The following is a 58188-nucleotide window of genomic DNA, read 5'->3' as shown; positions in this document are numbered from 1 at the left end:
AAAATCAATAAAATATATTTAAAAAAAAAAATTTAAAACAAAATGAAAACCATTCAGCCTGTAAATGGTGATGGGAAAATAATAATAAAGGGAAGAAGAAAACCATTCAGCCCACCTGGCGTGGCTCGGTTGAGCGTTGTCCTGTGCAGGGAAAGGTTGTCAGTTTGATTGCTGGTCAGGCACATACCTGGCTTGAGGGTTTGGTCCCTAGGGAATGTAGGGAGCGCAACCTATTGATGTTTCATACATCGATGTGTCCCCCCCCCCCCACCCTCTCTCTCTGCATGTCCTTGGGTGAGGATAAAAAAACTATTCCTTTTTTGCCAAGATGGGTTATCAAATGGCCATCAGTTATACTCGTCACTTGGGGGAACCCATACCAGAACTATTTATTCACCTTTATAGATGTCTAGGAATGTGTGTGGTTTACTAGCCCCAATGGATTGGGATGCATGTTTAGGTTTGAGAGCCATTGGGTAAAATAGTTCATAGTCCTTACAGCAGTGGTTCTAAGAGTGTGGTCCTCAGACCAGTATGGGCATCACCCTGATCATGTTACAGATGCAGACCTGCTGAATGAACACTGGGAGCAGGGCCCTGCAGTCTGTTCCAGGAGCCCTCCAAATGACTCTGATCACAATAAAACTTGAGAACCATTGGCTTAGAGGGCCTATGACCTAGTCTATGCTAGCTCATACGTTGTTTCCACTTTCTACCTTATACTTACCTCTTCAGAAACGTTTAATTTTTAAAGTCAGCTTAATCTCCGAGAAACCTTCCCCAACTTCTCCAAGCTGGGTTGGGGCTCCTGTAATTCCCTCCATACTTGATTAGTAGCATGTCACACTCGGTTGTCTGTGTCACTAACACTCCTGGAAGACGGGCCAACTTATTTGTCTTATAACCTATAAACACTATAATAGGCAAGAGTCGTAGCCCAGTATGTGTTAAATTAATTTCTCCCGTGTCCCTGTAGAAACCAGAACCAGAAAGAAGAACGGAGAAGAGGAAGTATTCCCACCTAAGGAGGCACCCCGGAAGGGGAAGAGAGGACGGAAGCCCAGCAAGCCCCGACTGATTCCCAGACAGACATCTGGGGGTCCCATCTGCCCTGACTGTGGTTGTACCTTCCCTGATCACCCGGCTCTCAAAAGCCACAAGTGTGCCCAGAATCTGAAGAAGCCTTACCCTTGCCCCGACTGTGGGCGCCGCTTTTCCTACCCTTCTCTGTTGGTCAGCCACCGGCGGGCGCACTCTGGTGAATGTCCCTATGTTTGTGACCAATGTGGCAAACGTTTCTCCCAGCGCAAGAACCTCTCCCAGCACCAGGTCATCCACACGGGCGAGAAGCCCTACCACTGCCCTGACTGCGGCCGCTGCTTCCGGAGGAGCCGGTCCCTGGCCAATCACCGGACCACACATACAGGGGAAAAACCCCACCAGTGCCCTAGCTGTGCGCGGCGCTTTGCCTACCCGTCCCTGCTCGCCATCCACCAGCGCACGCACACGGGAGAGAAGCCCTACACCTGCCTGGAATGCAACCGCCGCTTCCGCCAGCGCACCGCCCTGGTCATCCACCAGCGCATCCACACCGGCGAGAAGCCCTACCCGTGCCCAGACTGCGAGCGGCGCTTCTCCTCATCCTCCCGCCTGGTGAGCCACCGGCGGGTGCACTCCGGCGAGCGTCCCTATGCCTGTGAGCACTGCGAGGCCCGCTTCTCCCAGCGCAGTACGCTGCTCCAGCACCAGCTCCTGCACACGGGAGAGAAGCCCTACCCCTGCCCAGACTGCGGCCGCGCCTTCCGCCGGAGCGGCTCCCTCGCCATACATCGCAGCACGCACACCGAGGAGAAGCTGCACGCCTGTGATGACTGCGGCCGCCGCTTCGCCTACCCCTCCCTGCTGGCCAGTCACAGGCGCGTCCACTCAGGCGAGCGGCCCTATGCCTGCGACCTGTGCTCCAAGCGCTTTGCCCAGTGGAGCCACCTGGCGCAGCACCAGCTCCTGCACACCGGGGAGAAGCCTTTCCCCTGCCTTGAGTGTGGCCGCTGCTTTCGCCAGAGGTGGTCGCTGGCCGTGCACAAGTGCAGCCCCCGAGTCCAAAACTGCAGCCCTAGATCTGCTATAGAGGGAACCGGTCAAAAGGGCAGTACCCTTTAGAATGGGAAGGACTGTCTTAAGTTCATTTCATTTCATTGAGAGGCCAGAGAAGGGAAGGAGAAGCCCTAGGTCATACAGGCAGGTTCAGAAGGAAAACCCAGGTCTCCTGCCACAGACCTGAACTTGAGTACATTCTACCACCCTGGCTGCCTTACTCTGTCGAGAACAGATGGTCCCATTAGGAGAGGTCACATCATTTGGTTCAAGTTTAACAAGCTCTCCAATCCTAAAAGAAATTGTGTGTGTGACCATCAGGGTAAAATTCCTCCCCTTATACTTCAGGGGCTGGCTGCCTTTCTAATTTGCATATAGGGGTCTCCCCTTACATGCGGTCAGGAGGATCTTCCCCACCTCTGCCTCTTCCTCCTTACGTGTGGCCCCCTTTTTACAACACTCCTGCCAAGTGGTGTTCTACTCCTGCTTTAAACCTCCCTTGACAGGGAGGTCACTACCTCACAAGGCAGGTCATTTCTTTGTGGGATAGCTGTGATCTTTAGAGGGTGGTTAAGTGCCGGACTCTCCTTCCCTGTATGCCTTGCCCAGAACATGTTTAATATTTCCTCTACGTGGCAGCCGTTCAGGTTAACAGCATTTGGTCAATCATTCCTAAAAGATAGGGTTTCAGTTCCCACACATGGTCTGCAAACATGATCTTCAGTGTTCCTTTTAAAGGGTCATACAAAAATAAGCCAGCACCACAGTGTATACCTCCTTGGTCTGGACTTGTTTTAACTGCTCTAGATTGCATTGGATTTGGGAGGAGTGGCAGCCTGTACCTGGGGTTTACTGGGTTGGAGACACCCCAAAACCTAAGGTTCTTTTTTTAAACCACATGCTGTGAAGCTAAGTCTTCTGCACTCTGGACAGTTGGTTCAAGTTGGGTCTGGGACATAAGTTCAGCGAGCGGTGGGACAAGGTTGATCTTAAGGAAAAGCAGGGGGAGGCGTATGGGTTAGTAGCAAGAGGTGAAAGCCGGACCGGCTTGTACTTGATCTGGTGGGTTTGGATTGGTTCCATCAGCCAGTGGTTAGAAGAGCCTAGATTTCACTTCAACACAGAACCTTCCATGAGTCCTCAGTCAACATTTTTTTCATAAAACGAGGTGAGGCCATTCAAGGAGGGTAGAAAGTTAGGTGATTGCATACAAAACAGAAAGAGTATATAGTCATCAAGTTGTGTTCATGCCTGCCCCTCACTGAAGCTCCAGAGGTAGCAATGTGTCTCACTTAATCTTTGATAAGCCTCCAGGGCACCCACCCCGAGTAGGTAGGTGCTCAGTAAAGCTTTACTGAATTGAATGAACAGGCCTATCACTGCTTTGGGTGGCTGCACCAAATTGGAATTTCCAAACCTGACTCGTCTCAGTACCACAGCTAGAAGGGGGCATCCCCCACTTTAGTTCTGATCTCAGCCCTGGAGTCAGGAGCAACTGGGGAACACAGCTTTTGTAATGATCTCTGTTCTGGTGTTTAGCAAGTTTCATTATAACTGTTTCTCCTTGGATGATGAGCTACCCCAAGGTAGGGGTCAGACCAGATTGGGTCTCATTAAAATGTCTGTTGAATGGATTATGTCCCTTGTGGAATTACTGTTTATAAAATGTAAGTCTAGTTCCTTAACCAAGTAGAAATTTTTACAGTTCTGATGGAGACCTGCCCTACCCTGGCAAAGACCTATTAGATGACTGCCTAGCCCCCTGTTTTAGAACTGGCTCTTTTCCTTACTTTTATCACTAGGCCGGCCTAACTATTTCTTCACCTAGGAATTTATAATTTTCTTTGGACCTGACTGTAAGTCATTAATACTTGGGAGCCATTGGTGGCCAAGTTCCAGTATGTGGGCCAGAGGGCAGAGATGAGAGACAACTTCCTAGGTTTCCTAAAGTCCTTCAGTCCCAGGGCCCATTTGATGACCAGCTGTATCCTTCCAGTAATTTCTCCTTCTGCTTCAGGTAGTTTGAGTTTTTTTACTTGCAACCAAAAAAACTAATACACAGCCCCAATATGGGTTAATCTCCCATCTGCCTCTATGCCTATATATGAGCTATGAAGAAAAACTGGTCTCTTGTGATCTCCAACCTCAGTTAAGCCTTCAGTGTCACTTAAGTCTTCCATCTATCTTGAGCCAGTGAGTACCTTCTTCACGAAGAAAACAAGGTATTAAATAGAAACTCCTTCAACAGTCCACTCCCCACTCTGACTCCAAATTTACCAGTGAGACCACGCTTACTTGCTTCCATCCCACCTCAAGGAAGTCCCTCATGCCCTGGCCAGTGTGGCTCCGTTGAGTGTAGTCCTATGTACCAAGAGGTCACTGGTTTGATTCCCAGTCAGGGCACATGCCAGGGTTGTGGGCTCAATCCCCAGTAGGGGGCATGCAGGAGGCAGCCAACTGATTCTTTCAAATCGTTTCTCCCTCTACCTCTCCCTCTCTAAAATCAATAAAAACATTTTTTTTTAAAAGCCTCTCACATGCAATGCTCATCAATATAGCTGTGCCTGGATTTCATCAACTGCCCCCTCAGGGACTTTGCTCCATCTATTAATTCTCTCTCTCTTCTTAGTTTTATTGTTTTAGAGTCCCTCTCTTTTCTGGAACACACACACCCAAGCCTACAAACATGCTAAACTCTCTTTAAAAAACAATAAAGAACTTTCCCTCTGGCCTCTGTCCCCATCTATTTCCAGCTAAATTTTTTTAAAAAATATATGCTTATTAATTTCACAGAGGAAGAGAAAGGGAGAGATAGAAACATCAATGATGAGAGAATCATTGATTGGCTGCCTCCTGCATGCCCCCCACTGGGGTTCAAACCCGCAATCCGGGCATGTGTCCTTGAACGAAATCAAACCCGGGACCCTCCAGTCCACAGGCCAACACTCTGAGCCAAACCGGCTAGAGCTTCAGCTAAATTTCTTGACGCAGTAGTCTGCATCAACTGGATCCATTTTGCTTATTCTTTGCCTACTGCAATAGTATTACAGTCACTTTGTTGTACATTTATGATGTCCCATGTACTATGTTAGACACTTTATGTGCATCCCAATCTAATTTTGATAAGAACTGCATAAAGTAGGTGTTAGGAGATGCTCCTCCATGCTCCTCATGTTGCTACATATCTTGCCGAGTATGCCCAAAATGCAAGGTCCTGCCCTCAAATTCTCAGGCATTAGCCAATTCCAGACCTAAAGCCCCACTGAATGAGGGGAGGCTGGGTCCTATTGATGAAGGACCATGTTAACATTGGCAATAACATTCAGTAGGTCTTCCTAGCCTTTCCCAAATGTACCAGCAGTCATTCACCAGGGTGGCTGGGCACTGGAGAACTGGGCATTGGATCTAAATTGCTTCTAATTCTTAGAGATCAGGTGTGTGCAGAAAAGGGCTACTCAGCAGACTGAGATTGCTTAAACCCTGCACATTAAAAAAAAAAAAAAAAAAAAAGCTCATTTTTAGGACTGGCATTTGGCTAACTGTGGGAGATAAATTCTGAGCCCTCGGAATATTTTGTCTACTTAGAGTGTTTTTGAATGCTGGAGGCCTTGAGCCATGCTGTATTAGTCTGACCAGGTAAGTTTATCCTAACAATGTGATTAATGGCGAATGCCTGTTTTTGCTCGGGGAGACTGGAATGTAAGTAGCTGAGATCAGTGGTGTAGGCACTCCCTGTCTATGTGACCGACTCCCAATAAAAATCCTGGACAGCAAGGCTCAGGTGAGCTGCTCTGGTTGGCAGCAATTTGTATATATTATATTATCACAAATCATTACTGGGAGAATTAAATGCATTTCTGTTCAACGCCACTGGGCGAGAACACCTGGAAGTTTAGGCCTTCTTTCTCTGGACTCTGCCACAAGTGCCTTTTCCCTTTGCTGATCTTAATCTGTATCCTTTTGCTGCAATCAACCATAACCTTGAGTATAACAAAAACAAACAAACAAAAAGGCAAGGCTCTGGCCACTCTACCCAGGCCATTTCTCAGGATTGTGTTCCCAGCAAGAACCTTGAGGGAGAGGTGATGTGTCTATCTGGTCAAAGAGTAACTTACCACTTACTAACCAGCAGCAGATTCCCCAAGCTCATTGTTCCTCCCCTATAATGCAACTCACTGTGTACCTACCATCCATATGGGCCCCCCATGTTGCCTCTGTGGAACTTGGGAGGCAAAAAGAACGAATGCATACATGATGCTGAGGCTGCTTGTTGAGCCATGAATCAGATCTTTTGTCTCTCGCGTAGGAGGCTCTTGTCTTCTGCCAGCATCCATGAAACAGTTACAGACTAACTTGCTAACTTCTAAGTAGGGTAACCTCCAACTGCTCACCTGATGGTTGGTATTGGTTCCCTATAGTAGAGGAGGAGACTGGGGCTCAGTGACATAGTAATAAGTAATTTGCCCAGGATCACATATCTAGTAAATCTAAGGGCTAGGATCCAAGCCAGGTCTCACTCCAAAGCCAGCTGCTGTACAACTTACTGCTCCCCTAAACTGTCCCTTAAGATGACTGGTAAGTTAGTTAACAAATCAATAGTTTTTATCTTGATTACCTCAGTTTTCCTATTTAACCTCTCTTGTAACTTAGCTTTCATACCCTATGTTCTTCTCACCTTCCTGTGCCTCTGCGGCTTCCTCCTTGTGTGTACATGTGGGAATTCCTTTCCCAGCGTTTCTTGAGAAGTGTATGTTTTCCCAAATCCCAAGAATGATCAGTCAAGAAACTGGAAAATGTCACCAAACAATTAATGTGATACACTACATAAACCAAATGAAGGCTAAAAATCACATGATCATATAAATAGATGCAGAAAAACCCATTTACAAAATCCAGCACTCCTTTGGGATAACTCTCAGCAAAGTGGGAATAGAGGGAACATACATCAACATAATAAAGACTATATATGACGAACCCACAGCTAACATTATACTTAACTAAAATCATTTCCCCTTAGATCAGGAACAAGACAGGGATGTCCACTTCACCACTCCTATTCAACATAGTACTGGGAGTCCTAGCCACAGCGATCAGACAAGAAGAAGAAATAAAAGGTAATCAAATTGGAAAAAAAGAAGTAAAACATTATTTGCAGATGACATGATTCCACCCAAAAAAACTAGAACTGATAAATAAATTCAGTGAAGTATCAGGATACAAAATAAATATCCAGAAATTGGTTGCATTTTTTTAAATGTATTTCTTTTTAGAGAGAGAGGAAGAGGGATAGAGAGATAGAAGAAACATCAGTGATGGAGCCATGGAACCTCCATGTGGGGTTGAGGGGACAAGAAGAGATAAGCCAAAGAACTTACATACTTATAGGATCATGAAGACCTGGGAGCGGTATGAGCTGGGAGAAGGGAAGTAAAGGAGGGAGAAATGGGAGATATCTGTAATACTATCAATAATGAAAAATATATTTTTTAAAAAAGACACATCGATGAGAGAGACACAATTAGTAGGATTCATCCAGTGTAGGCCTGGCCTTCACCAGCAAGCATGTGAACTAGCTGATATAAGACAGAGAAACCAGGTTGATCAACTTGAATTACCACATTAAATTCTTCAGCAAATCTGGGATCCTCAGTTACTGTGGAAAAATCCCTGACTATGGCTCCCAATTCGGCGTTAGTTAGTCCAGGGAACATAAGAAATTAGAGGCTTCACGTTTGGACCCTCAGAGGGTCTGACTCTAACAGGTTCAGGGGAGGAAGGAGTGGGGAGAGGTTAGGAGGAAAAGGGAAGTCCAGGGAGAGGAGCAGAATGAAGAAGTGGCGGGCACAGAGCGGGTGGGGACTGTGCAGTAGGGAGAACCTGGGCACAAGACAGCTGCCACATGCCCAGAGACAAAGAGGGCAGGGGAAGGACACAGGATGGTTCAGAAAGGAAAGAGGAAGATGGTGTTGGAGACAGAGAGGATGGTGAATGGGAAAAAGAGGCCCCAGAAGCTTTTATTTTCTTTCAATTATTTGTTTAATCTATAAGTGATATTTTGTAAAGTGGCGACTTTAGAGCCTTTTTTAGTTTATTGGGGTGACATTGGTTAATAAAGTTAGATAGGTTTCAGGTATAGGATTCTACCATACATCATTTGTATGTTGTATTGTGTTTTTACTACCCCAGTGACTTCAGAGTCTTGAATAGGTTTGGAAGTCTTCAGGTGCCAATTAAAATAGGCATCCCATTCAGTCTGTTTACTTTTAGAGCCATGATCTTCTAATTTAGTTCTGAGAAACACAAGTTTGGGGAGGTCACAATTCCCTGTAATGGTCACTGGAGTTCTAAATTAATTTTGGTAGTCTATCCATTTAGTTAAAATTATGCATGAGGAGAGACCATAGTTCTTTTTTGTTTGTGTTTTTTTGTGGCAGCTTCTCATTGGCTGGGTTGTTGCTGGGTAAGGAGAAAACCTTTCTTCCTGCTGGTATATGTAAAGCAAGCAGGTCAAACTCAAAGGCTAATATGGGCCAAATAACCAGGGTTTAAGTTTATGTGGGCCACAAAAAACAAAAGCTTCAATTTTCATAGAAACGTAGGCTTATTTCAATAGCGACATGCTGAATACAAAGGGCTGAAATAAATAACTGTTAACATAAAATACCATAAAATGCCCTAACCGGTTTGGCTCAGTGAATAGAGCGTCAGCCTGAGGACTGAAGGGTCCCAGGTTCGATTCTGGTCAAGGGCTTGTACCTTGGTTGTGGGCACATCCCCAGTAGGGGGTGTGCAGAAGGCAGCTGATCGATGTTTCTTTCTCATCGATGTCTCTAACTCTCTATCCCTCTCCCTTCCTCTCTGTGAAAAAATCAATAAAATACATTTTTAAAAATACTGTAATAGAACATTTTAATAAAAATTAATATTTTTTCTTGAACATTAATTTACCAGACACTGAATAACTGCACAAATTAATAAGTGCCGCACAAATAAACCTATTTTTCTTGTTCTCTGAAAGCGAAATATTTCCTGTTGCGCACACCAAACAAGTCAGTCCAAGATGAATGATGTGGCCATCGGCTGCTAAAATATTTGCTGCTAGTATTAGTGGACAGAAATGGTGCGCATGTGTGTAAGGCGCATAAAGGAAATGAATGCAACACGGTTATAGGTCATTAGCGAACATTGTAGTTCATTATTAATAATTAGGTATAACAGGATATTGTGAAAATTAAGTCACAAAATTTTTATCAAAACGTTTCTGACATACTGTTATATTGGTTGGACTGCAAAAATATTCATTGTCGGCCGCAAGTTTGACGTGCTTGATGTAAAGTAAGTTGCAAAGTGATGCGACCCCTATCTTCACTGCTCCCCGGCTCCATTTTGAATCAGGTTTTCTTTATTATTTTCACAGACTAAATAAGTTGTTTCATCCACACAATGAAACACTATGCAGCCATTCAAAAAAGAAGCAGACTATATGTGCTGAATTTGCAAGATCTAAGTGAGAAAAAAATGCCAAGTGAACAGTATTTTTTTTTTTTTCCTGGCTGCTTGTCATTTATTTTCCATTTGGTACAAGGCACACGGTTATGGGGTGTCAGGAAGGCTTGAATGTGGCTTGGGTAGTAATGAGTGGGCCTCTCTCAACTTCCTTTTTGGTGTTTTGCTATTTTGACATAAAGGAGCCCAACTGGTTCTGCGTGCTGCAGCTTGCTAGCCTATGGGGTGTGTGAGGAGGGGGAAGGGGCTAGAGAAGGAGGGAGAGGGGCTCCAAAGAGCCTAGGGCCTCTGGAAGTCTGGTGTTGGGTGGTGGCCACTCAGGATGGGGCCCACTTTGGCTGCCAGGCTGCTGCTTCCTTGTGGCTTCCCGAGCCAGGTCACAGGTGATCATGCTGCTGGAGGCCTGGGGAGATTCCAAGTGCTCTGGGGACCCCAACACTGTGGCCATGAACACAAGCGTGGACTCCCCGAAAAAACAGCTCACCCACCCGTGACCTGGGCCGGCCTTGGGAAGACCACGGTGGCGGGGGGGGGGGGGGGGGCTTCCCCAGGGTACTTGGCACTTCCCCGGGGGCTGTTGCTGGAAGTGCAACCCAAGCAGTCGTGGTGGCCACGAGCCAGCCGCTGAGGGGGTGGCCATGCTCTTGCTTGGGTGCTGGTGGAAACCTCGGTGGCGACCCCTCCAAGGCCTCAGCTTGCGATCATGGGTGACGGGAATGGGGGCGCTAGGCCATGGAGCCCTTTTGCAGAGGAGACCATGGGAGGCCGCTGCATGACTAGGGTGGGGGAGTCGGGGTGGGGGTTGGAGCGGAGTGAACAGTGTTTAGTATACTACTTGTGAAAAGAAAAAACATAAGATATGCTTTTCTACACCTAAGCTATCTCAGGAAGGACATAGAAACTGGTAACCGAAGTTGCATCTAGGGAGGGGACGGGGACTAGAGGACGGAGACCTTTTCATTAACTGAAGAATACACATAGGGTATGTTCATATATCATAAGAGTAAAGCTAAATTTTCACAAAATTCAACACATCTGAGCAACCGGCACCTAAATCAAGAAACAGAATGTTATTAGCAAGCACCCTAGAAGCACCCCAGGGTAATGAATTATCCTGATTCTTTGTTGTGTTGTTGTGGTCAATCCTCACCTGAGGACATTTTCCCATTTATTTTTTTAGAGACAGTGGAAGTGGGGGAAAGGGGAGAGAGAAACATCTCACACTGATTGGTTGCCTCCCACACCCACCCCACTGAACCTGCAACGCAGGTACAGTGCCCTTGACCCAGAATCCAACCCGAGACCCTTTGGTGAGCTGGCCAGCGCTCTAAACATTGAGACAAACCGGCCAGGGCTATCCTGATTTTTAATAGCTTGAATTAGTTTTCTATTTTTATACTTTATGTGAATAGAATCGTATATAATATACTATTTTGGGTTGATTTCTTTTGCCAACTCATTTGCCTACAAGATTCATCCATATTATGCATGTGGTTGTAGACCAGTCTCATTTCTGAATCGTATTCCATTTAATAAATATCCCATAACTTATTCATTCTACTGTTGTGCATAGTTTGCGTGTTTAGCCCTTGCAGCTGGTGTTACTGTGAACATTTGAGCACATGTCTTACAGCAAACATATGTATGCATTTCTGCTGGGCATACACCTAGAAGTGGAATTGCGTATGCAAGTAGTAGATACCGCCAGTTTTCCTAAGTGGTGATACTAACTTACCCTCTCCAGTAGTGTAAGTATTCAACACTTGCCAGACTTACTTTCGATTGTATATTCTTTTTAATTTGGGTGTATTATGAAATAGGATGCAAACTTACATGCACTTTAAAGCCATACCATGCCTTCAAAGTGGTTTCGCTGCTGGGGTGGACAGCTTTTTGTTGCACCTCTAGAACTTGCCTTCTCTGCTCTTATGAATACTTGGTTGGAAATGCTTGAAAAACAGTTTAAGAGATGATTGGTTCATTTCCTGGTTTATTTCTCATCTATGAGCCATAATTTGAAGCCAAGTTTTCTGATCAAGACAGGATACAGATGGAAATATAATTACAATTACAACTATAAGCTCGTATTTATTAAGTACTTATTTGGGCAGGACTCTACACTAAGTGCTTAGCTAAACCTGGGAGCCAGAAGATGATTTTTGTTAAAGAAAAAACCCATAGGCCCCAAATGGGGCCTCGTGCTAAAAATCCGTGATACCAAACCTAGATTTAATACCCGTTCTAATTGCAGTTTCAACCTCTCCCAGAAACAATCTTGATCAACCAATGTGGTATTTTCTGGTCAATCACCAGTGAGGTAATTTGCCAAGTGGGCCCTTCTTCTTCTCTTCGACCCCGCCTCACCCTCAGCCACCCCCTTCCACCAAAAGAAGAAGCAACCTAAGAAATAAAAACCTTCCCCTTCTCTTCCCACAAGATGTCCTGGCCCCCAAATACTCATTTCTTTTCTTGTTATTAGCATCCCTGCCCCAATCTTCTTCCTATAAAATCTACATTTGGCCTGGCCAGTGTGACTCAGAGGTTGAGCATCGACCTATGAATCAGGAGGTCGCAGTTCGCTTTCCAGTCAGAGCACATGCCTGAGTTATGAGTGCCACCCCAGTGGAGAACGTGCAGGAGGCAGCCGATCAATGATTCGCTCTCATCATTGATGTTTCTATCGCTCTCTCCCTCCCCCTTCCTCTCTGAAATCAATAAAAAATATATTTTTTCTAAATCTACATTTGTACAACCCTTGGAGTGCCCTTCTAGTTACCAGATGGGGTGATGCCCCATCTATGAATCACTTAATAAAGCCAATCCGACTCTGGTGATCAGCCACCTGGCCTTTCTATCGCTCGGGGTCTGCGTCTGAAAAAGGGAAGACTTCTGTGACCGCTGGGCATGGGCCCAATCAAACACCCAACGGGCACCTGCTCCTGCAGCGCAGCTGGCTAGGCCTAGGCCTGCAGGAGCACCGGAGCCGTGCTGGGACCCGATCCCCAACCCACCTCCCACCCCTATTCGCCTCGGTTTTCTTTTGTCCTTCGGTTTTCTTTTGTTTTTTTAATAAGTAAATACCTTCTTTATATATATTTTTTAATTGATTTCAGAGAAATTATTTCAGGGAGGAAGAGAGAGGGAGAGATAGAAACATCAATGATGAGAGAGAATCATTGATTGGCTGCCTCCTGCACACCCCCCACTGGGGATCGAGCCCGCAACCCCGACATGTGCCCTTGACCAGGAATTGAACGAGACCTGGTTCACAGGCAGACGCTCAACCAGAGGCATGCGGGTTGGGCTCGTCCTTCGGCTTTTATTCACCTCCTGGTCCCGGACATCCAGACCTGCCCGTCAGAGGCTGCACCAAACCAGCAGAGGGGAGTGGCTTCAACCGGTCAAACCCGACCTCAGCCCCGGGGCCCTTCACCCTCAGCTTTCAGAGGCCGCCCGGGGGCCAGTCGTGGCCGAGCCGCGCGCACGTCTCCGGGTTTCTGCTGTGCGCTCCCAGCGCCCGCTGGCCCCGGGTGCGGAGAGGGAAGGATGCAGGACTGTGCGCTCCCAGCGCCCGCTGGCCCCGGGTGCGGAGAGGGAAGGATGCAGGACTGTGCGCTCCCAGCGCCCGCTGGCCCCGGGTGCGGAGAGGGAAGGATGCAGGACTGTAGCTCCCAGCGCCCGGCTGGCCCCGGGTGCGGAGAGGGAAGGATGCAGGACTGTAGCTCCCAGCGCCCGCTGGCCCCGGGTGCGGAGAGGGAAGGATGCAGGACTGTAGCTCCCAGCGCCCGGCTGGCCCCGGGTGCGGAGAGGGAAGGATGCAGGACTGTAGCTCCCAGCGCCCGCTGGCCCCGGGTGCGGAACGGGAAGGATGCAGGACTGTAGCTCCCAGCGCCCGGCTGGCCCCGGGTGCGGAGAGGGAAGGATGCAGGACTGTAGCTCCCAGCGCCCGCTGGCCCCGGGTGCGGAGAGGGAAGGATGCAGGACTGTAGCTCCCAGCGCCCGGCTGGCCCCGGGTGCGGAGAGGGAAGGATGCAGGACTGTAGCTCCCAGCGCCCGGCTGGCCCCGGGTGCGGAGAGGGAAGGATGCAGGACTGTAGCTCCCAGCGCCCGGCTGGCCCCGGGTGCGGAGAGGGAAGGATGCAGGACTGTAGCTCCCAGCGCCCGCTGGCCCCGGGTGCGGAGAGGGAAGGATGCAGGACAGTAGCTCCCAGCGCCCGCTGGCCCCCGGGTGCGGAGAGGGAAGGATGCAGGACTGTAGCTCCCAGCGCCCGCTGGCCCCGGGTGCGGAGAGGGAAGGATGCAGGACTGTAGCTCCCAGCGCCCGCTGGCCCCGGGTGCGGAGAGGGAAGGATGCAGGACTGTAGCTCCCAGCGCCCGCTGGCCCCGGGTGCGGAGAGGGAAGGATGCAGGACTGTAGCTCCCAGCGCCCGGCTGGCCCCGGGTGCGGAGAGGGAAGGATGCAGGACTGTAGCTCCCAGCGCCCGGCTGGCCCCGGGTGCGGAACGGGAAGGATGCAGGACTGTAGCTCCCAGCGCCCGCTGGCCCCGGGTGCGGAGAGGGAAGGATGCAGGACTGTAGCTCCCAGCGCCCGCTGGCCCCGGGTGCGGAGAGGGAAGGATGCAGGACTGTAGCTCCCAGCGCCCGCTGGCCCCGGGTGCGGAGAGGGAAGGATGCAGGACAGTAGCTCCATGCGCCTGTTGGCCCCCGGGTGCGGAGAGGGAAGGATGCAGGACTGTAGCTCCATGCGCCTGTTGGCCCCCGGGTGCGGGGGAGGGGGGGGGCGGGCGGACGGGGAGGATGCTGAGGCCCAGCGCAGTTGGGGGCAGGACTGTGCGCCCTGGAGCGCCTTCTCGGAGGAAGCCAGGGAAGCTCTAGGTTTCCGCAGGCCTGGAGCCTCTTGGCGGAGAATGAGGGCCTTTCCGTGGCGCCGCCGGAGGAGGGAGGGCGGCCGAGGGGCCGTGAGCTCCGCGGACGGGGCCGGGGACTTCTCCCCGAGGAGTGGGGTGTCTGCCCCCGCGCACGGGGCCGCCCCGGGACGTCATCTGTGGGGAGGGGGGTGGATGGCCTGCGAGTGTGGGGCGCTGAGGAAGCAGCCTCCCCCCTCGCCCCCGGGTCTCATCCGAGCCCGATGCTTCCCCCTCGCAGGATTTCAGGCCCCAAACCCGCTTCTACCTCTTGGGTAGAAAGAGAGGTGGAGGCGTGGAGGTCCAGGATCCAGGGGGTGAGAGTTTAGCAACTGTCCGCGGGGGCGAGGGGAAGGGAAAGGCCACAGGTGCTTCACTTCCAACCCCAGGATGTGGCCTTTGAGAACCCTCCTCCCCACTCAGCCTCAGCGCACTCTGCTCGCTCTAAAGCCCTTCGAGCCTCCCTGCACCCCATCTCCAGAAAGGTTCCGGTCTCCCTGCCAGGTGGGCCTCCAGTGCCTCTTAGTCATCCTGGACAACCCCCGTTTCATGCCGAATGGAGTTTGAGCTTCCAAGGAAGATAAGGGGAAACGCGTGTAATTTGATTTTTGTTGTGTGATATAATGAAGACAAATGTTCCTTTGGATATTAATTATGTGGATCACAGTGTAATGGATAATGCCATTCATCAGAGATTTAAAAAAGGAAAGCTGTTTTGCCTGCAGGCATAATCCTATATAATAAAAGGCTAATATGCAAATTGATGGAACAGCGGAAGGACCTGTCGCTATGATGCACACTGACCACCAGGTGGCAGACACTCAATGCAGAAGCTGCGCCCTGGTGGTCAGTGCTCTCCCACCGGGGGAGGGTCGCTCAGCCAGAAGCCGGGATCATGGCTGGTGAGCGCAGCCATCCACAGTGGTCCTTCCTCGGTGGCAAGTGTCAAGCCTGTTTCTCCCCAGTACAAGTGCCTGCTCTAGCATAACTCACCCACACAAGTGAAAGCCCTACTCCTGCCACTGCGGGTGCTGCTGCCGCCACAGGGCTTCCCTGGCCATCCACAGGCGGGCTCACACTGGGGAGAAGCCCTACCGATGCCCAGACTGCAAGAGTCACTTCACTGACCCCCAGCTGCTGGCCACCCACCAGCACCAGCACACAGGCGAGAAGCCCTCCAGCCGTCCTAAATGCAGCCTCCGTTTTGCCTACAGCAGTGGTTCTCAACCTTCTGGCCCTTTAAATACAGTTCCTCATGTTGTGACCCAACCATAAGATTATTTTCGTTGCTACTTCATAACTGTCATGTTGCTACTGTTATGAATCGTCATGCAAATATCTGATATGCAGGATGGTCTTAGGCGACCCCTGTGAAAGGGTCGTTCCACCGCCAAAGGGGTTGCGACCCACAGGTTGAGAACCGCTAGCCTACAGGCACTTCTCTGCTGGCTTCCCACAGGTGCACACACACAGGCGGGAAGCCCTACCCCTGCCCTGACTGGCCTCTGCTTTCCCTACGCTCCTCCATCAGCAGCACATCCGCTCTAACAGCCAGCCCTTCCTGGGCCCAGGGTGGGGAAGGCTTCGAGCGCAAGCAGGCCCCGGAAGACCACCGTGGGCCAATCCCTCTGACCAGAGCCCAAGTGGCAGCAGCCTGTAGCAGGGCTTTCAGGGCCAATCCTGTTTGGGAGGCCAGGATCCCCCCGTTAATTTCTGGTACTTTCCAGATCGACTTCAAGAGTGTTAGGCGATAGAGCTCCCATGAGATGCTTCGAGTTTTCTCTGGAAAGGAAGAGGCATGGGTTATGTGTTTGCGGGTAAGGAAAGGGCGCGGGTGTTCAGAGAAAACAAAGCTCTGTGTTGGGAAACGAGCAGAGGCAAGGGGCACAGAGAAGTCCTTTGGGAGGAGGAGGCTGCGATCCGAATGGCTGCCTGAGGACTAAGCCCGTGTTCTGAGGCTCCTGCTCCCACTTCCCGGTCCCAGTTGGGGTTACCTCACTGCAAACCATCCACCTGACTTTTCTTTCTGGATTGTTCTCTCCCTTAGAGCATCTGGTCTGTATCCCCCCCGTTCCTCAGAGATGGGGTCCTTTAGATGTGAAGACCTGTTAGAGGAGCGGGTACCCACTGTACAGAGGCCCTGGAGCAGAGGGCACACTTTGGGCCTGGCCCCTGGGGGAAGTCATCCAAGGACTCTGCCTGTCAGTCAGGGCCAGCGCATGTCTGGCAGGCAGACGTGCAGTGCAAGCATTGTGGGCTCTCTGGCCTTACAGATCTAGAGGTGGCCGCGGAGAAGCAAAGGCTTCGGGCGGGGAACTGTCCTGCCCCACGCTCACTCTGCACACACTGTGCAAAGTATTAAGCTTAATGAATATAAATGTCCCCGTTTATGGATTCGTGGTTGCAGTGTTTCTTCTTCTTCATGTATCTGCATGTTTCCTGGATTTTACATCTTCTCGATGTATTCTTGGGCCACAGCAGCTGGAAATATATAATGTTAGGGACTTTAAAAAAATAATTACTTGAGCCCTAGCTGGTTTAGCTCAATGGATAGAGCGTCATCCTGCGGACTGAAGGGTCCTGGGTTCGATTCTGGTCAAGGGCGCATGCCAGGATTGCAGACTCGATCCCCAGTAGGGGGCGTGCAGGAGGCAGCCTATCAATGATTCTCTCTCATCATTGATGTTTCTGTCTCTCTCTCCCTCTCTGAAATCAATAAAATATATTTAAAATAGCAATAATAATAATTACTTATAATTAAGAGTTGAAATCAAGGCATAGTATCTTCAGTCTAATTTTTTCTGTAACGTGTCAACAATTCAGATGTCTTTCTGACCCATTTGGATATGCTCGCTCTACTTCAGAACAAGACACTGTTGAAGGAATAAGCAAGGAGGTGGGTAAGAGTAAGCATGTCTGCATGCCAGGAGTGGCACTGGGTGACTCAAATACCTTTGAGCAAAAGACTGCTTCTCGGGACCCTTGGGTTCCAAAGATAATTATTAATGGGAATGGGGTGCTATTTTTACTTCACCACACAGCCTCTCCTTAATTAGTAGACCTGGATTCCAGGTTCAGCTCAGTCCCCACCAGCTGGGTGGCTTTAAGCATATTATTCAACATTTCTGCACCTTAGTTGTCTCACTTGTAAAATGGGGCTAATGTCACCTTCATAGGGTCATCAGAGACAAAATACGTGAAGGCACCTTACATGTCTTTATAGTTTGAAGAACAAATAGCAGAGCTGGTCCCCAACACTTTATTATAAAATTTGTCAAAGGTTCAAAAGAGTTGAAAGAGTTTTATGGTAAATACTCATGTCCATCACTTAGGTTCTGCAGTTAACCTAGATTCTGTAATGTTGCTGTACTTATTTTATCATGTGTCAGTCCATCTATCCCTCCATCCATTCATTTTTCCATCTTAATGTATTTCATAGTAAGTTGCAGAAATTACACTTCACCCCTAAATACTTCAAAGTAAGACAGCTTCATACGCAAGAAACTTGAGCTCTCCCTTTAAGTTCAGATGGACCCTGTTATTGACAAGTAAAATTTATGAACCATAATTATCTCCTGTCTATTTTATAACTTCTCATAATTATCTGACCAAGATTCTTAAACAAATATTTACAATTTGGTGGGCAATAAAACAATTTGAAAACAAGAGCGTCTTTGTGTTTTTCTGATTGGCAGGATAAAGAACAACCACATGACTTCAGCCACTTACGATGGGACAGTTTTAGTCCTGAAAGCTTGTGTCAATCTGACTAACGGTTTGTTGTTTAGCTCCATCTTATAAGTCTTTTCCGTCCCTGGTGCAAAGAGAATCAATTTACAACATAGTGCCCGAGTAAACACAAGTATTTTCTGGTCCAGGTGAAATGCTTTATACTATCTCTTTAGGTAAAGCTGACCCTCCTGTTTAAAAGTAGACTCTTTCCTGAGGACATACTTTCCCTTATTCCAGTTCCACACTATTCACCATAATGAGTGCAGTGAGGCACCTCTAGACCTCAAAGTTAAAGTTACAAAATAAGCATATGATTGTAGACGCTAAGTCAGCAGAAGTCACACTTTAGCCAGAAAGTATTCCTGGTAAAAAACAAACAAACAAACAAACAAACACAACAGCAAGGGTATGACCAGAAAATATAAAGACCAAATATAAAGACCTTTGCTTGATCAGCAAAGGACATCCCTGAACACAAAGGGGAGACTCAGCATGTGCTAGAGAGCCACGCAAGGACTGGTCCCCAAGACCAGACTGTGGGCTGCCGCCAACGGAGACCTCATAGGTCTTGTTATCTCCAGTGACCAGCCCCATGCTGAACAAATGCTGTCTGGCATCCTGCCTCATTACAGGAATATTCCACACATGGGGATGAAGACATCTAGTACTTACGGTCCAATGCCACAATCCATTAGGATGAACCATCTTAACTAAAATATAGGAAGATGTTGAGTGTAGGAAACAGAGGCCACACCCAGGAGAGCAGGATGGGAAGACGCTGCATGGCAGCTGAGGCTGACCCCACTTTGGAAAGAAAGGACTGAGGGCTCTAAGGAGAACGGTTCCCCAGGGGAAAATGGGGATTGAGATTTGCTGCTGTCCTGGGTAATTTGGAACAAGTTCAAGAAGCAGAAAAGGCAGATGTTATAAGGAGAAAAAAAAATTAGAAAATTCAAGGAAAGCAAAGTGATAATGACAATGATAATACAATATATACATATATCAAATCAACATGTACACTTTAAATTTACACAATGTTATATGCCAAATATATTTCAATTTTTAAAAACCACAACAGTTGACAAGAAAGGAAATATATTGATTATTGATTCAGTTTGTGAAGATGAAAAAGTTCTGGAGATGGATACTGGTGATGGTTGCACAACAATATGAACGTATTAATACCACTGAACTGTACACTTAAAAATTGTTAAAATAGTAATTTTTATGTTATGCATTACCACAATTTTTTAAAAAAAACTAATGAAGCCCTAGCTAGCTTGGCTCAGTGGATGAAGTGTCAGCCTGCGGACTGAAGGGTCCCAGGTTTGATTCTGATCAAGGGCACATGCCCGGGTTGCGGGCTCGATCCCCAGCAGGCGGCGTGCAGGAGGTAGACTATCAATGATTCTCTCTTATCATTTATGTTTCTATCTCTCTCTCCCTCTCCCTTCCTCTCTGAAATCAATGAAAATATATTTTAAAAAAATAAAAAAGGAATGAAGTGTTGATTCATGCCACAACATGGCTGAACCTTGAAAACACTATGTTAAGTGAAAGAAGCCAGACACAAAAGGACAAATATTGTGTGAGGTACCAGAACATGAAAATTCATAGTCAGAAAAATGAGAAATTACCAGGGGCTTAGTGACAGGGGAATGGAAAGTGACTGCTTAATGGGTTCTGGGTTTCCTTTTTTGGTGAAGAAAACATTTTGAAAATCGATAGTAGTGAAAGTTGCACAACATTGTGAATGCAATTAATGCCACTGAATTGTGGACATAGAAATGGTTCACTGGCCAGGTGACTCAGTTGGTTGGAATGCCCTCCCGTACACCAAAAAGTTTGCAGGGGCCCTAGCCAGTTTTGCTTAGTGGATAGAGCCACGGCCTGCAGGCTGAAGGGCCCCAGATTCGTTCCGGTCAAGGGCACATGCCTAGGTTGTGGGCTCCAGCCCCAGTGGGGGAGCATGCAGGAGGCAGCCAATCAATGATTCTCTCTCATCATGATATTTCTATCTCTCTCTCTCCCTTCCTCTCTGAAATCAATTAAAAAAATATATTTTTTAAAAGGTTGCAGGTTTAATCCCCTGTTGGGGCACCTATGGGACATACATGCATGTTCAACGCAGTACTAGATAAGAGTTGGAAACCCAAATGTCCACCTCCATCAACAGACGGGCAATATGATATATCTATACAATGGCATATTACTCAGCCACAAAAAGGAATGAAGTACCGGCACATGCTAAAGACAGAAGCCAGAAGGAAAGGCCACACGCAGTGCATGGCTCCATTTATGTGAAATATCCAGGAAAAGCAGATCGATAGGGACAGAAAGCAAATTAGTGACTGCCATGGGCTGCAGGAAGAGGAGAATGGGAGTGGCGGTTCAATGGGCAGGTAGGTGGTTTCCATTAGGGGTGATGAAAGTAATGACTGGTTTACACAATAAATGTACTAAATGCCACTGAATTGTACAGTTTTAAATGGCTGATGTGTAATGGTTTATGTGGCTTGTATTTTACCACAATAAAAAATTGGGAACAAGGAAACATTCAGGGGTCACATCAATGTCCTATATCTTGTTGGGGGTGACTGATGGTTAAATATGGTTGTATACATTTGTCAAAACTTGGCCAATTTTACACTGAAGATCTGTGCATTTTACTGTATGTACAATGAAATTAAAATTAATAAAAAGTTTAAAGTAGTTGCCTTCTGGAGAATAGGGGGAAAGGGTACAGGGAACTGATTTTTTCTTTTTAAAAAAAAATGTATTTTCTTGATTTTTTTACAGAGAGGAAGGGATAGGGATAGAGAGTTAGAAACATCGACCAGCTGCCTCCTGCACACCCCCCACTGGGGATGTGCCTGCAGCCAAGGTACATGCCCTTGACAGGAATCGAACCTGGGACCCTTCAGTCCCCAGGCTGACGCTCTATCCACTGAGCCAAACCGGCTATGGCTGATCTTCTCATTACAAAAACTTTTTAAACCCATATGCATTTATTAATTTGGGGAAAAAAGAAAATAAAACAATTTCCCCATTCCAATTCGAACCTCAGCAAACACATTCCTTCGCCCGCTGCTCCAGGCGGAGGCTGAGCGAGCCGAGCGGAGCGCGCAAGGAGGGGGTGGCCCCGCGGCCCCAGGCCCGCTGTGTCCCCGCGTCTGGCCCGGGTGTGAGCGGCTTCCCGCGGGGCTGGGGGCCGGGTCCCGACGCCGGGAGGGGCGGGGAGAAGACCGTCGGGTTCACCACCCGGGACTTCACAAACGCCCCGTCCCGGTCGGTTCCAGAGCCAGGCAACCGGACTCCAGGAGCGAGCACCTGCCCAACGGCCGCCAGCCCGGCCCGCGGCACCGCCTCCTGCACTCGAGCCAACCCGCGGCACCGCCTCCTGCGTTTGGGCCAATCAGCGGCGCCGCCTCCTGCACTCGGGCCAACCCGCGGCACCGCCTCCTGCGCTCGGGCCAATCCGCGGCGCTGCCTCCTGCGTTTGGGCCAATCAGCGGAGCCGACTCCTGCGCTCGGGCCAATCAGCGGCACCGCCTCCTGCGCTCGGGCCAATCAGCGGCCGCTGGGCCGCCGCAAAGGGAGGTGCTGCGCGCCTCGCCCGTCCATCTTTCTCGAAGGCAAGAAGGCTCCCTCACGCCTCCCCTCCGTTCCGTCTCCCCGCTAAAGGTGGCCATTTTAGTTGAGGGCAAGTGGGCGAGGAGAGAGAGAAGGCAGGCGGGCGCCATGTTTGATGTGATCAGGGGACGGCGCCCTCAAGAGCGGCCGCGACAGCTGAAGCCGGGATGTGGCCCTGTTTCCGAAGGCCCCTTCCGGGCCCCTCGGCCCGGGAGTCTATGGCCACGCTGCCCGGAAGTGAATAAACACCGAGGGGTTGGTGGGTCCCGGTCAGAACCCCCGAGTCCCCAGCGGCCCCAGCAGCCAGTCCCTGCGACTTCGCTTCCCTCGGCGGCGGCCGGACGCCCCGGCTGGAGAGGCCGCGGCCTGGGGAGCGGGCCTGCGGACGGCGAGGCGGAGCCGGGGGCGGGGAGGCGGGGGCCCGGCGGCCGCAGCTCGGGGCTGGCGGACCCCATGGCGCCGCCCCCAGTCCCGCTCCCGGCGCTGACGGCTCGGGGGACCCGGCCTGGTGGCAAGAAGCCGGGGTCCGTGAGCTTCGCGGACGTGGCCGTGTACTTCTCCCCGGAGGAGTGGGGCTGCCTGCGGCCCGCGCAGAGGGCCCTGTACCGGGACGTGATGCGGGAGACCTACGGCCACCTGGGCGCGCTCGGTGAGGCCCGGGTCGGCGCCCCCCTCCTTCACCTTCACTGGGGCTCACGGAGGAGATGCTAGAGGGGCTCGGAGGCGTGTGAGCCCTGACCGCGCACTGTCCCACCAACAGCACCAGCCACCCTGTCCCTGGGCCCGTGGGAGCGCTGCACCCGCGCCCGCCTCCTGCAGGCGGGGAGCATGGGGACTCCTCCACGTGGACCTTAGGTTCTGCGGACGCGCCCTCGCCCCGGGGGGGTGCCGGCTCCCAGGGCAGCCTCTCAGGCCGGCGCTGTGCTCCGTTCTCCCCCAGGATGCCCCGGCCCCAAACCAGACCTCATCTCTTGGATGGAGCAGGGGAGCGAGGCGTGGAGCCCGGCCGCCCAGGATCCTGAGCTGGGGGAACGCGTGGGAGGAGCCCTGCGAGGTGAGGGACCCCGGGCCTCCCCGCACCCGGCACCCGGGCTTCCTGTCCAGCGAGGTGGCTATTTTCAGATCCCCACTCCCCGCCTCCCGCCTCCCGAGAGGAAGGAAGGAGCCGCGGTGTTGGTAATGGAGGAAAGGAGGCGGACCTGGCACACAGCTTTCAGAACTTGAGCGTCATCATGTTGAGACCCGAGTAGGGAAATCAGGAGCCCAAGTCCAACACTCGGCTGGACTCCAGGTCCTTGTGGTAGAAAACACCACCCATTGTCCCTTTTTCGGGAACAACTAAAATCCCCTAAGAATGGACGTGACTTCAGACCCGCCTTTCACGTTCCTCAAGCAAAGCGAGGTGGTACAGGAGGCCATGCCCAGCAAGGCAGCCTGCCCCCCCTGGTACAGGAGGCCATGCCCAGCAAGGCAGCCTGCCCCCCCCCCCCCCCTGCAGTGACCGCCGGCAGACAGGTCCCCTCTGTGCAGCTCTCACCCACAGAAAGCGGAGGAAACGATAATAGCTACAGCGCCTTGAGCATTGGCCAAGTGCCTAACAGGCTCCCACTGGTTTCATGGGTCCAACAGCCTCGGAAAGGAGTCACCACGGTTCGCATCTGACACGCGAGGACCCGAGGCTGGAGAGACTGAACTGGTTCGCTGTCCTTCGAGGCCTGTGTGTCGGTCCCTGTGCAGTATTTCTCTGGCACGTCTTTCCGTAAAGGCACCCTGTGGCCTGAGACAGTCTAAGCAAATGTGCCTTAAAATGTGTCTTGATTCTTGTTTCGCAGGAGGTGCCCCAAACAAGAAGGAAGAGGAACCCAAAGCAGTGCCAGGAGCCAAGAGACCCAGAAAGACTCCCGGGAAGGATCGGCCCGGGGAGCTGGTTCAACACCACCCAGACTGGGCCCTCGGCAAGCCGCCCCCGCCCGCGCCCACGAAAGCCTGGGACCCGGGCGCCGGTGCGCCGCCGCCAGCCCCGGGGCCCAGCCGGGGCGCGCAGGCCCGCCAGCGGCGCCACGTGTGTGCAGACTGCGGTCGCCGCTTCACCTACCCGTCGCTGCTGGTCAGCCACCAGCGCATGCACTCGGACGAGCGGCCCTTCCCCTGCCCCGAGTGTGGCATGTGCTTCAAGAGGAAGTTCGCGGTCAGCGCGCACCAGTGGATCCACCGCTCCTGCTCCGGGGGCCGGCGAGGCCGGAGGCCTGGCATCCGCGCTGTGCCCCAGGCCCCGGTCCGGGATGACCGGGACCCGCCGGTGCTGTTCCGGCACTACCCGAACATCTTTCAGGAGTGCGGGTGAGTGGCTCCCGCGCGGGGCTGAGCCTGACCTCGGCGATGCGGACTGACCGGGCCCTGAGGGAGCTTCCTAAATCAGGGACTTGGGAACCCAGGTTCATCCCTTGGGCTTCCCTCCAGGATCCCTCAGGTTTTCAAACACGTAGAAAGGAAAGTGCCTGTAAAGAGTCACCTAGATTAAACTTGACGCCCCGCTCCCCAGTTTTTCTAAAAAATGAGTGAGACGCGGACTTTTCTCAGTGTTGTTTCAGTAGCAGGTGCAACCAAGATCTTTGCTGTCTCAAAAACCACCCCTTGCTGCTTATCTGCATGAGAGGTAAACGCTGAGGACTAGGGCCGGGGAGGGGCCGGGTGGAGGTGGTCAGCCTAGCCAGCTGACTCCAGCAGGGAGCCCGGCACAGAGCCCGTCTCTGCACAGCACGGCCGGCGAGTGGCCCTCCCCAGCCTCGCTCCCTCATCTGTGAAATGAGGGTTACTAATGTCTACCTCAAGGGAAAGGGTTACTGTGAAGACTGAAATTTAAACAATATGGTATGTATGACATAGTAAATGTGCAATAAATGTGTTGAAAGAGTGAATTCTCGACATTTTACACTTCAGAAAGGCGAAGGAGGCAGGGCATGGATATCAATAGCCATGTTTTGCAGATGAGTGGACTGAGGCTCAGAGATTAAGTGATTTTTCCCCCCAACATTCCACTGCTTTAAGACAGCGAAGCTGGAAACTGACCCAGAGCCCAGATATTTCTACCACTTTCTCTGAGCAGTCAGTAGAACACAGGTCCCGCCCAGGTGAGAGTGAGGTGAGAGCTGAGATCTGGGCAGGAAGCCAGTGGGACAGCAAACAACAGCAACTACAGGAAAGGTTTTTTGGTCGTGGCCAGCTAGCCCAGTTGGTTAGAGCATTGTCTGAATATGCCAAGGTTGTGGGTTCTGTCCCCGCCCAGGCCACATACCGGAATCAGCCAGTAATACATGGATAGGTGGAACAATGGGTTGCTGTTTCTCTCTATGTATCTTTCATCTCTCTATGTATCTTTCTCTCTCTCTCTCAATCAATAAATGAATTTTTTTAAAAAGGTATTTTGGTCCTTACTTCCCAGCCAGAGAGTGGCCTCCCCTTAGAGGGGTGGCTCCTCAGGATGCAGGGCCCAACCCTGCCTGTCTGGGAGAATCTCAGCAGGAAAATGGAAAGCCCTGCCAAAGCCAGTGACTTCACTCAGAAAGGTACAGCCCACATTCAGTGGCCTGCTGGAGAGACAGCGAGGTGATGAGGGAACCCCGGGCTGAGGAAGGCTGGCTCCATGCTGTCACTCACAAACAACACCTGAGGCCTCTGGGCTTTGTGCTGGGCTCCAGGGACAGGCTGACTCAGAAAAGAGTGACCTGATTGCGGCTGTGATGAAGGATGTGCCAGAGGCACCACCTAACCGTCCTGCTGGCGAGACACCAGGAACTGCATCTTGGAGGAGAGGGCTGTGCTTCCCACAGCATTAGGTGGTGATTGCTGTGTGGGGAGATTTTCAGGCAAAGGGAGCCTTGTTTCATGAAAAGGCTTAGAAGTGGACACAGTGTGGAATAAAGGGAAGAGCCTGGTCTCTGGAGCCGGACTGTCTGGGCTCAGATCCCCACGCACCTGCTTTTTAGCTGTGCAGCCTCAGGCAAGCCACCTCTTGCCCCAGGTCACCTCCTGTGCCTTAGTTTCTTCAGCTATAAAACCTGCCTCCTCTAATTGCTGTAGGATTAAGTAAGATAATGTAGATTACCTTGCATGTTAGTATTTAATAAGCACCAGTTTTTATTATTATTCTAATCAATACAAAATAGTTTGTGAAGAGCAAGAAGAGACCTGGGCAAGTCTTCTGAAACAAGGAAGGTTTCCTGGAGGAAGTGGTTTAAATCAGCCTTGAAGGATGAGAAAGGTTTCAGCCGGGATAGACATGTATAAGGAACAGTAGTGTGACTGAAACAAACAACTAGGAAATGGTTCTGGCTGGTGTGGCTCAGTTGGAGCATCGTGTCGTACTCATACACCAAAGGTGGAAGGTTTGATTCCCAGTCAGGGCACACACCCAGGTTGCAGGTTCCATCCCCAGTCAGGGTGAATCCAGGAGGCAACCAATAGATCTCTCTCTCCCCCTCTAAAATCTAATTTTATAAAATGTTCATCTGAGGATATTTTTTCCCCATTGATTTTTTTAGAGACAATGGAGGGGAGAGAGAGAGAGAGAGACACATCAATTGGCTGCTTCCTGTTCACACACTGATCGGGACCAGGGATCAAGCCTGTAACCAAGGTACGTGCCCTTGATTGGGAATTGAATCCAAGACCCTTGGGACTGTAGGCCAATGCTCTAACCACTGAGCAACCGACCAGGGCTCTAAAACCAATTAAAAAGAAAAGAACTAGATAATGAGTAACGGAAGATGCAGCAGTGAGGTGGATGCCAGGCTGGAAGAGCCAACAGATCCCAGCAGAGGAGCTTAAGGATTACCCTGAGCAGCCAGAGAAAGTTCTTAGAAGCAGGGTTGTTTGATAGGTACTCTCAGAAGATGCCTTTGGCCCTGTCGGGTGTGGCTCAGTTGGTTGGGCATCATCCCGTGCACCAAAGATGTTGCTGGTTCAATTCCTGGTCGGGGCACATGCCCATATTATGGGCTTGATCCCTGGTAGGGGGTGTGCAGCAGGCAGCTGATTGATGTTCTGCTTGCACATTGATGTTTCTCTTTCTCTCTCCCTCTCCCTCTCTAAAAATCAATTAAAAAAATTTTTTTACAGATGTCTTTGTAAATAGTGTAAAGTATGACCTGTAGGAGGAGACCGGTTACTAGAGACCGTTGGACACCTGCTCCCAGAGCTGATCAGGAGCTGGGACCAAGCTAAAGAGCGAGATGTTTTCTTGCTTCCTGACCTTGGAATTGGGAAGAAAGATACTCATGAGAGGTTTCTGCCATAGTAGCTGCATGGCTCAGTGACTGCCAATATGAGCTGTGAACAAGTAAGTCCCAGAGGTTTCAAGCACAGATAGCTGGAGCAAGGGAGCCTGACTGCTGGGCAAGGGGCAGTCAGGAGTGGGAGGGTGTGAAGGCCAGGGATGACCAGTACTGGGGAGGGGTGGGTCAAAGAGAAGGTGGAGCTGGAGAGGAGGTGCCACCAGGGAGGGGGGAGCAGAACCAGGCACAGTGTGTCAAGCACAACACTGCCACCAAGGTCAGCATGAAGCACAAGATGAGTGCTGTCTGCTCGTTCTCATTTATCTCTTTAACAGAAACTTAGTAAGCATTTACCATGTACTAGGAACTACTCTGTGTGTCAGGATATAGCAGGGAAAACTGAAACAGGAATCCTCTTAGAACTTACCTCTGAGTGGCGGAAGGGGGGAGAGTAGTGATAAGCCAGTATATAAATAAGACAAGGTACTGTATTGCAAATAATAAGCACTACAAAGGAACTAAAAAAAAAAAGATCTTTATTGGATTTTTGAGAGCGAGAGGGAGGGATAGAGAGAGAGAAACATCTGTGTGAGAGCGATCACATCAATTGTCCACCTCCTATACGGCCCCCATCTGTGATCAGGGAATTAAACAGCAACCCTTCAGTGCAAAGGATGACGCCCAACCAGCTGAGCCGCACCCGGAGAAGGGCACCGGTCACGGCTCTTGCTTGCCATCATGCAAAGTTTGGATTTAATTGTAAACATACTGGGAGGCCAGTGGGTTGTTTTTATTTGCAGTAAAATATGCACAACAGAATTTACCACTGAAAAAAATTTAAATATGTTTTTATTGATTTTAGAGAGAGGGGAAGAGAGAGAGAAACATCGATGTGAGAGAGACACATCAATTGGATGCCTTCCACAGTGTCCAATCAGGGCTGAGGAATCTGTCCTGCAACCTAGGTAAGTACCTTTGACCGGAAATAGAACCCAAACCCTTTGGTGCACAGGCCAATGCTCTAACTACTTAGCAACACTGGCCAGGGCCTGAATGACAAAAACATAAGCCTCATATTTACTTTTCAATACTAATGACATCATAGCCCATCATTTAAAATTTTTCTCTTTACATTTACACTGAATGGCCAGATTATAATGACCACCTGACGTTTATAGGCAAATTAGCTGTACACTGCATCGTATGGGATATGGAAGCCAAAGGCCTGTTCAAACACCTTTGCTGTCTGCAGTTACCAAGATAAAACTTCTCCAATTCGCACAGGAACACAAGGATTGGACAGTTGAGAATTGGAAAAAAGTCATGTGGTCCGATGAATCATGTTTCCAGTTGCATCATGCAGATGGCAGAGTGAGAATTTGGCGGAAACAGCATGAAAGCATGCACCCCACATGCATGAGTACAACCCTTCAAGCTGGTGGGGGCAGTGTTATGGTTTGGGGCATGTTTTCCTGGCATGATTTGGGCCCTTTAATTTGTGTGGAACAATGTCTGAATAGCACAACAAATCTAAGTATCATTGCTGATCAAGTTCATCCTATCGGAGAAACCAAGATGGCGGCGTAGGTAAACACCAGAAATTGCTGCCTCGCACAACCACTTCAAAAATACAACTAAAAGACAAAACGGACATCACCCAGAACCACAGGAAGGCTGGCTGAGTGAAAATTCTACAACTGGAAGGAAAGAGGAAAGCACACTGAGACTCAGAGGAGGTGCGGAAGTAAAGTGCAGAGGTACGGAGGCGCACGCGGAAAGGGCTGGCAGCTGAGGACACGGTTGTCTTTCAATCAGGAGGGAGTCTCAAGCTCCCGACTGCTCTGAACTCCAGGGCGAGTCTTTGGGGACCCAGACTCACACGGGGAGAAACTGGACTGTCTGGCATCGGTCGGAACTCGCGGGCGGCTTTCTCTCAGAGGTGCTTGCAGCGATTACTGTGGGACACTGAGACCCGAGGCCTCTTAGGGCAGGGCTGAGGATCAGCCATAGCTGCTCCACCCTGTTGATTCCCTGAGACCCCGCCCCACCCAAGCTGTGCGCAGAGGCTTTTGCATATGAAAGGCCTGGCCCTTTGCAATCTGAAAATTACCTAACAAACTGCAGCTGGGTCAGAGAGACCCAGAACTTCCAAAAGAAGGCCCAAGGCCCCACAGCAGCTTGCATTGCTTGCATTGCTTCACAGCTGGGCCTCATCTGGGCACCTCCAAACCCCAAACAAAGAAGAGGAATCTGCAGATCTCTCCATAGCTCCTGCTGGGTAGCCTCAGGCAGAGGCTAAATTAGCACCTCCTTAGATCCAAGAGCCAGTGTACCCAGTGGTCAGAGTGGGACCATCCAGATTACAACAGATTACACAGATCCATAAGGGACACATTCAGGGCTGGCAGACTCAGTGAACACGAAAGCCCCACTGAAGCAAGTCTTGCCCCTAAGGGTGTCTCCAGCACAGAAGTTCTCCCACTGTAGACACAGCTGATTCTCATAGCCAGTTGGCCTGGAGGTAAATTCCCTCAGTGATACCTACAACAATCAAGGCTTAACTACAACAAGACTGTGCACACAGCCCACAAGGGGTGCACCAAGAGTGTCCACCTCAGGTAATTGGGGAGGCTGAGCCACTGGGCCCTATAGGACACCTAGCACAAAAAGCTACTCTATCAACACAGGGAAGCATAAAAAATGCGGAGACAAAGAAACAGGTCACAAATGACAGAAATGGAGGAAAGCAAACTACTGGATATAGAATTCAAAACCACACTTCTAAGGTTTTTCAAGAATTTTCTAGAAACCACTAATAAATTTAGTGAGACCAACAAGAAATCTGGTGAGACCCTTGAGGTTATGAAAAAGGACCAACTAGAAATTAAGCATACACTGACTGAAATAAAGAATATTATACAGAGTTCCAACAGCAGACTAGAGGATCGCAAGAATCAAGTCAAAGATTTGAAATACAAAGAAGCAAAAAACACCCAACCGGAAAAAAAATAATAATCCAAAAATATGAAGATAGTGTAAGGAGCCTCTGGGACAACTTCAAGTGTACCAACATCTGAATTATAGCGGTGCCAGAAGAAGAGAGAGAGCAAGATATTGAAAACCTATTTGAAGAAATAATGACAAAAAACTTGCCCTACATGGTGAAAGAAATAGACTTACAAGTCCAGGAAGTGCAGAGAACCCCAAACAAAAGGAATCCAAAGAGGACCACACCAAGACACATAATTAAAATGCCAAGAGCAAAAGACAAAGAATCTTAAAAGCAGCAAGAGAAAATCAGTTACCTACAAGGGAGTACCCATACGACTGTCAGCTGATTTCTCAACAGAAACTATGCAGGCCAGAAGGGAGTGGCAAGAAATATTCAAAGTGATGAATACCAAGAACCTACAACCAAGATTACTTTACCCAGCAAAGCTATCATTCAGAATTGAAGGTCAGATAAAGAGCTTCACAGATAAGGAAAAGCTAAAGGAGTTCATCACCACCAAACCAGTATTATATGAAATGCTGAAGGGTATCCTTTAAGAAGAGGAAGGACCGAGGGTGGGGACAGAGCCAGGCTCGGTGCACCAGGGCAGGGGAGCACGTGGGGAGGGGGGAGGGAATGCCCCAGCCATGGAGGTAGCATGCCAGGCTCCAGCCACGCCCAACTCAGCCCTGGAACATCACCCCCCTCCCCCAGGAGTCAGCCAGGGTAGAGGGACTTTGAGAAGGGTGCCTCTGACTCCACCTACCTCATGGCCAGTTCCGGGCTACTGCCCCATCCCCCACCACAAGCCAGTCGCGGGTCAGCCCCATGGAAGTGCCTTCTGTTTCCTGGAGCCAAGTGACACTGCCCCACCTGGGCACTGAGGGCACCAGCAGCCTCCCAGGGGCTCCTGTGCTCAGCCTGGGCCTGGCTTGGGCCCTCCCAGGTCGCCTCTCTCTCCCTCAGTCTTCTGACCTGCAGTTTCCTCCTTCCCCAGACCCCATTCCCTAGCCACCTGTGGCCTCCAGCATACTAACTGCACAGGAGTTTGGGGGCTCCAGGGCACTGAGCTATCCAGCATCAAAGCCTGGCCCAGGCAGAGCCCGGCAGGCTATCTCTGGGTGGGGAGGGACCCCCAAACCAAAGTCCTCAGGGGGACAGGCGTGGGCAGGCATTCTTGGGGCAGGGTGGGGGAGGGACGAGAGTATTTTTTCTTGGTGTAACTATAAATTCAGAATCTATCCTGCAGCCTAGAGGGAAAGATATAAGAACTACATTTACTAATGACATAGTTTTAACCCAAATGCTATTTATCTCCAAGCCATCCTAACTTGTCCTCTGTGCAGAGCAAGTTATCATTCCTTTTTCTTCTCCACTTCTTGGCTTCTGACCAAAAACCGGACCCTGCCCCTCCCCAGGGGGAGAGGGAAGGAGCTGAGGGCGCCCAGGACTGCCCTTCCTGGAGGCCAGAGCTGGGGAGAGGGGACCCCTAGATTCTCAGTTTGTACATTTTCCATTTTGGAATTTTCAGTTTCAATTATAAAACTTAATTTCTCCCTAGTATGTGTGTGTGTGTGTGTATATATATATATATATATATATATATATATATATATATTTTTTTTTTTTTTTTTTAGAGTTGAGTTTTTATTCATTAAAAAAGCCCGGCCCTGCAGAAGCTCGGGTACCCTTGGGTGGTGTGTCCTCAGTTGGGTGATTTTGGGCCTGAGTGGGGCGACTTAGCCACAGACTTTTGCTCTGACGCATGGACTGAAGAGGTGACAACTGTGTGAATAAAGTACATATGGAAACTTGGGGGGAAAAAAAAGAAGAGGAAGGAGAAGAAAAAGGTAAAGATACAAATTATGAACAACAAATACACATCTATCAACAAGTAAATCTAAAAATCAAGTGAATAAATAATTGAATGAACAGAATAAACTGGTGAACATAATAGAATCAGGGGCATAGAAAGGGAGTGGTCTGATTATTCCCGGGGGAGGTAAGGGGTGTGGGGGTGCGGGGAGAGACTGAACAAAAATTGTACACCTATGGATGAGGACAGTGGGTAGGGGGGGCGTGGGTAAGGGCAGAGGGTGGGGTGGGAACTGAGTGGAGGGAAGCTATGGGGGGAAAAAAGAGGGACAACTGTAATCTGAACAATAAAGATTTAATAACAATTTTTTTTTAAAGTTCATACTATCATGTTGATTACGTATCCCAATGGAGATGGCTTCTTCCAACAAGACAATGCGCCATGCCACGGTGCTTGTATTGTGCCGGAGTGGTTTCAAGAACACGAGGGAGACTTTACCTTGCTTAGGTGGCCCCCACAATCACCAGATCTGAATCCAATTGAGCATTTGTGGGACGAAGTTAAAAGAGCCATCAGGCAGCTGGTTCCACAACCATCAAATCTCACAGAACTGGACAGTGCTATTCATCAGGCATGGGGTCAGGTTCCTCGCATCACCTTTCAACATCTCGTGGAGTCAATGCCAAGAAGAATCGCCGCAGTATTGAAGGCAAAAGGTGGCCCAACGAAGTACTGATGGGGTGGTCATAATAATCTGGCCACTCAGTGTATATAATACGGAATTGTGCGTGTGTGATCAGAAGCAGCTCGTCTGACCTCCTAGGTCCCTGCTTCTTGCACTGCCCCACATTACAACTGCATCCTGGTAGGTAACCTGGTCTAAAACCTCACCTCTCTTTGGTTGCTGAGATTGTGCCTTCAGTCATTTGAGGCCATACAGCACGGGTTCTGGAGTTGGAGGCCTGGGGCAAGGTCATCCCTCCATGCCTCAGCCTCCTGATCCAGAAAGTTCCCATCTCTGCAGTGTGAGGGTCCAATGAGTTAGCAGGCAAAAGCACTTAGAGCAGAGGCCGGCAAACAGTAAGTGACATTCAAGGTAAGCGATGATTACTAGTCTTTGTCACAGAAGCAGCTGCAGCTCTCGCATAGTCTGCCCTTACTCTGTTAGGAGAGCTTGGAATTGGGAAATCAGGGGGCACATTTAAATGAAACATTAAAACAATGTGCCCTCATCCAGTAACTCATCTAATTTTCTATGCAATCATAATTGAATAAAGAACCCAGTTCAGCCTTTTGCCTCGTTGCTACAGAGTGAGCCAGATGGGTCACCAGCAACTCTACTGGAGCCATCCGAGGAAATTCGGCCAGGGTTCTCCACCTTGCCGCGTCTGCTCAAACGGCCACGGTCTGATCCGGCCACAGTCTGATCCGCAAGTATGGCCTCAACACGTGCCGCCAGCGTTTCCGTCAGTACGCGAAGGACATAGGCTTCATAAAGTTGGACTAAGAGAACTTCCATGAATGGGTCAAGACATCTACCTTCGACAGAATGCTATCTCTTTGTACATAATAAAACAAAACAAACAAAAAAAACACCCCAGTTCACTTTCACAAGGTCAGCAGGGTCAGTAAATTCAAAATTTCATGTTGCTTTTCTGGAACAGGCCTGCGGAGGCAGGAGGAGGTGGTGGAAAAGGTGGCATTTTGGAGTCTAAAGACCTCGAGTCATATGGGCTGCCTGACTCTGGGGAACAAACGGGCCTTCGTTTCCTCTTCTGTGAAATAACTGGACTCTAAGGCAGAAAGGCACTCGGCTCAGTGTCCTAGTTAAAGACACAGTAAGTGTTGGAAATACCAGATAGAGATAATAGAGTGACACTAACATGCATGCAGAGACAAACGGGCCATCTCTGGAGGGATATTTAGGAAACTATTAAGAGGAATAGGGTGGGAAGAGAGAATATTATTCTATACTTTGTAAATGAAAACAAAATTGAGAAACGAATTGGCTTGCTAAAAAAATAGTTTTTATTAAGGCCATGGAGTGGGCCTTCTGGCGGGGATTAGGAAATGGACATCTGGCCAGTGGCCCTGAATGCTGGCCCCGTATCCCCCTCTGCTAGACTCCTCGCCGCCGCGGGCGCACGCTCACCCCAGTCTCCCCTTTCATCCGCCCACCCCGCAGCGCCCCCAAGGGAAGCCGAAGTGGCCGCGGCCATCTTAACTGTGGGCAAGGGCGCTTCCCAGGCCGCTCGCGGGACAGCAAGAGAAGAAACTCGAGGGGGTTAACAAACCAGGTCATCAACATCAGACCCACACTGGAGCTGCTAAACGCCTTCCTCTAAAAACAAAGACGCCAGAGAACCACCATCTTTTCTGAGGGCTCCATTTCCTCGGCCCTGGGATCACCGAGTTCGCATAACCAGTTCTCGGCGTCCTAGAGCGGCCACGCCCGGAGCGAGTTCCGGCCCCCTAGGTCCCCGGAGGCCGAGTGCTCCTGGGCGGGGGCCGCGCATGCTCTGGGTGCGTACTTCCGGCTTCCGCTTCCCCGGAGGTGCCCGCGAGGGTCCTGATGGGAGGAAGCATGAGGTGGGAAGGCCAGGCGCGGGAGGTTTGTGGCCGTGGCCATGGCCGAGTATTTCCTCCCCAGGAGTGGGCTGCCCGCTGCCCGCGAAGGGGGCCCTGGCCCGCACGGGATGCGGCCGACCTAATGCCACCAGGCGCGCTCCCTGAGGGCCGGCCATCCCTGGTCTCTGAAAGGGGAAGGGGCAGGTGGGATGGGAAGGAACAGGTGCCCACTCGCCCCCGCCGGCCCCAGGCGGCTCCGTTTCCTGTGACTCCCGCCAGATCACCCTCAAATTCACAACTGCGTCTCCCCTGGCCGACCCCTCCCGTGGCTCCCGGGACTCCTGCAAACAGGTCAGAACCTGTGCCTCAACACCGAGGCCCCGGGCTCGCCGCCCTCCAGACCAGATCTCGCTTTCCCTACAGGCAAGCGATCCCATTGGGCTGCAGGTAAACGGGATCCTTGGTCCTGGGACACGCCTCTAGCTCAGCGAGCCTGCGCTCTTGCGTTCTGCACTGTACACAGGACACCTGCAAACCTAACTTCCTTCCATTCCCTCCTAAGTGCTGTCTCCAGGAAATTCCTCTCGGAGCGCCTCTGCCCCATGCAGAAACCTCCGAACACCGCGCTGTGTCTGTACAGACCTGAGCACAGCCTGCCCAAAGGTCCGCACCTGTGCCAGCAGAGCTCACACCTTAGTGTAAAATTAGTTTAGTGTCAATTTAGAGCAGGAAGCTTATCGTGGCTCACCAGTACCTCCAACACCTAGAACATCTCGATGCCTGAGGAATGCATTGGTAGTATTAAGAAATGTATTGTTTTTTGGGGGGATTTTTTAGTGGTTTAGTTTCTTCCCCAGGATTCCCAGACCCCAAACCAGCCCTCCTGGTTAGCAGGAGACCCAGCTGTGGGGTGCAGATGCTCGGGATCCCCAGGAGGGAGGAAGTTGTCATGGGCCCCTGGGATCAGAAACACTGACCTGGTCTCTGAGCCCCCTCCTCTCATCTGTGCCCAGTCTCAGCATTGGCACTAACGCAGCACTCTCCCTGCCCGAATGCATCATGCTTTGCCATCATCTTTAACCTGGTCCAGTGCACTCTCTGGAGAGGGACCCTGTGGGAACCCTAATCAGAGTACCCCGGATGATCAAGGCCAATTTGCCACATGCGTGCATGCAGGCGAGGATGTAACCCAGAGGTCCTCAAACTTTTTATTTTATTTATTTATTTATTTATTTATTTATTTATTTATTTATTTATTTATTTATTTTTACTCTTTATGTTCCTTTATTGGATGTAACCCAGAGGTCCTCAAACTTTTTATTTTATTTATTTATTTATTTATTTATTTATTTATTTTTACTCTTTATGTTCCTTTATTGGAGCAAGATTCCTGACCAGTATACAGTGATGTATTCACTAAACAGAGACCTGTGCAGAAATTACATACTATCCATCTAGATAGGTTTTATTACACTTTGCCTATTGATGGAATAGTTCCACTTATAAAATGTTTTATACATCAAATAGCTCTGAATTTGACCAGGCTGTCCATTAATTCATCTCTGAAAAAATTAACTGGCATTTAATTTCAGCTACTATACTTTACAGCATTAAAAAGCTTAGGCATTAGGTAGCTTCTCATAATGTTGTTCTATGCACAATGGCATCTAGCAAACAGTCCATCATCTCGCCCAGATTCACAGACGGGTCTCATTGGAGAACGGTAAGCTAAATAGCTGGTACTTGAAACAAAAGTACGCCTAACCTGAGTTTCTTAACCACCAATATGGACTTCTTACTCTGCGAGCCTGTCTTCTGGGCCGCCTTTATAGTGCCAACGAAGACACGCCAGCAATAGCCCCGTGTGTAACTCGGAATTAGAGCACCAGGTCTGTCTGGTGGTGGTGGCAGGCACTGTTATTATATCCAGGTAAATATAGACCCATTTTTAAAAATGCCAATTTGATATACAAAACTAAAGGTACAACATACTCAGAACTAAGTTTGAGCAATCTGGTATTCCAAATGATTTGAAAATTTTCAGAAACTGATAACAAACTGTACTCATGATGTTTCCCAGCTATGGAGACATTAATACACTGATTCAAACCCCTTTACTCAGTCCACATAGCCCTGAGATCATCCTGCAAAGTGCGTATAAAATATGGAGTTGACCAAGTTTGACTATACGTTATACAAGTCAAACTTGAAATCTGTTCTGAGAGAAAAGCATCAAATCCTTTGTGTACACATTTAGTTTTATTGTAACAAAGCAACTTGTACACTTTTAACGTTTAAAACTGAGCATTATCTTTCCAGTGAAACAAAAAGAAAATTTAAAAATAAACAGAACAAAATTACAATAGAGAAATGTCAATTCCAAATAAGATCCTACAGGTTCTGCTGATTCTCCCATCGAGTGGCAGGGCTCGAGTCATCATTAGGAGAGAATTTTATTTTAAAAGTGTCATCTTAGACTGCAAGGATGTCCGTTAAACATCACAACTAAACATGCCAAAGGAGAAGCCATGTTGTCAAAATGCCCACTTAACCCACCCAAACATCTCAAACTCACCCTTTGTTGACCTTCTATAACCCCCCTTTTTTTTAATTTTTTTTTTCTTTTTTTAAATAAGAGAAAGTAGACAGATACATGTTGGTAAATGCTAACTGTCCATATTCACATAGAGACACAGTGTAATCTCTGAGCCCAATATACAGAGAAAGGAGGCAAAAAGCTAGAATTCTATGCACTACTACACAGGGGCCTAGCCACCTCCAGCTCCCAGCAGAGCTAAGGGAGCAGAAGGTTTTTCTTTTTTCCCACAGAGCACAGTGGTGCTGATTCCATTAAGTTTTTCTTGAGACAGGAAGGGATAAAAATGAATTTGGAACAGAAAGGGGCAAAGATTCTTTTCCCACTGTATTCTGCTCAAGGTACCTCCCCCCCTGTTGGGAGCCATTAAAGATATTGGCTTAAACAAAGCCATCTTAAGAATTATAAGTTTCTGGTTCCTCCAGAAACTCCTAATTACCAGAAACCACCTGTGTCTTGCAAATTGGCCAGCAATTAAAGATAAACTACCCTCACACAGCCGCTAAATCACACATCTCCACTGATAAGCACAGCCATCAGGAGCCTAATAAATCTCTAGTAAAAGGTTGCTGCCCATAGACCCCTTTACCCACCCCCCTTCCCTAAAACAGTATATATTCTGCCGCGGTGAGAATAAAGTTTGAGGCTTGATCAGAACTTGTCTTGCCTCCATTCTTTCGTGTCCCTTGTTTGTTTCATTCTCCTAGGGTGTCTCTTCGTTCCCCCGTTGTTGTCCCGCGGGTCGGGGCACCCCCCAAATAAGGTCAGAACCATGGTGTGAAGGAGAGAAAAGAGACCTCAAAAACAGGGCGACTGAGCACAAGAGGGGGAGAAAAAAGACTGCCACTTGCTCCCAGGGACCGGAGGAAATTAAAAAAGGTTGGAATCCAACAGTGTTCATTAGTCATCTTCTTCATCTTCCTCTCCTTCTTCCCCCTCATCATCATCTTCATCTTCTTCACCTTCATCCTCATCCCCTTCTTCATCAATATCGTCCAACCCTTCCTCTTCTTCATCATCATCATCTTCTTCTCCTTCCCCTTCTTCATCATCCATGTCAGGAACCAAGTAGTACTGTCATGGATTTGGCCAAATGTCATCTTTGATGACTTCTCCCAACTCATCTGCACCTGCGTCAGAATGGTCGGTGAACCAGGTAAAGAAGCTTTCTGGTTCCTCGTGCTGTCTCTTCCTGCTGGCTTTATTCTGTGTTTGACTTGAACGTTTCGTCAAATCCTTTCCAGATTTCCATTTGATTTCAGTGGACTTTGAAGATGGATCACCACTCTCGTTCAGATGAAACTCTTTGGAGAGAACTTTATTTTCGAAGTAAGGATTTTCATCAAAATAAAAATCTATTCTGTAACCTGATTTAATATCTTCAAATTCTGTCACTTCAAGTCTTGTCAAATAATGCAGCGCCTCTTCATCCGCTTCCCCACGCAGAGCAGACACTTGTGGATGGTTGACAAATGCTGTTACCCCAAAATTTGGGATTTTGGAGATCAATTCTGACCTCTTCTGAAAAAATGGTTGGCGGAGTTTGTTATATTTCTGTTCTACTTTCAAAATCTCCTCACTGGCTTGTTCATTAAGTCTGTCTATTTCATTTTGTACTTCATCAATATGTTCAATCGCTTCTTGCTGTTCTTTTTCTCCCTTCGTCACGTCCGGAGGGGCCGGCTTCTTCTCCGGCTTGGGGGCCGGAGCGAGGACTGGCGTTTGGGGGCCATGCCGCTCGGGAGGTCCGAGGAGCCGATCGCAGGGAAGCGGCGGGGCTGGAAGGCGCGCCGAGACTCGGTCCTCAAACTTTTTAAACGGGGCCAGTTCCCTGTCCCTCAGGCATTCCACACGTGCGCACCGCGGGCCCGGGACGAGTGGGCTGCTAAGCAGGACAGGCAGCGGCGGCAAAAACACCCGGCGGGCCGGATGAATGTTTTCGGTGGGCCGCATGTGGCCCGCGGGCCGTAGTTTGCGGACCCCTGATGTAACCTGTTTATGTTCATGTAGCGTCTGTGTCACTCACTGGCACGAGGCCTCTTCTGTGTGAGCGTGTATACAAGGCCACTGACCAGCCGGGGGGGGCTGGGCCGCTTTGTGGGGCTGCCCTTGTGGGGCTACTTTGAAGAACTACTTCGATGGCTCCTATAGTAGCAATGGCTACTCGGTCTACAGTGAAGTCTCTCCCATATGCCTGCGACTCCTCATGTCTCCGTCTAATACCTGGCGTCCGAGGAGCTGCGCTCCCACAGTTGGAGTCGAGCGGGATCAAGGAGCCGTGTGCTCCCACAGGCCCTTTGCAGCTAGTGCGGCCCCTGTCTTCGCCTCAGATGGTACCGCTCATGCTAACTGCTGACTCACACAGGCAAGTGGCCCTACTCCTGTCCCCGCTGTAGGAGGTAGGTCTTCAGCTAGAGGCCCACCAGCCTGGTGCCATAGGCCCCAGGGGCCAACCCAGGGGTTCAAACCCTGCTTGTTCCCCAGGAAGGTCCAGACAGCCCTGAGTGTCTAGGACTACCCAGAGCTGTTCCAGGCCTGTGTGTCATGGGCACCATGGCAAGGGGTGGGCACTGACAGGTGACAAAATGCTATTTTTAAAAATATATATATATTTTATTGATTTTTTACAGAGAGAAAGGGAGAGGAATAGAGAGTTAGAAACATCAGTGAGAGAGAAACATTGATCAGCTGCCTCCTGCACACTCCGTACTGGTGATGTGTCCACAACCAAGGTACATGCCCCTGACCGGAATTGAACCTAGGACCCTTGAGTCCGCAGGCTGATCCACTGAGCCAGACCGGTTAGGGCGATGCTATTGGTTTTAATGGAAATGTTCTGTTTTCTCTCGTGTCCTTCAGGGTCCCGAGAGGCTGACAGAGCTAGGGCTGAGGTTGAGTCCTGGGCAACGCTGAGTCCTAACGCTTCCCAGATTTTCTGTCTCCTCCTTTCCCCTTTCTGCCATAATCAAGTCTTTACTTTCAAGCTCCCCTGGTGGTGGGGAGAAGCATCCACCAGATACACCGCCAGGCGAAAGCCTCAGGAAGGCCTTTGGAAACGTTGGCAGGTGTTAGACTTCAGTTCAGCAACCTCATTACGCGAGTTCTGGCTAAGAAAGAATTAAGAGCGAAGACTCAAACTACAAAAGAAAGTTTAGCACGGCCAGCGCGGCTCAGTGGTGGTTGAGCATTGACCTATGAACCACGAGGTCCCAATTCCATCTTTGGTCAAGGGTACAGGCCCGGGATGCGGGCTCAATCCCCAGTGTGGGGCCTGCAGGAGACAGCCAACCAATGATTCTCTCCCATAATTGATGCTTCTATCTCTCCCTCTCCCTCTCCCTCTCCCTTGCTCTCTGAAATCAATAAAAAAAATTTTTTTTAAAGAGAAAGTTTATTTAGAAAGTCACAAAGGTAGAAGAAGTGATCCATAGAAGAAATGGGCTCAGGAAACGAGCTACAGAGCCAAAAGAAGGGCCCTTGGAGCTTGGGAGGGAGGGAGGGAGAGAGCCTGACTGAGACTTGCCTGGAGAGATGGGAGAGGGAGGAAAGGCTTGGGCACTCCCGGAGAAGAGAGCACACTAGGTCCCTGTCTTAAGAGCTTTTATCCCTTTATCTCGGGGCCCCAGGGGAGGATCCAGTAGACTGTTCATCAGCTTTCCAGGTGCGCCCCCTTAGGGTGGTAGTCTCCACTGATTGGTTGGCTCCAGGGGGTCATTAGTCAAGGCAGCTGGTCCTGATGCCAGCCACAGGCAGTCCCTGATTTTGCTGCTTCGCTGGGCCTGGAGCACAGCTGAGGCCTAAAGCCATCCCCAGGGGTTAATACTTAAGGGAGTGGTCCTGCAAGGGCTTGTAGTTTTGCCCGTTGCTGGACACCTGGGGTTCTCCTGGTGACCTCTGCACCTGCCTGTGGTTCCTACTCATGCCCCTCTGTTCCCTGCTACCGATGGAGGCCCGCAGAGAAAGTTCAGGATGACAGCCAGAACCTGCTGACGGTGGGGAGTGCATTGCCACGAAGTGTGGAAATACTGTGATTGATTTGTTGGCCAAAGGAAAAGTATCAAGTCTTAGGGCAGGGTGCTTATGAAGGCGTGTGGAGCAGGAAGTAGGCAGGCAGTAACCGCCCAGTAGAAAGGATGGGGCGAGTGGGTGCATTTGCTGAGATAAAGACCCCAGGAGGGGCAGGTTGGAGGAAGAAAGGGGTGGGTTCAGCCTGAGCCAGGCCAAGTCTGCTGTGCAGAGGCAGGGTGGCAGGTTAGCTCCGGAGCCGGGTCTGAGCTAGAGGCGTGCTGATGTTGGGGAGGCGTGCGGATGCTGGGGAGGCCTGCGGATGCTGGGGAGGCGTGCTGATGCTGGGGAGGCGAGCTGATGCTGGGGAGGCGAGCTGATGTTGGGGAGGCGAGCTGATGCTGGGGAGGCGAGCTGATGCTGGGGAGGTGAGCTGATGTTGGGGAGGCGAGCTGATGTTGGGGAGGTGCTGCAGGCATGTGAGGATGTGCTGCAGGCATGTGGGGAGGCGCTGCAGGCATGTGGGGAGGTGAGCGGATGTTGGGGAGGTGCTGCAGGCATGTGGGGAGGTGAGCTGCAGAAAGGGTCCTGACCTCTCAGATCTCACCTGCGCTCCCCCCGCGCCCCCCATCTCCTGATAGAAGGCCCCAGAGTTTCAGGCCCCAACAAGCTTCCAGCAGAGAACGGTCTCTTTACTCACTACTCCCCCCGCTCTCCCCAACATTTAGGAAAAGGTTGCTGGCGCCCTAACCGGGTTGGTTCAGTGGATAGAGCCTCGGTCTCCGGACTCCAGGGTCCCGGGTTCGATTCCGGTCAAGGGCATGTACCTCGGTTGCGGGCACATCCCCAGTGTGGGGTGTGCAGGAGGCGGCTGATGGATGTTTCTCTCTCATCCATGTTTCTGACTCTCTATCCGTCTCCCTTCCTCTCTGTAAAAAATATTTTAAAAAGAGAAAAAGTTACTGGCAGCCAGGGATGGGCCACAGCCCAGCTATAGGCGGCCCAGCCACGAAGAGTAAGGCCCGAACTTCCAAAGGCGCAGCGGGCCGGGCGGGCGGGTCCTCCAACCTGAGCGGGTCCGGCCCCGGGGGGTGGGGGACGGGGGGGGGGCGGCCCGGGGGGCGGGGGGCTGGCCCAGGCGAGGCGGCGCCGCTGCGCGGGGGAAGCCGGGGCGGCCATTTTGGTTGAGGGCTGGCGACCAGGCCCCGGAGACCCCGGGATGGCGTCATCTGGGCCAAACTCCGGGGGAGCCGGGTTCGTGAGGCCGCGTGGCCGCCATTTCCTAGGAGGGCGCCCGGCCCCGGTCTCTGTAGCTTCAGCCGCCGCGTGGTCCCCGCAGAGGCCGCCCGGGAGCACGTGGGGCCGCGGACCAGGGGCCGGCACTCCCCATGGCGCCGCCTCCGGCCCCGCTCCCCGCGCAGGAACCCGGGGCGGCCGCGCGCTCGGGGAGGAGCCCCCAGCCCGTGAGCTTCGCGGACGTGGCCGTGTACTTCTCCCCGGAGGAGTGGGGCTGCCTGCGGCCCGCGCAGAGGGCCCTGTACCGGGACGTGATGCGGGAGAACTACGGCCACCTGGGCGCGCTCGGTGAGGGCCTGCCGCTCGCCGCCCGGCCCCTCTCCCTGCGCAGCCGAGACCCTGCAGGGAGGGGGGACCCTGCACAGGGAGGGGGGGGGCCCTGCAGGGAGGAGGGGGCCCTGCACGGGGAGGGGGGCCCTGCACGGGGAGGGGGGAGGCCCTGCACGGGGAGGGGGCCCTGCAGGGAGGGGGGTGGCCCTGCACGGGGAGGGGGCCCTGCAGGGAGGGGGGTGGCCCTGCACGGGGAGGGGGCCCTGCAGGGAGGGGGGTGGCCCTGCACGGGGAGGGGGCCCTGCAGGGAGGGGGGCCCTGCACGGGGGGAGGGGGGCCCTGCAGGGAGGGGGGCCCTGCACGGGGAGGGCGCAGGGGCCAGGGCCCCCCTCCCGGCAGCGCGGTGCGCGTTCCTCTCCGCAGGGCTCCGAGGCACCAAGCCGGCCCTCATCGCCTGGGTGGAGGAAGAGGCTGAACTGTGGGGGCCAGACGCCCGCGACCCGGAGTTGGGAGCGTGTCCGGCAGGAGAAGACACGGGTGAGGTACTGGGGCGCCGTCCCGGGCTTCCTCTGGGCCTGACCATCCTGCCCTGGCCGCTGCTGCCCGGCCGCAGTCCCCCCGGAGCCGGCCCGCTGTGCGACGGGCTCTGCTGGGAGCGCCCCGCCTCTCCGCTCCCACCCCGGCTCCCGCCCCTCACGTCTGTTGGCCTGAAGCTGTTTTGCTCCACATCCTCCCTCCTGTTTGCCTCCATCTAGCTCCTCTGTCTGTGCGTTAGTTTACTTTTTTAAAAATATATTTTATTGATTCTTTACAGACAGGAAGAGAGAGGGATAGAGAGTTGGAAACATCGATCAGCCGCCTCCTGCACACCCCCCACTGGGGATGTGCCCTTGACCGGAATCGAACCTGGGACCCCTGAGTCCGCAGGCCGCCGCTCCATCCACTGAGCCAAACCGTCAGGGCAGTTTACTTTCTTTTTTTGTTATATTTTGGAGCAGCGTCCGTCCTCTTGGCTCCCGCTGGTCTCCTCTAGTCATCCATCCTGCAGCTGGTTGCGCAGTGTGCCCAGCGCCTCTGAGCTTGGTTCAGCCAAGCTCACGTCTCCCTGTGCGGTGCCTGCTGCCTGAGCACCTATCTCCTCACCCCCGCGATCCAGGCCACACATCTGCGGCCAGCCCCAGCCATCCCCTGGCCCTGAGGTAGAATGTACCGTTCCTCCTCCTCTGTTTCTGATGCTTTGCTCTCTGTCCTCTGCAGCTGAGGAAAGGTGTCCTCAGTTTCCCTGCCTGTCCTGAGCTGCGGCCCACAGGCAGCTGTGGGTCCAGAAGGTGGCTGCGTGCCTCTCTCACCACATGGGGTGTGGGATTCAAGGACCAGGATAAGGAAGCCAGGGTCTGAGCTCTCCCCTTACCTCCCAGCAGGTTCCAGAACCAAGGAAGAGAAAGGACTGAGAGAAGGCCCCGGGGCCCTGGACGCTCAGCCTCTTGGGCTGAAGGCTCTCACACCCCCTTCTGCTGGTCTCCCTTACAGTCTGGAGCAGCCATCCACCGTGCCTCACCGGGGTCGCCCCCCACTCTTTGCCCATCCCCCTGTCCCAAGGGCAGACCAGCGTCACGGTTGCTACCTCTGTGGGAAGAGTTTTGCCTGGCGTTCCACTCTGGTGGAGCACCTGTACACCCACACGGGTGAGAAGCCCTTCTCTTGCCCTGACTGTGGCAAAGGCTTCGGCCAGGCCTCCTCTCTGAGCAAGCACCGCGCCATCCACCGTGGGGAGCGGCCCCACCGCTGCCCGGACTGTGGCCGGGCCTTCACCCAGCGCTCTGCCCTCACCACCCACCTACGGGTCCACACGGGTGAGAAGCCCTACCGCTGTGCTGACTGCGGCCACTGCTTCAGCCAGAGCTCTGCCCTCTACCAGCACCAGCGGGTCCACAGCGGCGAGACCCCCTTCCCTTGCCCAGACTGTGGCCGTGCTTTTGCCCACGCCTCAGACCTTCGGCGCCACGTGCGCACCCATACAGGCGAGAAGCCCTACCCTTGTCCAGACTGTGGGCGCTGCTTCCGGCAGAGCTCCGAAATGGCAGCCCACCGGCGAACCCACAGCGGGGAGCGCCCCTACCCCTGTCCTCAGTGCGGCAGGTGCTTTGGCCAGAAGTCGGCCATGGCCAAGCACCAGTGGGTCCATAGGCCTGGTGCCGGGGGACGAAAGGGCCAGGGTGCCAGTGGGTTGCCTGTGCCCCTGACCCCTGGCCAAGGGGACCTGGACCCGCCTGTGGGCTTCCAGCACTACCCAGAGATCTTCCAGGAGTGTGGGTGATGGCCTCAAAAGTGAGAAGACAAAGGGTGAAGATCTAAACATTTCCTGAGGCCCAAGCTGGAATCTGTACTGAACCTCTGGGGGCTCCAGGGAGGTCGTAGAATTCCTTGTAAGAACTGGACCTGGGGGACGAGCGCCATCATGTTTTAGGCCCTCTCCAGCTTGACGGGACACCTCGGTCTCTGCTGGCCTAGCCTACAAGCCCCCTTTGCTGAGTTAGGACGAGGTAAGACCCCGCTGACCTCCGCTGTGGGAAGAAAAGGCCGTCTCTCAGACAGTTAAGAGGACTGAGGTGGAAGAGAACCTTGTTTTACCCGTTTGCCTTTTCACTGCATAAGTTAAAAACTGGTGGCCGTGCACTGAATCTGGCCTGCAGCTCTTTTATTTTTTGGCCTAGTCAGAATTTTAAAATGTTACAAATTATTGGTTAAGATTTCACACAGAATCCAGGTTTCTGACTTCTGTCGAGAAATCCAAAGATTTGGCAGCTCTACCTAAACTCCCACAAAACCACAGCTGGCAGGAGCGGGGGCAGCTGTTGCCTCTGGATGGAGCCGGACCTGTGCTCCGGCTCGGCATGCTCGCCGCCCTCATCGGCTCCCGACCAGCGTCAGCTGGCGCTCAGGCTTGCCCACGTCTCTTCCAGGCGGGCTGGCTCCCCCTGCTGTTTTCCTCTCCTTTACATGGCCTGTTGGGCTCCTGTGGTAACTGGAGTTTGCAAGCCGTGGTCTAGGGCAGCCGTCGCCAACCTTTTGGACCTCACAGACCACCAGTGGTCCACGGACCACCGGTTGGCGTCAGCTGGTCTATAGCATTCAAGTTTTCCTGAATCAGGGATTTACATAGAGGGCATATATGGGAAAGGGCACAGGAGAGAAGTAAAAGCAGGCTTTATTTTAGATCTTGCTTGCATTGTATCTTACGGTTTACAAAGTACTATCTTTTCCATGAACTTATTTCACCCTCATAACTGCCCAGTCAGGAAGAGGCAGGCAGGACTGAATCCTTGCCCTACACCAGGGGCATTTCTGCCACAGCACTGCTCTCAGCCGACCGGGAGTGCCTGCAGTCTTCCTTGGGCCTCCCTGGGAGAGCCATATGGTTCAGGCCTTACCCACCCTAGACCCAACCAGGAGGGCCTCATCACGTGTTCGAACTGGAAGAGATTTGAGCGTTCGCAGCTGGGGACACAGATTGGGGGAGGCTAAGCAACCTGACCCAGGTCACACAGACGGCAGGGTCTTGGTTTACTGTTGCCTTGGTCACACCGCTCCTGAATTTCTCAGTGTCTCAGCCAGGGTTCTGGGGGTATCTGCCCACTCCCTCTGAGGGCACCCAGGCACTGACCAGGACAGGAGACAGCCCAGCCCTGTGTCAGTGGAGCCCAGGTATGGGAGGAGTGGGAAGATGGCCATGTCGCGGACCAAGGCAAGGGAGAAACCAGCCTGAGGTGAGAGCTGAGGGCAAACAAGCAAAGCTTGATCTTCACTCTGTACCCACCATCATGAGCTAGGCCAGGAACATTGGGAGAAGTAGCCAGAGGGAATTGTACTCATCTATATTCCCAAGCTCTGCACACGATCTCTGCCCTCTCACCTTGTGACTCCATTAGCCATCTATTAATTCCTTTGTGGTCAGAGCCCAGCCTTGTCCAGGCGATGGAAGCAGCCAGCCATGGGCAGACCCTGTCCTGGACACGTTCACTTGAGGAAGAGTAGGGTTTATGTCCTCTGCTGGCCCGTGTGTACTTGCCTTCTTTACTCAGCCCCGTGTCTGCCTACCTTAAGGAGGAAGATTTGTCAATCTGGAGAAACTTCTAAAGAGAAGATTTGGGGGAAAGACATTGTTCAGGTGAAGTCATGAACTGACTTGATTCCAAGTCTGAGCCCACCTGAACTTTTCATGGCGGACTGGCTAGTGTGCCACCTTGTCATAAGTGGGAATGGTGTGAGAAGGCACCTTAATGGTAGGAACTACCTTTGTACCAGCTTTTAATTCCCTAAAGAAGGCAGTGTACATCTCTCTCTCAGGCTGCCTGGGGAAAACCCAGCCTGAAACACCATTCTCACTCAGCTCAGACTCAAAGCCCAATTTGGACCCTAGCCTCAGCCAATTAAAGATGCCATAATTACTACTTTCTTTGAGTGCTTTGAAGTTTGCAAGGCTTGCTTAGGGCTCGAACTCCAGACCCAGCTCTTCTGCTTCCTGCCTCAGGACCTAACTTACCACCGTAATCGTGTCGTGAAATACTTAAGCCGAAACTTCATTCCATTCTTAGCTCCTCATTTCTTGGCACGGGTACTTCCACCAAGGGTAGGGCTCTCTTTCTGCTACTGCAGGCCTCTGAGGCTCAGAACCTGAAACAATTTAAGCCAAAAGAGTTTCTAGGGCTTCACTGGAGAAGTGCTTATCTGTACCAGATATGAGCCCATCCATGTGGCCATTGTGAGAGGTGAGGCCATGACCACATGTCCCTCGCTTGTCCAAGACATCTAAAATAAGGGTATTGATTTGAGTTCCAAAGACCCCTAAGCTTTTTAGAAATGGTTACGTGCATCTTTTTAGGAACAGGATGTGCAAAGCTGTGACCCAAAGAAGCTAAAACCTGCATTAGGCCAGTATTTTTCAAAGTAAGGCCTTCCTGCCAAAGAATCACATACTGTTTCTTTAAACGTAGCTAGCACCCTAGTTGGTTAGGCTGAGTGGACAGAGCATCAACCGTGGATTGAAGGGTCCCAGGTTCAATCCTGGTCAAGGGCATGTACCCTGGTCTGGGCACGTGGGAGGCAACCAATCGATGTGTCTCACATTGAGGTTTCCGGCTCCTCCTTTCCACTCTAAAAAATCAGTGGAGAAATATCCTCAGGTGAAGATTAATAACAACAATAAAAAAAAAGTGTAGCTAGCTTCCTCAGGCCCTGTTCCTAGCTATTGAATCTGAATCTTCAGGGATGGAATTTTTTATTTTTTTTTGAATGAGGTCCAGACCTACTTTAATTAGCATTAGTGTTAGTATTCCAAAGAGTTTAAAAGTCTTCATTTACATTTTTTATTTAGCCTTAAAAGTATTTGGTAAGGTACTTTATCCATATGGAAATTAAAATAGAAGTATCTAATTTAGGACTGATGGGAGCTTAGACTACCACACATCTACTAGAATAGGTTTTTTAACCTAATAAAATTTACTATAATACAGCTTGATTTATCTTTTTTCTAAAAAATCCTCTTTATATTTTCAATTTGGCTTTTTTTTTTTTTAATTTAAATTCTTTGTTGTTTAAAGTATTACTCCAGGGATGGAATTCTATGCCTGCTAAACTTTGAGAACCACTGCTCCGAATGAAATGTTATTTTCTAGCTGCTCTTAGCTTTTGAAAGAGGAGGGGTTGGTCTCAGGGCCTGTGTCAAATCTTAGGTCAGGGGATGACCTCGCTGGACACAAGACTATTTCCTTTGTTCTTGCCAAAGGGGCTGTGCTGTGGCAGGTCTCTTCCTGTGTACTTCTTTTTAATTTATTGATTTTAAAGAGAGGGAAGGAGCACACCAGGGGATGATGATGTGGAGAAAGTGGCTGCTCACCTTGGGACACACAGGCTCCTCACCAGCACACAGTGGGAGAGCAAGGCCAGTGGACTCCTGCCTTAGATTAGCACCCTAGTTGGGACAAGTTGGAACCGTCATCAGAGGCTTTCCTGTGCTTGGAGCCTCTCGCTGCTATGGGTGGCAGACGGGGCTGGCTGCCGCCTCTTAAAAGCCTATTGCGTAGACAGGTCTGGTGCTAGAGGAGGCTGCCTGGGAGCCAGCCGGCCACTCTTCCTCTAGGCACCAGTGAGGCTGAATTTCCACGTGGAAATGATGGTGCCCGGGCAGCTTGAAGCCCTGGACCGGCTTCTGCTACATGTGGGCTTGTGGCCCATCTGTGGAGAGTACAGGCGGTGGACCATGTCAGACCTGTGCTGGAAGTTTTGCTACTCACTGCAGAGCGGCTGCTCTCCCATGTGAATTGTCTGGGTAAGCAGGTCAGAAAGTCTCATGAAGGAGACTTCTGTCGCCCACGTGTGTGAGTGCTTTGGGGATGAGCAGGGGTACCCCAGGTCCAGCACTTCCCAATCAGTGCACTTGCAGGTGTTCATCCTCAAGGAGGCTGTAGGGCAGACCTGGGATGGAGAGAGGCATGGGGCTGGAAGCGGTTGCTCTGGAGGTGCCCGCTTTATTTGTGGGCAGCTATCAGTGATTCTGTTTGTAGGCCTCTGTGCAGACATTCTCTCCAGCCTTTTACCACTTGGAATTCTCCCAATTCTGATCCCGCCTCTTTGCAGGAGAACGGAAGATGCCATCTTTCCTCCTTACCAGTTTCTTCCCTTCATTTGTCTGGGAAGATAGGAAACCACAAACCACGACTCCTGCCTCCCTCACAATGAGAGCATTCGGCTTTTCAGCTACCAAGAAGGCGACCCAACTAGTTTTCAGCGGCAAGGAACGAGAGCTGGATCCTCTTAGGTTGTCTCCTGGGGTCATTTCCCCCCTTGATTCAAGCTGCACCTCGGGCAGCGCTCCTCGGTTTCCTTTCTTTACGAGCCTCCCCAGGAAGGGACCGGGAAGTTCTCTCTGTCCACGTCCACTCCGACTACCACTCCACCCTCACCTGGGAGAAGTTCCCCCAGAGTCCTGGCCTCCCTGGGAGAGAAGCCAGGAACCATGGACTGAGGCTCCCGAGGACGGAGTTAAGCCCAGGCTTCGGGGGAGGAGGCGGCAGGAGACGCGGTGGCTGCAAAGAAGGCAGCCTCCTCCCGGAGGGCGGACCTCCCGCTGGCCCCTCCAGGGAAGCGCTGGCGGCGAGTGGGGAGAGCCGGGAGGAAGGGTGTCTGCCCTCACTCCTAGGCTTTCATCCTTCGGGCAGATAAAACATAATGAAGGGAAAACGGGGGCGGGGAGAGTTCTGAAGGCAGAGGCCCAGCCGGAGGGGAGACGCCGGGCAGGTCGCGCCCGCTCCTCCCGCAGGCGCTTTGGTGGGACTCGCGTTCCCCGGCGACCTTCAACGCCCAGCGGCGGGTGTGGCGGGAGAGGGCGGGGCGGCGAGAGCGCGAGCTTTGCTGGCCAATCGCTGAGCGCCCTGAGCGGCAGGGGCGGGGCCTCTGGGAACCCGAGGCGGAGCTGTTTCCTTGGCAACGATCCTAGCCCAGCGGGACGGGGTAGGGAGGGTGGAAGTTAGAAGCCGGGAGGAGGGAGCCTGGAGGGGCGGGGGTGGGCGCGCCGGCGGGGGGCAGTGGAATTCTAGCGGGAGCGTGGGGTGCCCCAGAGTTTCCATGAGTTCACGGAGGGGGGGGGCCCGTCCAGGTTTCCGAGGCGCGACCGGAGCTGACCCCGAGGCCCGGGAGCGCGGGGAGCGAGACACCGCCCCCGCCGGCGCCGGGAAGCGTCGCTCCTTCTCGCTGACCTTGGTCTCGCTTGTCCCCTCGCCCTTGGCCACAGTCACTGACGGATGCCGAGCCCAGAGGAAGGACAGATAGGCCGCCGGACGGACGGAGCCCGAGGACGTAGGCACACAAACTGCCCAGCCTCGCCCGCCGGCTCCAGGGTGCTCGGTCCTCGCCCACCTCGACGCCGGGGCCATCCAGCCCAGGGTTAATGCCAACGAGTTTCCACCTCCAGCCGCTCCTAGAGAGGCCGCGGCGCTAGCCACCGGGGGAACTGGCCGCGGACGGACACTTCCTGCGGGGGGAGGGGTCGGCTGCCGCAGCCCAGCCCGGGGCCGGGGGCCAGACGGCGGGGTCGCGGGCGGGAGCCGGGCCTGGGGGCAGCGGGGCTAGTCGTGAGGTCCCCCCTCCCTCCGAGGCCACGCGTGGGGGCCTGTGAGGGCCCCAGAGCCAGCCGAGACCTTGTGGGTGGAGGCGGGGCCCCGGGGCGGGGAGGAGAGGGGAGGGGCCCGGCCGGCCAGAGAGGCCCAGGGTCAAGACGTCCGGCCTTGGGGGCTGGGGCCGGGCAGCCGGGTCCCCCGGGCGTCGCTGAGTGGCGGGCGGCGAGGGCCTGGGTCTCGGGGCTCCCAGGCCGGGTCGCAGGATCGTGCCGCCATCGCCGCCGCCGCCGCCGCCGCGCTGGGAGCCAGCGGGGATGGAACGGGAGGCGTCGCCGTGGGGCCTCGAACCCCGGGATGTGCAAAGTCCTGACGAAGTGGGGCCCGAAGGGTCCCTGGAAGGTGAGGGAGGGAGCGCCCCTCCAAGGAGCGTGCCTGGGAGGGGAGAGGGGGCTGTGGTCCGTGGGCGGGGAAGGGAATGGGGGGTTTGGACACCTGGGACCGGGGGAGGTGGGGGCGGGGGCCGGGTGTCCCGGGTTTGCTGTGGGGAAGGGGGAATTTCAGCACCTGCACGAGGGCCAGCGACCATGTTTGAGGAGCGGGGCGAGGCTTGTGCAACTAATTAATGGTGGGACCCAGCGAACTTCCAGGCTCCACACAATCTGGGTTTTCTGTAATTCTCTGATCCTGCAGGCAACATGCGTGAGAATGAGGAAGAGGAAATTTCTCAGCAAGAAAGCACTGGGGACTATGAGGTGGAAGAGATACCTTTTGGGCTGGAACCCCAGAGCCCTGGGTTTGAGTCACAAAGCCCAGAGTTTGAACCCCAGAGCCCCAGGTTTGAGCCTGAAAGCCCAGGTTTTGAGTCCCGAAGCCCTGGGTTTGTGCCCCCAAGCCCCGAATTTGCACCCAGAACCCCTGATTCAGATTCTCAGAGCCCCGAGTTTGAACCACAAAGCCCTGGGTATGAGCCCCGGAGCCCTGGGTATGAATCTCAAAGCTCGAGGTATGAGCCCCAAAGCCCTGGGTACGAACCCCAGAACCCTGAGTTCAAAACCCAAAGCCCTGAATTTGAAGCTCAAAGTTCCAAATTCCAGGAAGGTACAGAGGTGCTTCTCAGTCCCGAGGCAAAGAGTCCCTTGAGCATCCCCTTGGGAGTCCATCCCTTGGACTCCTTCGCACAGGGGTTTGGGGAGCAGCCCACGGCAGACCTTCCCCTAGGGCCACCTTTTGAGATGCCCACGGGGGCCCTGCTGGCCACCCCCCAGTTTGAGATGCTCCAGAATCCTCTGGGCCTGACAGGAACCCTTCGGGGTTCAGGCCGACGGGGTGGCCGGGCCAGGGGTGGACAGGGCCCTCGGCCTAACATCTGCGGCATCTGCGGGAAGAGCTTCGGCCGGGGCTCCACCCTCATCCAGCACCAGCGAATCCACACGGGCGAGAAGCCCTACAAGTGCGAGGCCTGCAGCAAGGCCTTCTCCCAGAGCTCCGACCTCATCAAGCACCAGCGCACCCACACGGGGGAGCGGCCCTACAAGTGTCCCCGCTGCGGCAAGGCCTTCGCCGACAGCTCCTACCTGCTTCGCCACCAGCGCACCCACTCTGGCCAGAAGCCCTACAAGTGCCCGCACTGCGGCAAGGCCTTCGGAGACAGCTCCTACCTCCTGCGGCACCAGCGCACGCACAGCCACGAGCGGCCCTACAGCTGCCCCGAGTGTGGCAAGTGCTACAGCCAGAACTCATCCCTGCGGAGCCACCAGCGGGTGCACACTGGGCAGAGGCCCTTCAGCTGCGGCATCTGCGGCAAGAGCTTCTCCCAGCGCTCGGCTCTGATCCCCCACGCCCGCAGCCATGCCCGCGAGAAGCCTTTCAAGTGCCCCGAGTGCGGCAAGCGCTTCGGCCAGAGCTCTGTGCTGGCCATCCACGCCCGCACCCACCTGCCGGGCCGCACCTACAGCTGCCCGGACTGTGGGAAGACCTTCAACCGCTCCTCCACGCTGATTCAGCACCAGCGCTCGCACACGGGCGAGCGGCCCTACCGGTGCGCTGTGTGCGGCAAGGGCTTCTGCCGCTCCTCCACGCTGCTGCAGCACCACCGCGTGCACAGCGGGGAGCGGCCCTACAAGTGCGATGACTGCGGGAAGGCCTTCTCCCAGAGCTCCGACCTCATCCGCCACCAGCGCACCCACGCCGCTGGCCGTCGCTGACCTGGGGCCCTGTCGGGCAGGGCTGCGGTGGGCAGAAGAGGAGGGGACGGAGCTAGAGAAACCTTTAGAAGAGTGGAAAAGCTGGAGGAGTTGAGGATTCTAGGAGGAGAGGGGGCTAGGGAGGAGAAAGCTGTATGCCCTGGAGATTTATGGGAAATGGGTAATGAAGAGGGGCTGGAGGTAGTCCCAACAGGCAGCAGGAGGCTCTGGAAGAATCCAGAAAGAGGTCAACAGAGAGCTGGCCTCAGCAGCAGCATGCCCCTTCGTGGAGGCCTCTGCTTGGCAAAGCGCTAGATGGGGGAGGGGGAGGGCGGGGAGGGTTACTTACTTAGAGTGGGGTAGCTTAGATCCGTAGCTACTGAGACCTTGTTGAGTCAGGAAGGGGTGAGGGGAGGTGGGATGGGGAGTAAAGCCCAGAGGGGGCCTGGGCCTCTGAGTGCAACCCCCAGTCTCCCTTGTCCTCAGGCTTTGGAGCCCCTGAATTTGAGTTCAATAAAAACCTCTACGTGGTTAAAGAGATTTGTCGTTAAAATGTGTGCACGGACAGTGCCCTGGGCAGTGGGAGCACTAGGTCATGACTGGAAGAGCCAGCGAAGCCATAGGGCCGTGTCTGGGAAGAGCTGTTATGGTCAGGATTTCATTGGTCTTGGGCTCAGGAGGAGTGACTTGCCCATTCTGCCCAAGGCCTCACTGATGCTTTGAATGCTGCACAGACACCGGCCATTGTGGGTCTGAGGAAGCCTTTCACCTTTGTGGCCGTCCGCTTCCCAAACAGGGAGGGTCTGCCCTTGGGCCAGAAAACACCCTGGTTCTCATATCAGTCTGGAGCCTGTGTACCATTCCCCCCGGCTGTGCCGCTCTCCCACCCACACCCCCACACCCCCACTCCCAGCTGCAATCTCCAGCCACCACTCTGTGCAGATCCTGACTCTGAACAGAACTTCAAGTTTCAACCCCGTCCATAGGGGTTTTGGTATTGGACCCAGTAGGAGGGTTGGATGTCAGCCTTTAAGACCCTCCCACCAGGCTGGCCTGATTTGCCACAGCTCTGCCTCCTTTTTAGGACCCCTGTACCTTTCAGTGGGGTCACCCTGTTACCACCCCACCTTTATCCTACTTTCCAGCTGAGCCTCAGCCCTCCTAACACTTGGCTCCTTAGGAAAGGATGGGAGGTTGGTGCCATCAGTGATTGGGGATTGCGGGGGGGGGGGGGGGGGGAGTAGGGGGGGGCGGTTCTGGGCCGTGGCCTGTGATACCTCAGCTGGGGACAGGCCCTGCCTTGGGGAATCACCTGGCTGCTAGACACAGCTTGAGATGAATTCCTGCTAAGGGCCTCACAGTGCCCTGTGAAAGGTTTATTTATTCTATTCACAGATTAGGAAAATGGAGCTCAGCTAAGTGGCCTGTTCAGTCACTCTGTGACTTAAGAGGCAGATAAGACATTCTGACCAGGTCCGCCCGGCTCCACCTGTCCCCAGCTTGGCCTCAAGGCAGGTGGGGAGTGTTGCTCTAAGGTCTCTAGGGCTCAGGATCCTGCCCTCATCCCCACCCGTGCCCAGCCTCAGGGCCGTGTAACTTGCCAAGAGGAAACCACTCCTCAGCACTTTTCAGTCCAGCCTCTCAGGCCTGCAAGCCCTGGAAGGGCCTAGAGAGCATGTGGTTCAGTAGAGTTTGGTTGTGTTTAGTGGTTTCCAAAGTTTTCATTATTTTTGGAAGTAGATCCCTTAAAGTCTCAGTCTTTTAAAGATCTTTATAAACATTATGCACATTTTTGTACAGACACCCTACCATACAAAAGTTCAAATATTAAAATACTCTGACTCCTATACTTAATATAGTTCATATACTAGTATGTAAGTATATACATAGAACTGCATTTGACCACCTGAAATGTAGTAACATTTGGAGACATTACTTCAGCATTTATTTCAATTATACAATTTAATTTTTATATTTTGGAGTTGATTCTTTTTTCAGCTTCCAAACATGCTCATGCCCTTTTAAGCTGGGAGGCCCTGGGCACGGTGCCTGTGGTGCTTAATTGATAAAGTAGCGTGCACGCACAGAACATCATAATAAAAGGCTAATATGCAAATGGTTATCACGCCGTGATGCGTAACGACCTATCAGTAGGGACCTGAGGCTGCGTGGCGCCTGGCCGGGGTGGGGGACCTCAGGCCGTGCCCCCTGCCCGGCGGGGCTTGATGGGGGACCTGAGGCTGTGCCCCCCACCTGGCGGGGCTTGATGGGGATTGGGGCTGGCTGGGTCTGGGTCTCGCCCAATGGGTGTGGGGCTGTCCGGGTCTGGGTCTCCTGCAATGTCGAAGCATGTGCAGGTGGGTGGGGACTTGACTCTGGGTCCCACGGTGTGCCCCAGACTCTGACAGGAGGGAGATTTTTAAAAATATATTTTATTGATTTTTTACAGAGAGGAAGGGAGAGGGATAGAGAGAAACATCGATGAGAGAGAAACATCGATCAGCTGCCTCCTGCACACCTCCTACTGGGGATGTGCCCGCAACCAAGGTACATGCCCTTGACTGGAATGGAACCTGGGACCCTTGAGTCCACAGGCCGACGCTCTATCCACTGAGCCAAACCGGTTAGGGCAGGAGGGAGATTTTCATATACATTTTACTAATTTTCTTTCATCTCTGACACTTCTATTATAGAGAAAGGGCAAATAGCAATATTAAAATATTTCCTCTAATTAATTCCCTTTTAATGTGCATCAATTTCGTGCACCAGGCTACTAGTTAGTATATAAAAGCTGATCAAATGAGGGTGGGGCTCAGCTGCTCAGCCCCCACCCCTTTCTCTCGTGACAATTCCCAAGATACCTCCAGATCCCAGGTGGGGCAGACCAGACCCAGGAAGAGCATGCGTCTTCCTAAGATCACGGTGGGAGAGCCAGAACTCCAACACCAGCTGTCTTGACTTGTGGTCCCGGACGCTGCTTTTACCACATCATCCTACACATCTAAACCACCATTTCTGCCGTAGCCCGCTTGGCTCAGTGGATAGAGTGTCAGCCTGCGGACTGAAGGTTCGATTCCAGCCAAGGGCACATGCCTGGGTTGTAGGCTCCATCCCCAGTGCAGGAGGCAGCTGATCTATGATTCTCTCTCATCATTGATGTTTCTCTCTCTCCCCCTTCCTCTTGAAATCAATAAAATTACATTAAAAAAAAATTAAACCACCATTTCTGCCCACTGTTATCAGGCACTGATGGGCTAGGAACAGTGATCCACAGTTTATAAGTGCTATTTAATGGTCATAACGGCCCTGAGATGGAGCACAAGTAGGTTTACTGTTTTGAGTATGTGAAACACAGAGTTTATTCTTATTATTTATTATTTTCCATACAAATAACTGCAAACCTACTTTTGCCCACCCCTGTACAGTTATTTCTATTTTACAGATGAAGAAATGAGTCCCAGAGAGGATAAGAAATTGCCCCACATCGCACAGCGGAGCTGGATTCAAACCCAGGGCTGACTGGGTTTTGACTCCTTTCGAATCAACACTAAGCTGTTATTTACTTTGTCGCCGTCTCTCTCCCATGAGCAGAGTGTTTCCTAGGGGCCACGCGATTCATCATGGCCGATGGCATCACTCTGATGGGCTGTGTGGCCTGAAGGCTTGGGTGTTATGCTTTACATTTTTCTCCATTTAATTTCTAACCAGATATAACTGGATATAATCCATGTAAAAAAAACACCAAACCTCTTTGGGGTCCTCAGTAATTCTTAGGAGTATAAAGAGGTCCTGAAACTAAAACATCTGAGGCACTTCCTTTGTGCCAACCCTGGTGAGAGTCAGTGTTGGTAACATATGTGAGTGAAGCCTGAGGCCCGCCTTCCAGAACCTACTCTCGAGGTAGGAGCCCACACAGTCAGTGTTATTGTGCTGGGCTGCACATCTGGCACTTCGGCCAGACGGGTCATGCTGTGCTGTCTGTTCCTAAAACACACAGATCGGAAGGTACTGACATCAGGCCAGGCCTTGAGATATGGTCTCATGGCCCCTTCCCAGCACGCAGGCCGTCTTTCTCAGAAGGCCCGGAAGTCTCATTCCAAATTTGGAAGACAAAGGACTGGAAAAAGTATAAATAAAGAGAGCTTCCTCCACATGGGGGGGCCCAGAATTTGAAAGACACCTTTTCTCTGGGCCTGCACAGAATTTAATAATAAAATGTAATTCCTGTAGTCGGCGCTGCAGTTCAGCCTCTGCTCCGGCAGGGTGCTGTGACTGTAGTCGCTGGCCAGCTTAATAAATCCTCGCTTGCTGTTTAAGACCTAATTGGAGTCGGTGGTCTTATTCCTGCGAATGTCCCTCCACAACATTATGTACCCCAATGAGGGAGAAACAACGTGGTGTGGAGGGTGCTTTTGTCCAGGAATTGTGGGACTGAGAAAAGCTCTGAAGTGCTTTGGAGTAGGAGGGTTTTCATGGATAGGAAAGGGGGGGACTGCACATGCTGGTGAGGGGAGCACATGGGCAAAGGCCACAGATATGCGAGGACAGGTGCTGGTCAGGGAGGTGGGATGTCTGGGGATGATGATGGCAGGTCTGGTCCTGAACTAAGCCTCCAGATCTTTTTAAAACAATTAACTTTAAAACTATTTTCTTTTTAAAAAGGAAGGAAGGGAGGAGGGGAGAGAGAAGCATTGATGTGATTGGTTGCTTCCTGCACCCCCCCTACTGGAAACTGAGCTGAAACCCCGGGCCTGTGCCCTGACCGGGAATCGAACCAGCAACCTTTTGTTGCACTGGATGCCACCCAACCAACTGAGCCACACCGGCCAGGGCAAGCCTCCCAGATCTTCTGTGCTTTTTTGCTTCCAACCTGGTTGCAAATATCGACTTTCCCCGCCCCCCTGTCACAGAATATCACCTCTTTAGAGAGACTCTCCTGACCACCTATCTTAGAGGACCCTCTCCGTCACCCTCTAACTTGGTCTTTTGATTTATTTCTTCACAGCCCTATCACTACCTGGAATCACATTTCTACCCTTTCACTGTTTTCTCGATGGAGTGAAGCTTCCCATGTCCTCGGAGCACAGAACAGAGTATGACACAAAGCATTCAAAGAAATGTCACATAAGTGAACACAACCTGACAGGCTCACCCCACAGACGCTGTAGCTCTGTGATAGTCCCGACAGTGAAAAGGGGCCACAAGA

General features: G+C 51.9%; 4 protein-coding genes and 2 pseudogenes across 8 annotated transcripts in view; 5 read left to right on the top strand and 1 right to left on the bottom strand.

Annotated features, from left to right (window-relative positions):
• ZNF689 (zinc finger protein 689) overlaps positions 1-4865 on the top strand; it is a 7056-nt gene extending 2191 nt beyond the window's left edge. Inside the window, exon 2 of one of the 2 annotated variants that reach the window (XM_036310986.1) lies at positions 977-4865. In XM_036310986.1, coding sequence (XP_036166879.1) covers positions 977-2160 — 1184 coding nt within the window. In that variant the 3' untranslated portion in view covers positions 2161-4865. The remainder of the gene's footprint in view (positions 1-976) is intronic. The other variant, XM_036310985.1, reaches the window with a different exon arrangement.
• Positions 4866-21850: 16985 nt separating this feature from the next.
• Positions 21851-27221, top strand: ZNF688 (zinc finger protein 688). Of its 3 annotated transcripts, XM_036310989.1 has the most exons (4): positions 21853-22518; positions 22810-22923; positions 23702-24209; positions 26988-27218. In XM_036310989.1, exons 1-4 carry the CDS (start codon positions 21978-21980, stop codon positions 27001-27003), a joined length of 1179 nt encoding a protein of 392 aa, XP_036166882.1. In that variant the 5' UTR covers positions 21853-21977; the 3' UTR covers positions 27004-27218. The 3 variants fall into 3 exon arrangements, with proteins under 3 accessions (XP_036166884.1, XP_036166882.1, XP_036166883.1); XM_036310991.1 differs by lacking the exon at positions 22810-22923 and having other exon boundaries at positions 21851-22518; positions 26988-27221; XM_036310990.1 differs by lacking the exon at positions 26988-27218 and having other exon boundaries at positions 21854-22518; positions 23702-25288.
• A 5444-nt stretch (positions 27222-32665) lies between these two features.
• On the top strand, positions 32666-33529 carry LOC118657063 (annotated as a pseudogene).
• Positions 33530-37999: 4470 nt separating this feature from the next.
• LOC118657062 lies at positions 38000-39073 on the bottom strand (annotated as a pseudogene).
• Positions 39074-42274: 3201 nt separating this feature from the next.
• On the top strand, positions 42275-45901 carry LOC118657060 (zinc finger protein 764-like). Of its 2 annotated transcripts, none has more exons than XM_036310987.1 (3): positions 42275-42703; positions 43109-43222; positions 44104-45901. In XM_036310987.1, the coding sequence occupies exons 1-3, from the start codon at positions 42508-42510 to the stop codon at positions 45000-45002; spliced, it is 1209 nt and encodes a 402-aa protein (XP_036166880.1). In that variant the 5' UTR covers positions 42275-42507; the 3' UTR covers positions 45003-45901. The 2 variants fall into 2 exon arrangements, with proteins under 2 accessions (XP_036166880.1, XP_036166881.1); XM_036310988.1 differs by having other exon boundaries at positions 42276-42703; positions 44107-45901.
• Positions 45902-50271: 4370 nt separating this feature from the next.
• On the top strand, positions 50272-53518 carry ZNF768 (zinc finger protein 768). Its single transcript, XM_036310984.1, has 2 exons — positions 50272-51198; positions 51490-53518. Exons 1-2 carry the CDS (start codon positions 51114-51116, stop codon positions 53001-53003), a joined length of 1599 nt encoding a protein of 532 aa, XP_036166877.1. The 5' UTR covers positions 50272-51113; the 3' UTR covers positions 53004-53518.
• Positions 53519-58188: the final 4670 nt, after the last annotated feature.

This window comes from Myotis myotis, unplaced genomic scaffold, assembly GCF_014108235.1.
Source record: "Myotis myotis isolate mMyoMyo1 unplaced genomic scaffold, mMyoMyo1.p scaffold_m19_p_5, whole genome shotgun sequence".
In the NCBI taxonomy this organism is placed as follows: domain Eukaryota; kingdom Metazoa; phylum Chordata; class Mammalia; order Chiroptera; family Vespertilionidae; genus Myotis; species Myotis myotis.
The sequence above is the reverse complement of the archived record's forward strand: the minus strand, read 5'-3'. Positions and strand labels throughout refer to the sequence as shown.

What these genes read in the sequence shown, in the direction of transcription:
- ZNF688 (XM_036310989.1), top strand. Translation starts at nt 21,978, where the DNA reads ATGTTTGATGTGATCAGGGGACGGCGCCCTCAAGAGCGGCCGCGACAG. An exon ending in CGGCCACCTGGGCGCGCTCG is followed by an intron (nt 22,519 to 22,809) that starts GTGAGGCCCGGG and finishes GTTCTCCCCCAG; the next exon opens with GATGCCCCGGCCCCAAACCA. An exon ending in CGTGGGAGGAGCCCTGCGAG is followed by an intron (nt 22,924 to 23,701) that starts GTGAGGGACCCC and finishes CTTGTTTCGCAG; the next exon opens with GAGGTGCCCCAAACAAGAAG.
- LOC118657060 (XM_036310987.1), top strand. Translation starts at nt 42,508, where the DNA reads ATGGCGCCGCCTCCGGCCCCGCTCCCCGCGCAGGAACCCGGGGCGGCC. An exon ending in CGGCCACCTGGGCGCGCTCG is followed by an intron (nt 42,704 to 43,108) that starts GTGAGGGCCTGC and finishes TCCTCTCCGCAG; the next exon opens with GGCTCCGAGGCACCAAGCCG. An exon ending in TCCGGCAGGAGAAGACACGG is followed by an intron (nt 43,223 to 44,103) that starts GTGAGGTACTGG and finishes CTTACCTCCCAG; the next exon opens with CAGGTTCCAGAACCAAGGAA.
- ZNF768 (XM_036310984.1), top strand. Translation starts at nt 51,114, where the DNA reads ATGGAACGGGAGGCGTCGCCGTGGGGCCTCGAACCCCGGGATGTGCAA. An exon ending in GCCCGAAGGGTCCCTGGAAG is followed by an intron (nt 51,199 to 51,489) that starts GTGAGGGAGGGA and finishes CTGATCCTGCAG; the next exon opens with GCAACATGCGTGAGAATGAG.